General features: G+C 44.3%; 1 protein-coding gene across 2 annotated transcripts; it reads left to right on the top strand.

The window, feature by feature from the left end:
* The first annotated feature begins 25,751 nt into the window (after positions 1-25,751).
* LOC137385128 (NACHT, LRR and PYD domains-containing protein 3-like) lies at positions 25,752-68,307 on the top strand. 2 transcript variants are annotated; one of them, XM_068059940.1, is made up of 13 exons: positions 25,752-25,787; positions 28,857-28,952; positions 35,464-35,630; positions 55,191-55,362; positions 55,468-55,533; positions 59,916-61,689; positions 62,228-62,314; positions 62,510-62,680; positions 62,839-63,009; positions 63,355-63,525; positions 64,396-64,566; positions 65,490-65,657; positions 66,209-68,307. In XM_068059940.1, the coding sequence occupies exons 2-13, from the start codon at positions 28,943-28,945 to the stop codon at positions 66,303-66,305; spliced, it is 3,225 nt and encodes a 1,074-aa protein (XP_067916041.1). In that variant the 5' UTR covers positions 25,752-25,787; positions 28,857-28,942; the 3' UTR covers positions 66,306-68,307. The 2 variants fall into 2 exon arrangements, with proteins under 2 accessions (XP_067916041.1, XP_067916040.1); XM_068059939.1 differs by lacking the exons at positions 25,752-25,787; positions 63,355-63,525 and having other exon boundaries at positions 28,870-28,952.
* Positions 68,308-72,089: the final 3,782 nt, after the last annotated feature.

Raw genomic sequence — 72,089 nt, 5'->3', positions numbered from 1 at the left:
GTGAGATCAGACAGTGTGTAACCCGGGCAGGATGGACCCAGTGTGATCAGACTGTGTGTAACCCGAGGAGAATGGACCCAGTGAGATCAGACAGTGTGTAATCCAGGGAGGATGGACCCAGTGAGATCGGACAGTGTGTAACCCGGGGAGGATGGACCCAGTGAGATCGGACAGTGTGTAACCCGAGGAGAATGGACCCAGTGAGATCGGACAGTGTGTAACCCGGGGAGGATGGAACCAGCGAGATCAGACAGTGTGTAATCCAGGGAGGATGGACCCAGTGAGATCGGACAGTGTGTAACCCGAGGAGAATGGACCCAGTGAGATCAGACAGTGTGTAACCCGGGGAGGATGGACCCAGTGTGATCAGACAGTGTGTAACCCGGGGAGGATGGACCCAGTGAGATCGGACAGTGTGTAACCCGAGGAGAATGGACCCAGTGAGATCGGACAGTGTGTAACCCGGGGAGGACGGAACCAGTGTGATCAGACAGTGTGTAACCCGGGGAGGATGGACCCAGTGAGATCGGACAGTGTGTAACCCGGGCAGGATGGACCCAGTGAGATCAGACAGTGTGTAACCCGGGGAGGATGGACCCAGTGAGATCAGACAGTGTGTAACCCGGGCAGGATGGACCCAGTGTGATCAGACTGTGTGTAACCCGGGGAGGATGGACCCAGTGAGATCAGACAGTGTGTAACCCGGGGAGGATGGAACCAGCGAGATCAGACAGTGGGTAACCCGGGGAGGATGGACCCAGTGAGATCGGACAGTGTGTAACCCGGGGAGGATGGAACCAGCGAGATCAGACAGTGTGTAACCCGGGGAGGATGGACCCAGTGAGATCAGACAGTGTGTAATCCAGGGAGGATGGACCCAGTGAGATCAGACAGTGTGTAACCCGGGGAGGATGGAACCAGCGAGATCAGACAGTGTGTAACCCGGGGAGGATGGACCCAGTGAGATCAGACAGTGTGGAACCCGGGGAGGATGGAACCAGCGAGATCAGACAGTGTGTAACCCGGGGAGGATGGACCCAGTGAGATCAGACAGTGTGTAACCCGGGGAGGATGGACCCAGTGTGATCAGACAGTGTGTAACCCGGGGAGGATGGACCCAGTGTGATCAGACAGTGTGTAACCCGTGGAGGATGGACCCAGTGTGATCAGACAGTGTGTAACCCGGGGAGGATGGACCCAGTGTGATCAGACAGTGTGTAACCCGGGGAGGATGGACCCAGTGAGATCAGACAGTGTGGAACCCGGGGAGGATGGACCCAGTGTGATCAGACAGTGTGTAACCCGGGGAGGATGGACCCAGTGAGATCGGACAGTGTGTAACCCGGGGAGGATGGACCCAATGAGATCAGACAGTGTGTAACCCGGGGAGGATGGACCCAGTGTGATCAGACTGTGTGTAACCCGGGGAGGATGGACCCAGTGTGATCAGACAGTGTGTAACCCGGGGAGGATGGACCCAGTGAGATCAGACAGTGTGGAACCCGGGGAGGATGGACCCAGTGTGATCAGACAGTGTGTAACCCGGGGAGGATGGACCCAGTGAGATCGGACAGTGTGTAACCCGGGGAGGATGGACCCAGTGAGATCAGACAGTGTGTAACCCGGGGAGGATGGAACCAGTGAGATCGGACAGTGTGTAACCGAGGAGAATGGACCCAGTGAGATCAGACAGTATGTAACCCGGGGAGGATGGACCCAGTGAGATCAGACAGTGTGTAACCCGGGGAGGATGGAACCAGTGAGATCGGACAGTGTGTAACCCGAGGAGAATGGACTCAGTGAGATCAGACAGTATGTAACCCGGGGAGGATGGACCCAGTGAGATCAGACAGTGTGTAATCCAGGGAGGATGGACCCAGTGAGATCGGACAGTGTGTAACCCGGGGAGGATGGACCCAGTGAGATCGGACAGTGTGTAACCCGAGGAGAATGGACCCAGTGAGATCGGACAGTGTGTAACCCGGGGAGGATGGAACCAGCGAGATCAGACAGTGTGTAATCCAGGGAGGATGGACCCAGTGAGATCGGACAGTGTGTAACCCGAGGAGAATGGACCCAGTGAGATCAGACAGTGTGTAACCCGGGGAGGATGGACCCAGTGTGATCAGACAGTGTGTAACCCGGGGAGGATGGACCCAGTGAGATCGGACAGTGTGTAACCCGAGGAGAATGGACCCAGTGAGATCGGACAGTGTGTAACCCGGGGAGGACGGAACCAGTGTGATCAGACAGTGTGTAACCCGGGGAGGATGGACCCAGTGAGATCGGACAGTGTGTAACCCGGGCAGGATGGACCCAGTGAGATCAGACAGTGTGTAACCCGGGGAGGATGGACCCAGTGAGATCAGACAGTGTGTAACCCGGGCAGGATGGACCCAGTGTGATCAGACTGTGTGTAACCCGGGGAGGATGGACCCAGTGAGATCAGACAGTGTGTAACCCGGGGAGGATGGAACCAGCGAGATCAGACAGTGGGTAACCCGGGGAGGATGGACCCAGTGAGATCGGACAGTGTGTAACCCGGGGAGGATGGAACCAGCGAGATCAGACAGTGTGTAACCCGGGGAGGATGGACCCAGTGAGATCAGACAGTGTGTAATCCAGGGAGGATGGACCCAGTGAGATCAGACAGTGTGTAACCCGGGGAGGATGGAACCAGCGAGATCAGACAGTGTGTAACCCGGGGAGGATGGACCCAGTGAGATCAGACAGTGTGGAACCCGGGGAGGATGGAACCAGCGAGATCAGACAGTGTGTAACCCGGGGAGGATGGACCCAGTGAGATCAGACAGTGTGTAACCCGGGGAGGATGGACCCAGTGTGATCAGACAGTGTGTAACCCGGGGAGGATGGACCCAGTGTGATCAGACAGTGTGTAACCCGTGGAGGATGGACCCAGTGTGATCAGACAGTGTGTAACCCGGGGAGGATGGACCCAGTGTGATCAGACAGTGTGTAACCCGGGGAGGATGGACCCAGTGAGATCAGACAGTGTGGAACCCGGGGAGGATGGACCCAGTGTGATCAGACAGTGTGTAACCCGGGGAGGATGGACCCAGTGAGATCGGACAGTGTGTAACCCGGGGAGGATGGACCCAATGAGATCAGACAGTGTGTAACCCGGGGAGGATGGACCCAGTGTGATCAGACTGTGTGTAACCCGGGGAGGATGGACCCAGTGTGATCAGACAGTGTGTAACCCGGGGAGGATGGACCCAGTGAGATCAGACAGTGTGGAACCCGGGGAGGATGGACCCAGTGTGATCAGACAGTGTGTAACCCGGGGAGGATGGACCCAGTGAGATCGGACAGTGTGTAACCCGGGGAGGATGGACCCAGTGAGATCAGACAGTGTGTAACCCGGGGAGGATGGAACCAGTGAGATCGGACAGTGTGTAACCGAGGAGAATGGACCCAGTGAGATCAGACAGTATGTAACCCGGGGAGGATGGACCCAGTGAGATCAGACAGTGTGTAACCCGGGGAGGATGGAACCAGTGAGATCGGACAGTGTGTAACCCGAGGAGAATGGACTCAGTGAGATCAGACAGTATGTAACCCGGGGAGGATGGACCCAGTGAGATCAGACAGTGTGTAACCCGGGGAGGATGGAACCAGTGAGATCGGACAGTGTGTAACCCGAGGAGAATGGACCCAGTGAGATCAGACAGTATGTAACCCGGGGAGGATGGACCCAGTGAGATCAGACAGTGTGTAACCCGGGGAGGATGGAACCAGTGAGATCGGACAGTGTGTAACCCGAGGAGAATGGACCCAGTGAGATCAGGCTGTGTGTAACCCGGGGAGGATGGACCCAGTGAGATCAGACAGTGTGTAACCCGGGGAGGATGGACCCAGTGAGATCGGACAGTGTGTAACCCGGGGAGGATGGACCCAGTGTGATCAGGCTGTGTGTAACCTGGGGAGGATGGAACCAGTGAGATCAGACAGTGTGTAACCCGGGGAGGATGGACCCAGTGAGATCGGACAGTGTGTAACCCGAGGAGAATGGACCCAGTGAGATCGGACAGTGTGTAACCCGGGGAGGATGGACCCAGTGAGATCGGACAGTGTGTAACCCGAGGAGAATGGACCCAGTGAGATCGGACAGTGTGTAACCCGGGGAGGATGGACACAGTGAGATCGGACAGTGTGTAACCCGGGGAGGATGGACCCAGTGAGATCGGACAGTGTGTAACCCGGGGAGGATGGACCCAGTGTGATCGGACTGTGTGTAACCCGGGGAGGATGGACCCAGTGAGACCAGACAGTGTGCAACCCGGGGAGGATGGACCCAGTGAGATCAGACAGTGTGTAACCCGGGGAGGATGGACCCAGTGAGATCAGACAGTGTGTAACCCGGGGAGGATGGACCCAGTGAGATCGGACAGTGTGTAACCCGGGGAGGATGGACCCAGTGAGATCGGACAGTGTGTAACCCGGGGAGGATGGACCCAGTGAGATCGGATAGTGTGTAACCCGGGGAGGATGGACCCAGTGTGATCGGACAGTGTGTAACCCGGTGAGGGTGGACCCAGTGAGATCGGATAGTGTGTAATCCGGGGAGGATGGACCCAGTGAGATCGGACAGTGTGTAACCCGGGGAGGATGGACCCAGTGAGATCAGACAGTGAGTAACCCGGGGAGGATGAACGCAGTGGGATCAGACAGTGTGTAACCCGGGGAGGATGGACCGAGTGAGATCGGACATGGTGTAACCCGGGAAGGGTGGACCCAGTGAGATCAGACAGTGTGTAACCCGGGGAAGATGGACCCAGTGTGATCAGACAGTGAATAACCCGGGGAGGATGGACCCAGTGTGATCAGACAGTGTGTAACCCGGGGAGGATGGACCCAGTGAGATCAGACAGTGTGTAACCCGGGGAGGATGGACCCAGTGAGATCAGACAGTGTGTAACCCGGGGAGGATGGACCCAGTGAGATCAGACAGTGTGTAACCTGGGGAGGATGGCCCCAGTGTGATCAGACTGTGTGTAACCCGGGGAGGATGGACCCAGTGTGATCAGACTGTGTGTCAGCCAACGAGGGTTGTTTCAAATGCAGAGTGGATACAGCACATTTCTGCCCCCAAACTCTGACGATTTGCTGAAAGTCCACGAGACAGTGATTGGAATTGAACAAATTGACTTTCTCCTTCAGACCCTCAATATTGTTCTCATTCTGTTTTGTTATAATTCGATCTCCTGGTGAATGATGGAGTGATGAACAAGTTCTGCAGCTGACAGTAAACAGGGATTGTAGACTGAGGAACAACAGCAGGTGAACCAGCACAGGATTGTGAGAGCACCAACCAGAGAGAACCCTTCCCATTCAAAGAGCTTCTTTAGATCGACTGGGGAGAAAGGTAAGAGAAAGTCCCATTTACTCTGAGAAACACTGGTCCTGTAGACAGGACACAAAGGTTACAGGGTGAGACAGGAGATGGTGAGAATGAGACTGGACAATCTGTCTAATACTCCGAAAACATCAGTTCAAACATTGCCATGGAAGCCGGTGGAATTTACATTAAACAATTAATAAACCTGGAATAAAAAGGCGGTATTATTATTAACAATGCTGCACATTACCGAGGGGATTCCCTCCTGCAGACCAAGTGCAGACTAATCACCTGAAACGCAGCTCCACCTATCCGCTCCGCCTGCTGTCACGGGTGTGCAGATTGACAACCTCCTCCACCAATAGGGCAGGCCGGGGACAAACTGAGCTCCGCCCCATTCCGGCAGCGTGGCCGCTCACGCTCACGTGGCTCGGCCGTTAAACTGACTCTGCGCGAGTCCTCCTTACTGACATCTGGGGGCTCGTGCCAAAGTTGGAAGAGCTGTCCCACAGATTAGTCAAGCAACAGCCTGCATAGTCATACTCACGGAATCAGACCTGACAATGTCCCAGAGAATAACATCACCTTCCCCGGGTATGTCCTGTCCCACTGGCAGGACAGACCCAGCAGAGGTGGCAGCTCAGTGGTATACAGTAGGGAGGGAGTTGCCCAGGGAGTCCTTAACATCAACTCTGGACCCCATGAAGTCTCATGGCATCAGGTCAAACATGGGCAAGGTAACGTCCGACTGATTACCACCTACCGCCCTCCGTCAGCTGATGAGTCAGTACTCCTCCATGTTGAACAGCAATTGGAGGAAGCACTAAGGGTGGTAAGGGCACAGAAAATACTCTAAATGGGGGACTTCAATGTCCATCACCAAGGTCGCTCAGTAGCACTACTACTGACTTAGCTGGCCGAGTCCGAAAGGACATAGCTGCTAGACAGGGTCTGCGGCAGGTGGTGAGGGAACCAACAAGAAGGGAAAACATACTTGACCTCGGCCTCACCAGTCTGCCTGCCACAGATGCATCTGTCCATGACAGTATTGGTAGGAGCGACCTTCGCACAGTCATTGTGGAGAAGAAGTCCCGCCTTCACATTGAGGATACCCTCCTTCCTGTTGTGTGGCACTACCAGCGTGCTAAATGGGATAGATTTCAAACAGATCTAGCAATGCAAAACTGGGCATCCATGAGGCGCTGTGGACCATCATCAGCAGCAGAACTGTACTCAACCACAATCTGTAACCCCATGGCCCAGCATATCCCCCACTCTATCATTACCTTCAAGCCAGGAGACCAACCCTGATTCAATGAAGTGTGAAGGAGGGCATGCCAGGAGCAGCACCATGCATACCTCAAAATGATGTGTCAAACTGGTGAAGCTACAACACAGGACTACTTGCGTGCCAAACTGCGTAAGCAGCATGCGATAGACAGAGCTAAGCGATCCCATAACCAATGGATCAGATCTAAGCTCTGCAATCCTGCCACATCCAGGTGTGAATGATGGTGGACAATTAAACAACTAACTGGAGGAGCTGGCTCCACAAATATCCCCATCCCCAATGATGGCAGAGCCCAACACATCAGTGCGAAAGATAAGGCTGAAATATTTGCAACAATCTTCAGCCAGAAATGCCGAGTTGCTGATCCATCTTGGCCTCCTCCTGAAGTCCCCAGCATCACAGATGCCAGTCTTCAATCAATTTGATTCACTCCACATGATATCAAGGAACGACTGAAGGCACTGGATTCTGCAAAAGCTATGGGGCCTGACAACATTCCGGCAATAGTACTGAAGACCTGTGCTCCAGAACTTGCCACGCCCCGAGCCAACCTGTTCCAGTACAGCTACAACACTGGCATCTACCCGGCAATGTGGAAAATTGCTCGGGTATGTCCTGTACGCAAAAAGCAGGACAAGTCCAACCTGGCCAATTACCGCCCCATCAGCCTACTCTCAAACATCAGTAAAGTGATGGAAGGTGTCATCTACAGTGCCATCTAGCGGCACCTGCTTAACAATAGCCTGCTCAGTGACGCTCAGTTTGGGATCCGCCAGGGCCATTCAGCTCCTGACCTCATGATAGCCTTGGTTCAAACATGGACAAAAGAGCTGAACTCGTGAGGTGAGGTGAGAGTGACTGCCCTTGACATCAAGGCAGCATTTGACCGAGTATGGCATCAAGGAGGCCTAGCAAAACTGAGGTCAGTAGGAATCGGTGGAAAACCCCCTGCTGGCTGGAGTTATCCCTAGTGCAAAGGAAGATGGTTGTGGTTGTTAGAGGTCAATCATCTGAGCTCCAGGACATCACTGCAGGAATTCCTCAGGGTAATGTCCTAGGCCCAACCATCTTCAGCTGCTTCATCAATGACCTTCCTTCAGTCATAAGGTCAGAAGTGGGGATGTTCTCTGATGATTGCACAATGTTCAGCACCATTCACAACTCCTCAGATACTGAAGCAGTCCGTGTAGAAATGCAGCAAGACCTGGACAATATCCAGGCTTGGGCTGATTAGTGGCAAGTAACATTCGTGCCACACAAATGCCAGGCAATGACCATCTCCAACAAGAGAGAATCTAACCATCTCCCCTTGACATTCAATGGCATTACCATCTCTGAATCCCCCACTATCAACATCCTCGGTGCTACCATTGACCAGAAACTGAACTGGAGTAGCCATATCAATACTGTGGCTGCAAGAGCAGGCTAGGAATCCTGTGGCGAGTAACTCACTTCCTGATTCCCCAAAGCCTGTGCACCATCTACAAGGCACAAGTCAGGAGCGTGATGGAACACTCTCCACTTGCCTGGATGGGTGCAGCTCCAGCAACACTCAAGAAGCTCGACACCATCCAGGACAAAGCAGCCCGCTTGATTGGCACCCCATCTACAAACATTCACTCCCTCCACCACCGACGCACAGTGGCAGCAGTGTGTACCATCTACAAGATGCACTGCAGCAACGCACCAAGGCTCCTTAGACAGCACCTTCCAAACCCACGACCTCTACCAACTAGAAGGACAAGGGCAGCACATACATGGGAACACCACCACCTGTAAGTTCCCCTCCAAGTCACACACCATCCTGTCTGGGAACTATATCGCCATTCCTTCACTGTCGCTGGGTCAAAATCCTGGAACTCCCTTCCTAACAGCACTGTGGGTATACCTACCCCACATGGACTGCAGCGGTTCAAGAAGGCAGCTCACCACCACCTTCTCAAGGGCAATTAGGGATGGGCAATAAATGCTGGCCTGACCAGCGACGTCCACATCCCATGAGTGAATTTTTTAAAAACTGCTTTTAGCAAAACTTAAAAACGTACCATGTTTCGGCGCTTTAAACACTTCCTGGAGTTTCACAAAATGTTTGTTCAAATTAGGTATTTTGGATGTATCGCGAACCTGATTATATTTTGCAATCAAATGAGTATTTTAACAGTAATTTAAATGGTCACTGATGTTAGGACCAGGTGAGAAAGGTGTCCAGGAATGTTTTACCTGGTCTTCACCTTGTCTTATTGTGACAGGGATTAATTTTAAACACACTTTGTTTTACGCTCCCCCTTTTGGTGAATCCTTGTTCGCAGCTTTCCAATTATAAGGCAAAGAAATGACCACACAAGGTTTTCTTGAGTTTAAAGAAGAAAAGTGAAATTTATTATACTTTAAACTTAGACTCTAATGCAGTTAATGCCTGCGGATATACCACGCACCTATACTGGCATGCACATGTGATCCACACATGCAAATAGTGACAGAAAAGAGCAGAAGAAAAATAAAATGGAGAGGTTTGAGGCAATCTCTGAAGAGGTTCTTTGTTACTGTGCTTTGAGCTCTCTGTAGGGTCCTCGATAGTAGGTTGTCTTGCTTTTCATTGAGACCCAGTATTCCTCTTAAACCTTAAATAAAAGCAAAATACTGCGGATGCTGGAAATCTGAAACAAAAACAAGAAATACTGGAATCACTCAACAGGTCTGGCAGCATCTGTGGAAAGAGAAGCAGAGTTAACGTTTCGGGTCAGTAACCCTTCTTCGGAACTGACAAATATTAGAAAAGTCACAGATTATAAACAAGTGAGGTGGGGGTGGGGCAAGAGATAACAAAGGAGAAGGTGCAGATTGGACCGGGCCACATAGCTGACCAAAAGGTCACGGAGAAAAGGCAAACAATATGTTAATGGTGTGTTGAAAGACAAAGCATTAGTACAGATTTGGTGTGAATACACTGAATATTGAACAGCAGCAAGTGCAAACCTGAAGAAAAACAACCTGAAAAAAACAGTGGGTAAGCAAACTGAACAAACTAAGATGAAATGAAATAAATGCAAAAAAAGATTGTAAAAAATGTAAAAAGGAATGTAAAAAAAAGGAAGAAAAAATAACTAAAAATGAAAGTAAAATGGGGGGCTGTCATGCTCTGAAATTATTGAACTCAATGTTCAGTCCGGCAGGCTGTAGTGTGCCTAATCGGTAGATGAGATGCTGTTCCTCGAGCTTGCGTTGATGTTCACTGGAACACTGCAGCAATCCCAGGACAGAGATGTGAGCATGAGAGCAGGGGGGAGTGTTGAAATGGCAAGCAACCGGAAGCTCAGGGTCCTGCTTGCGGACTGAGCGGAGATGTTTGTGACTTTTCTAATATTTGTCAGTTCCGAAGAAGGGTCACTGACCCGAAACGTTAACTCTGCTTCTCTTTCCACAGATGCTGCCAGACCTGCTGAGTGATTCCAGTATTTCTTGTTTTTGTTCCTCTTAAACCTTGTTCATTGTGGAAGACCTTTCTCCCTTGGGGTTCAAGTGTCTTCAAAGGTTTCCGAAGCTGATGAGAGTAGACAGGAGAGAGGTCTTAATCCACAGGAACAAACAACTGTCTGAGTTCAAATTCCTTGTCGGAAGTTCAAATTCAAAAAACTCCAAGTCAGTTAATCATGTGACCAAACTGGTCCGACCACGTCTGTTTGTGTATTTGGCCATTTTAGCAGTTAACCTGGAATGCTAGCCTTTCCGCCTTCAACGTCTGGCAATCAAAGTCCATTGTGGATTAAGGTGGAACAGGGAATATCCCTTTTGTCCTTTGAAGTACTGTCTGTTGATATGCTAATGTCTCTCTGCAGTCAAAGTTTCCAATTGTTTTTTAAAATCAAGTTCTTTCTTCACCAACAGTCCAAAATCAATGTTCTTGTGGCAAAATTAATTGTCCTCATTCTTGACAGGTAGGGGGCTTGCCTGACACTGTCAATAGTTACAGATTTAGATGGTTTAAGATGAGTAGATTTTAAGTTGATTGGCTCTATTTCATAGAATAGTATCAAATGTTTACAGAACAGAAGGAGGCCGTTCAGCCCATTGTGTCTGTGCTGGCTTTCTGAAGGAGCAATTCACCTAGTGCTATCCCCCGGCTTCTCCCTGTAGCTCTGTACATACTTATTTTTCAGATACTAATCCAACTCCCTTTTGAATACCTCAATTGAAGCTGCCTCCACCACACCAGAGTGAACTATATTCAGTCCCCAGTTAAATGCTTCAGTTCTCTGTGTCAGCTTAAAATTGGTGGCAGGAAAAACATAGATTCCCTCTGAAGGGCAAAATAGGAAAACATAGAGAAAGCAAAAATATATCAATGAATATTTAGCATGGATTTCAGAAGAGGAAAACTTGCTTAACCAACCTCATTGAATTCTTTGAAGAGGTATGAGAGACTAGACAAGGGTAGAGCAGTACATGTAATTCAACGAAATGTTCAAAAAGCTTTTGTTAAAAGGGTTCTCTCTGGTTGGTGCTCTCACAATCCTGTGCTGGTTCACCTGTCTACAATCCCTGTTTACTTCCAGCTGTGGACCTTTCTCATCACTCTGTCATTCACCAGAAGATCTAACTATGACAGAACAGAAAATGAGACAAATATAGACAAATATCATGAATTTGAGTCCCAGGTCACCACATTCCTGTTGTTCGTTTGTTCATTGCTGTTTCCTCCTTTCTACCTGAGGATAAAGCCTGTCCTGTGGCCGTTCCCTCCCCACAGCAGCACCTCCCAGATCCCAACAAACCCCATTCCATTCTCTAAATTACCAGTTATTTTACCTCAAAGTTCAATACAGCAACTGACAGCTGTTTATTCGATGGGACTGAACTCACAGGGACACCACCCAGCCACTCCCAGTGATATAATTCTTTATTATTAACACTGCTCCATTTCTTTCCTATTGCACACTGCAGTTTATGGCACGCTGTGGATCTCTGCAGTTGACAGCAGGAAATCGATTGCTGTATAGAATCATAGAATGGTTACTGCACAGAAAGAGGCTATTCAGCTAATTCAGTGTCAGTTCTCTGAGAGCAATTTAGCTACTCCCATGTCCTTGCCGTTCCCTGTAGCCCTGCAATTTTGTTCCTCTTCAGATTCTTATCTAATTCCCTTTTGAAAGTCATGATTGGATAGACATATGGATGAAAATGGAATAGTGTAGGTCAGATGGTCGGCGCAACATCGAGGGCCGAAGGGCCTGTACTGCGCTGTAATGTTCTAATGTTCTAATGATTGAATCTATCTCCACCACATGTTTCAGACCGTGTGTTCCAGATCATAACCACCTGCTGTGTAAAAATGTTTTTCCTCATGCCACCTTTGGCCCTTTTGCCATTTACCGTAAAGTTGTGTCCTCCAGTTCGCAACCCTTTGCCAATGTAAAGTTTCTCTCTATCTGCATTGTCGAGACTCTTCATGATTTTTAACACCGCTATCAAATCTCCTCTCAACCTCCTCTAAGGGCAAGAAACCCAGCTTCTTCAATCTACCCATGTAGCTGAAGTCCTTGATCCCCAGGACCGTAAAGCTTTTGCTGCATCCTCTCGAAAGCCATCAGATTCTTCCTGAAGTGTGGTGCCCACAATTGGGCACAATACTCCAGTTGAGGCTACACCAGTGATTTATGAAGGTTGATTATAATTTCCTTGCTTTGTACTCTATACCTCTTTTTATAAAGCCCAGATTCCCATGTGCCTTTACAACTATCTTCTCAACCTGCCCCACCACTTTCAACAATTTGTTCACATATACCCCAGGTCCCTCTGCCAATACTGACCCCTGGGGAACACCATTTATACCTTGATCCAGCCCGATAAACAAATGTTCACCATTACTCTCTATCTCCTGTCGCTCAGGAAATTCATATCCGTGCTGTCAATGTCCCTTTTATTCCATGGGCTTCAAATTTGTTGATGTATATTGTGTGTAACAATCTCAGTCTTGAATATACTCATTGACTGATTATCCACAGCCGCCTGGGGTAGAGAATTCCATAGATTCACAACCCTCAGACTGAAGAAATTTCTGCTCATTTCAGTTCTCAATGTACCACCCCTTATCTTGCTACCATGATCTCTAGTTCTGGACTCTTCAGCTAGGGCAAGCAGCCTCTCAGCATCTACCCTATCAAGCCTTCTAAGAATTTTATATGTTTCAATGAGATCACCTCTTCTAAACTCCAAAGAGTATAGGCTTCTTTCTACTCAATCTCTCCTTCTAGACTGTGCCCATCTCAGGAGGCAATTTAGTGAACTTTCATTCATAAGAAATAGGAGAAGTCCATTCAGCCCCTCGAGCCTGCTCCACCATTCAATAAGATCATGGCTGATCTGATTGTGGCCTTATCTTCACTTTCCTGCCTGACCCCTTCCACCCCACCCCGTAACCCTTAAATCCCCTGTAGATCAAAGATCAGTCCAACTCAGCCTTGAAGATATGATTAAAATCCAGAAACCCAATTAATTTGTGATTCAAATCTTGAGCGAGCCCCCCAACTAATATAATTCAAATCGCAGATGAGAAACCCGATAAATATGTTACGACTGACCGCTCCTGTCAAAATCCCCAATCAAAATATATTATTCTGATTGTGGTGGGAGACACGCACTGATAATTCACAGATTGCCTAACATATCATTTATAAACTTCCCAAATGAAAGAAAGACCCAGCCAAATTGTACCATCTATTAACCCCCAAATGAGGCTAACCAAACCAGGTGCTTTTAAATCAACAAATTAACTGTTTAATTAAAAAAAATTCTTAAACACTATGAAGATATAAACGACATTTAAAATAGAAAAAAATTAGAGTCCTTGCAAATTAAGTCCATTGTTGCTTGAAGTCCTCACCGAATGTTGCTTCCTTCTCCAGCGAATTTCAACAATTAACGACTTGCAAAGACTTTCAGCAGATTCAATCTGACTTTAGAGTTTTTGACGGATAATAGATTGTCACAGTCTAACTTTGCTTCCTCCAGTTTAAATTACCAGAGATCTCTGTTCTGGCTTGGCTTTTATTTTAGAATTTTGAGGTAATTAAACGGACAAAAATCCTCTTCCTTCAGTTTAAATGGTAGAGAGCTCTTTTTCCAGGTACTAACACCAGCTGTCTGTGTCTGTGTCCTCTGTGTCTGTGTTCTGTTAGAACAAACTATCTTCAACTAAAAAGCCAGTTCAAAACTGAATGGTAACACATGTATCACTTAACACGCACTCCCAGTACACCCTTTGAATTGCAGTCTCCAAATGGCTGTTTCTAAGGCAACGAAAATGCACCTTCCTATAACTCCCGAGGCTTGCTGCATCTTAATGCAATACTATTTCTTTGCAAGCCTTAAAGGCAAACCGCATATTTCTGGAAGAAATATTTCAGGACAATGACAATATATTCAATGACCGGGCCTACACTGCACTCTGGGGAAGTGCTTTCCAAAATTAACAACCCTCAGAGAAGAAATTCCTCCTCATCTCTGTCTTAAGTGGTAGACCCCTTCATTTTAAACTGTGCCCCCTGGTTCTAGATTACCTCTGGAGGGGAAAACATTATCTCAGCATCCACCCTGTCAAGCCCTCTCAGAATCTTATATGTTTCGATAAGATCACATTTAATTCCTCTAACCTCCAACGAGTATGGGCTCAACTTTTCCAATAAGACAACACCTTCATCCCAGGAATCAACCTAATGAACCTTCTCTGAACTGCTTCCAATGCAAGTATATTTCTCCTTAAATACGGAAGCCGAAACTGTACCAAAACTCTAGGTGTGATCTCACCAGTACCCTGTACAGTTGTAACAAGACTTTCAGACTTTTATACTCCATCCCCCTTGCAATAAATGCCAACATTCTGTTTGCCTTCCTTATTACTTGCTGTACCTGCAAGCTCACTTTTTGTGGTTCACATCAAGGTCGCCCAGATCCATCTGTACTGCAGTACTTTGCAGTCTCTCTCCATTTATATAATCTGCTTTTCTATTCTTCCCACCAAAATGGACAATTTCACATTTTCCCACATTATACTCCATCTGCCAAATGTTTGCCTACTCACTCAACCTATCTATATCCCTTTGAAGACTGCGTCCTCTCACAACGTGCTTTCTGCCCTCTCTTTATATCTTCAGCAAATTTGGCTAAAATACACTTGGTCCCTTCATCTAAGTCATTTTTTTTATTTCATGGGATGTGGGTGTCACTGGCAAGGCCAGCATTTGTTGCCCATCCCTCATTGCCCTTGACAACTGAATGACTTGCGAGGCTATTTCATAGGGCAGTTAAGAGTCAACCACATTGCTGTGGTCTAGAGTCACATGTAGGCCAAATCTGGTAAGGACAGCAGATTTCCTTCCTTAAAGGGCATTAGTAAACCAGGTGGGGTTTTACAACAATTGATGATAGTTTCATGGCACATTACTGAGACTAGCTTTCAGTTCAAGATTTTTTATTAATTGATTACATTTAAATTCCGCCAGCTGCCATGGTGAGATTTGAACCCATGTCTCCAGGGAAGAAGCCTGGACTTCTAGATTATTAGTCCAGTGTGTCAGAGCAGTTTTAAAAAAAAAAAATTAAGGGGACTCTGTGTGCCTTTAAGACCGAAAGAAATTTTAATCTCTGGGAAGGGTGTGTGCGAAGTGCAAGCCTGTTCCTAAGCAACAGCAAGGGAGATGCAGTCCCATGTCATATTGTATCAGTTTGACTGTGTGTAAGAACTAGCTACGAACTAGCAGAACAGTGGCACAGTGGTTAGCACCGCAGCCTCACAGCTCCAGCGACCCGGGTTGAATTCTGGGTACTGCCTGTGTGGAGTTTGCAAGTTCTCCCTGTGTCTGCTTGGGTTTTCTCCGGGTGCTCCGGTTTCCTTCCACAAGCCAAAAGACTTGCAGGTTGGTAGGTAAATTGGCCATTATAAATTTCCCCTAGTATAGGTAGGTGGTAGGGAAATATAGGGACAGGTGGGGATGTGGTAGGAATATGGGATTAGTGTAGGATTAGTATAAATGGGTGGTTGATGGTCGGCACAGACTCGGTGGGCCAAAGGGCTTGTTTCAGTGCTGTATCTCTAAACATAAACTAAACTAAAACTGGTTTGATCTGGCAGACCAGCAAAGCGTGCTCTCCCTGAAGGAAGGATTTGTCTCCTCTCTCAGCAGAAAATCTACATTGCCTACAGGCTGTGTTTTGCCTAAAGAGGAAACAACGCTTGGAAAGGAATCTTTGCATTATTGGAAGTAGCAAATTCCTTTGTCCACTCATCTCCAAGAAGTCTCTCCCTCAGGAATGACTTTCTGTTGTCTTTTGTGTTTCTGGGAGTCTAGAAACTCAGTTAAGTTTCTACTGATAGACTGCTAATTCAAAATCTAAATAGACCTTTTGTTATACTCCTTGTTGAAAGATCTGTGTGATGCCCACTGCAGCCAAAGTGCCTTGAAAGCCTATCCATTCCAGACTGTTCATCAACTCACCTGGAGAGTTCGAGTGGCATCTGAATATTCGACTCTGGGACACTTCACTGATCTGGGAAAGCAACCAACGAGGACAAAAAACCCAGTTGTTTTATTATTCCTAAGAAACAGCTCAAATTTAAAACATTATTTTAGAACCAGTTAACCATTGGTTTGTGAATATATGTGTGTGTGTGTGTATGAGGGTTAGGAGGAATAAGAAGTTATAAAGCCTTTTCAGACATCGATTTATCTCAGTATTGTTTATATTTAGTTTATGAATAAATAATTAGTTTGTTGTTGTTTAAATATACCTGATTTGATGTATTTTATTCTGGGGTTAATAAAGTGTTTAATTTGACTAATTTCTGATTGGGGGAAAGTTTAATAATGTGCTGTGACCTGTGGAGTAATGGGACTGAATTGACAGTGCATTACTCCCACCTCGGTCATACTAAATCTCGTTACCACTCTGCCATTTCCGTTAATATAGATCGTAAATAGTTAAGGACCCAGCACTAATCCCTGTGGCATTCCAGTCGGACCTTTCCAGAATCTAGGGAATTTTGGAAGATTACAACCAACGTATCCACCATCTCTGCAGCCACTTCTTTTAAGACCCAATGATGCAGGCCATCAAGTCCAGAGGACTTGTCACCTTTAGTCCCATTCGTTTTCCTGGTACTTTTTCTCTAGTGATAGTGATTGTTTTAAGTTCCTCTTAATTTTCTGCTACTCTTGGGATGCTTTTTGTGTCATTTACCCTGAAGACAGATACAAAATATTTGTTCAAAGTCTCTGCCACTTTCTTGTTTCCCATTATTAATTCCCTAGTGTCATCCTGTAAGGGACCAATGTTTACTTGAGCTAGTCTGGATTATTACCTGAGCCACGTACAAATTGGCATAGGGCAAATAAGATTAGAGAAATGAATGCATGGCTGAAAGCCTGGTGTGGTAGACGTGGGTTCTGGTTTGTGAGGCACTGGCACCAGTACTGGGGAAGGTGGGGGCTGTACCGTTGGTATGGTCTGCACCTGAACTGTGCTGGGACCACTGTTCTAGTGAGCCACACAACTAGAAGTAGAGAGGGTTTAAACTAAATAGTGGGGGCAAGGGATCAAATTTGGGAAGATGTGGTAAATCAAAGAGTAGAGACAAGGCAAGAGAGAAATATATGAATATGGGAAATGATAAACAGACCATGACAGGAAGGGAGAGAGAGTACAAATATGAGAGTAAATCAGAATATTAGCCTAGAGGTTACAAAAATAATAAAAGGACAAAACTAAAGACTTTGTATCTGAATGCATGTAGCATTCGAAACAAAACAGATGAACTGATACCACAAATAGAAAAAAATACATATAATCTGATAGCCATTACAGAGACATAGCTGCAGGATGACTTAGATTGGGACCTGAATATTGAACGGTACATGGCATTTAGGAAGAACCGGAAGCTGAGAAAAGGTGGATGGGTGGCTCTGTTAACTAATGATGATATTAGCGCAATAGAGAGGAATGACCTAAGTTCAGGAAACCAGGATGGAGAAGCTGCTTGGGTAGAGATGAGAAATGATAAAGCCAAGACGTTACTTGTGGGAGTGGTGAACAGGACCTCTAACATTAACCACACGGTAGGACGGGGTACAAGGGAAGAAGTAATGGGAGCTATTCAGAAAGGTAGAGCAATAATCATAGGGGATTTTAATCTACATATAGACTGGAAAAATCAGATGGGCAAAGGTAGCCTGGATTGATATTTCATAGAATGTTTTTGGGATAGTTCTGAAGCTAACCAGAGAGCAGGCTCTACTCGACCTGAAATTGGGCAATGAGATAGAATTAATTAATGTCCTCAGAGTGAACAGCGCTCCAAGGCAGCAGCAATCATAATATTGAATTTTACATTCAGTTTGAGGGAGAGAAGAGTGGGCCTAAGACTATTATTTATGTTTAAAATACGGGCAATGCGAGGGCATGAAAGCAGAGAAAGCTAAAGAGAACTGGCAAATTATGTTAAGGGATAGATCAATAGGGATGCAGTGGCAGACATTTAAGGAGATATTTCAGAATACATAGAATAGATACATTCCAAAGAGAAAGAAAAATTCCAAGGGGGAGGACCCATCATCTGTGGTTAACTAAAAATTAGTTAACTAAAAATGTCTCAATCTTAATGAAAAAGCATATAATTGCACAAGATAAGAGGCAGGTCAGAAGATTGGACAAAATATAAAAAAAGCAAAGAATGACTAAAAGCTTAATAAGGAGGGGAAAAATTAAAGTGCAAGAGAAAGCTAGCTAGAAATATAAAAAGATAGTAAGAGTTTTTACAGATACTTAAAAAAGAAGAGTTAACAAAGTGAGCATTGGTCCTATAAAAGCGAGTCTGGGCATTAATGAATGAAAATGAAATGACAGATGAATTGAGGAGGTACTTTTCAGTGGTCTTCACTGTAGAGGATACAAGTAACATCTCAGAAATAGTTGTAAATCAGGAAATGGAAGGGAGGGAGGAACTCAAGAAAATTACAATCACCAGGGAAATGGTCCCAAGCAAACTGTTGGAACTGTGGACTGACAAGTCCCAGGGTCCTGATGGACTTCATCCTAGGGTCTTAAATAGTGGCTACTGAGATAGTTGATGCATTGGTTTTAATTTTCCAATATTCCCTAGATTTGGGGAAGGTTCCATTAGATTGGAAAATAGTGAATGTAACTCCTTTTATTTTAAAAAGAGGGAGACGGAAAGTTGAAAACAACAAGCCAGCTGGCTTAACATCTGTCTTTGGGAAAATGTTAGAATCTATAACTGAAGATGTTACAGCAGGGCACTGAGAAAAATTCAAGGTAATCAGGCAGAGTCAATATAGTTTTGTGAAAGGGAAATCATGTCTAACCAATTTATTAGAGTACTTTGAAGAAGTAACATGTGCTGTGGATAAAGGGAAACCGGTTGATGTACTGTACTTAGATTTCCAGAAGGCTTTTGACAAGGTGCCACATCAAAGGTTATTGCCGAAAATAAAAGCTCATGGTGTAGGGGGTAACATATTGGCATGGATAGAAGATTAGCTAGCTAACAGGAAACAGAGACGAGGCATAAATGCACCACAGGAATCAGTGCTGGGCCTCAACTTCTTACAAATTATATCAATGACTTGGATTGGATGAAGCAACTGTAGATATGGTTGCTAAATTTGCTGATGACACAAAGATATGCACCAAAAGTAAGTTGTGAAGAGGTCATAAGGAGGCTACAAAGGGCTATGGATAGGTTAAGTGAGTGGGCAAAGATCTGGCAAATGGAGTATAATGTGGAAAATGTGAAATTGTCCATTTTGGCAGGAAGAATAAAAAAGAAACATATTATCTAAATGGTGAGAGATTGCACAGCTCTGAGATGCAGAGGGATCTGGGTGTCCTAGTGCATGAATCGCAAAATGTTAGAATGCAGGTTCAACAATTAGGAAATCTAATAGAATGTTATTATTTATTGTGAGGGGAATTGTATATGAAATTAGGGAGGTTTTGCTCCAGTTATACAGGGTATTGGTGAGACCACAACTGGAGTATTATGTACAGTATTGGTCTCCTTATTTAAGGAAGGATGTAAATGCATTGGAAGCAGTTCAGAGAAGGTTTACTAGATTAATAGCTGGAATGGGTGAGTTGTCTTTTGAGGAAAGGTTGGACAGGCTAGGCTTGTATTTGCTGAAGTTTACAAGAGTAAGAGGCAACTTGATTGAAACATATAAGATCCTGAAGGGTCTTGGCAGGGTGTGTGTGGAAAGGATGTTTCCTCTTGTGGGAGAATCTAGGACTAGGATTCACTGTTTAAAAATAAGGGGTTGCCCATCTAAGACAGAGATGAGGAGAATTATTTCTCTGAGGGTCATGAGTTTTTGGAACTCTCTTCCTCAAAAGGCAGTGGAAGCAAGACTTTGAATATTTTTAAGGCAGAGGTAGATATTCTTGATAAGCAAGGGGGTGAAAGGTTATCAGGGCAGGTGGAATGTGGGGTTAGAATCAGATCAGCCTTGATCATGTTGAATGGCGGAGCAGGCTCGAAGGCCCTCGAGTAATTTGTATGTCCATGTAGTTATAAATGACATAGGACTAGGAAAGAGCTTCTACATAGAGAGTATGAGGAGCTAGGCACTAACTTAAAAAGCAGAAACTTAAAGGTAATAATTTCTAGATTATTGATCGAGCCATGTAAGATAAATAAGATTGGAGAGTTAAAATAAAAACAAGAAATACTGGTAATACTCAGGAGGTCTGGTAGCATATGTGGAGAGCGAAGCAGAGTTAATGTTTCAGGTCAGTGATCCTTCATCAGAACTGGCAAATATTAGAAATGTAATAACATCATGGGGCAGGACGTCAGAAATGCTCCATCCATCAATATTGGCGACCACGCTCTGGAAGTGGTTCAAGAGTTCACCTACCTAGGCTCAACTATCACCAGTAACCTGTCTCTAGATGCAGAAATCAACAAGCGCATGGGTAAGGCTTCCACTGCTATGTCCAGACTGGCCAAGAGAGTGTGGGAAAATGGCGCACGGACACGGAACACAAAAGTCCGAGTGTATCAGGCCTGTGTCCTCAGTACCTTGCTCTATGGCAGCGAGGCCTGGACAACGTATGCCAGCCAAGAGCAACGTCTCAATTCATTCCATCTTCGCTGCCTCCGGAGAATACTTGGCATCAGGTGGCAGGACCATATCTCCAACACAGAAGTCCTTGAAGCGGCTAACATCCCCAGCTTGTACACACTACTGAGTCAGCGGTGCTTGAGATGGCTTGGCCATGTGAGCCGCATGGAAGATGGCAGGATCCCCAAAGATACATTGTGCAGCGAGCTCGCCACTGGTATCAGACCCACCGGCCGTCCATGTCTCCGCTATAAAGACGTCTGCAAACGCGACATGAAATCTTGTGACATTGATCACAAGTCGTGGGAGTCGGTTGCCAGCATTCGTCAGAGCTGGCGGGCAGCCATAAAGACAGGGCTAAATTGTGGTGAGGCGAAGAGACTTAGTAGTTGGCAGGAAAAAAGACAGAGGCGCAAGGGGAGAGCCAACTGTGCAACAGCCCCGACAAACAAATTTCTCTGCAGCACCTGTGGAAGAGCCTGTCACTCTAGAATTGGCCTTTATAGCCACTCCAGGCGCTGCTTCACAAACCACTGACCACCTCCAGGCGCGTATCCATTGTCTCTCGAGATAAGGAGGCCCAAAAGAAAGAAAGAAAGAAAAAAAGAAATAGGTTTTAAGCAAGTAAAGCGGGGATGGGAGAAGAGATAACCAAAAAGAAAGTGTTAATAGAACAATATCACAGAGAATAACTGACCAGAAGGTCATGGAGCAAAGGCAAACAATATGTTAATGGTGTGGTGAAAGACAAAGCGTTAGTACAGAAAGGGTGTTCATTGACAGAAAAATGAACAGCCCTGGCCCAAAGCACAAACATGAAAAAAACAGTGGGTTGGCACAGTAGAAACATAAAGTAAACAAACTAAACAAAGAAAAAATAACTAAAAATAAAAAGGTGGGCCCTCCATGCTCTGAAATTATTGAATTCAATGTTTAGTCCAGCAGGCAATAGCCTGCCTAATCAGTAAATGAGATGCTGTTCCTCAAGCTTGCGTTGATGTTCACTGGAACGCTGCAGCAATCCCAGGACAGAGATGTGGGCATGAGAGCAGTGGGGTGTGCTGAAATGGCCAGCAAGCAGAAGCTCGGAGACATGCTTTCGGACTGAGTGGAGGTGTTCCGTAAAGCGGTCACCCAATCTGCAGTTGGTCTCTCCAATGTAGAGCTGACCAAATTGTGAGCAGTGAATATAGTATACTAAATTGAAAGAAGTACAGGTAAATCGCTGCTTCACCTGAAAGGAGTGTATGGGGCCTTGGATAGTGAGGAAAGAGGAGGTAAAAGGGCAGGTATTGCACCTCCTGCGATTGCAGGGGAAGGTGCCGTGGGAAGGGGACGAAGTGGTGGGGGTAATGGAGGAGTGGACCATGGTGTCACAGAGGGAACAATCCCTTCGGAATGCTGTCAGGGAAGGGAGGGGAAGATGCGTTTGGTAGTGGCATCACGCTAGACGTGATGGAAATGGCGGAGGATGATCCTTTGGATGTGGAGGCTGGTGGGGTGGAAAGTGAGGACAAGAGGAACCCTGTCGCAGGGAGGGAGGGGAATGGGTGAGGATAGAGGTGTGGGAAATGGACCGGACATGGATGAGGGCCCTGTCAACAACAGTGGGGGGTAATCCTCGGTTGAGCAAAAAGGAAGATATATCAGAAACACTGTCGAGGAAGGTTGCATCATCAGAGCAGATGCGTCGAAGACAGAGAAACTGGGCGACTGGAATGGAGTCCTTACAGAAGGCAGGGTGTGAAGAAGTGTAGTCGAGGTAGCTGTAGGAGTCAGTGGGTTTATAATGAATATTAGTGGATAGCCTATCCCCAGAGATGGAAACAGAGAAGTCGAGGAAGGGAAGGGAAGTGTCGGAGATAGACCATGTTAAGGTGAGAGTTAAGTGGAAATTGGAAGCAAAGTTGATATAAAGTTTTCAATTTTGGGGCGGGAGCAGGAAACGGCACCTATACAATCAATGTACTGGAAAAAGTGTCAGGGGAGGGGCCTGAGTAGTACTGGAACAAGGAATGTTCGACATATCCCACAAAAAACAGGCAGAACCAGGACCCAAGCGGGTACCCATAGCAACACCTTTTACTTGAAGGAAGTGAGTGGAGTTGAAGGAGAAGTTGGTCAATGTGAGAACAGGTTCAGCCAGGCGGAGCAGGGTGTTGGTGGATGGGGACTGGTTGGGCCTCTGTTCCAGGAAGAAGCGGAGAGCCCTCAAACCGTCCTGGTGGGGGATGGAGGTGTAGAGTGATTGGACGTCCATAGTGAAGAAGAGGCGGTTAGAGCCAGGAAACTGGAAATTGTCAAAATGCCATATGTGTCAGAAGAGTCATGGATGTCAGTGGGAAGAGACTGGACCTGGGGAGAAAAGATACAGTCAAGATAGGAAGAAATAAGTTCAGTGGGGCAGGAACAGGCTGACACAATGGGTCTGCCGGGACTGTCCTGTTTGTGGATTTTGGGAAGGAGGTAGAAGCGGGCTGTCTGGGGTTGTGGGACTATGAGGTTGGAAGCTGTAGAGGGAAGATCTCCGGAGGTGATGAGGTCAGTGACAGTCCTGTGTACAGTAGCTTGATGTTCGATGGTGGGGTCATGGTCTGGGGGAAGTAGGAAGAAGTGTCTGAGAGCAGGCGCTGAACCTCTGCAAGGTAGAGATTGGTAAGCCAGACAACAACAGCACCACCCTTATCTGCAGGTTTTATGACAATGTCGGGGAGAACGCAGTGCAACATGTTCAAACGGGGACAGGTTAGGGTGAGTGAGGGGGCAGAGAAATTGAGATGGCCGATGTCTCTGACAGTTTTCAATGAAAAGGTCAAGAGTGGGTAAGAAGCCAGAGGGAGGGTTCCAGGTGGAGGGAGAATGCTGGAGGTGGGTGAATGGGTCTGCTGGTTCGTAGGAGGACTCCTGGTCAAAGTGAGCCTGGAGGCGAAGGAGACGGAAGAAGAGCTCAAAGTCATGCCGAGGGCGAAATTCATTGAGGTGGGGACGTAAGGGGATAAAACCCAGTCCTTTGCTGAGTACAGAACATTCAGTGTCAGAGAGGGGAAGGTCAGAGGGTATAGTGAATACACGGCAAGAAGTCAGATCAGAAAGGGTGGGGTCAGAGGGAAGTGAAGGGGAAGAAGGATCTGGAGGGGCATTAGTCCCCATTGGCCGCTGGAGTTTGCGTTCCTTAACATCTGAAAGGAAGAAAAAAGTTTTTTGTTAATGTGTCAGATAAGACGAAGAATGAAATGAAACTGCAGAGTAGAACAGCTTTGAGTTAAGGTGAGGTGGTGCTTCTGGAGAGAGAGGTTCAGTGTGTACATGTGGTGGCGCGTAGCACTGAGTGTGGATCTCAGGATGTGGCTAGAACAGCAGTCCGAGGAACGTCGTATTTCTCGGAGATACCTGTAATCCTGGGTGGATTCAAAGCATGAAGGATGAAACTTCAGCTGGAATCCACATGGAATAAGTCGGAGCCGGAGACAGTCACTGAGGAAGATGTGGCTGTGAAAATGAGTTTTGGTGGACACTTTATCAACTATCAGGAGGGAAATAGAAAGCAATGAAGGTGAACAAGGTAAAAGAGACGAAGAGCAAAAGAACAAAGAACAGCACAGGAACAGGCCATTCGGGCCTCCAAGCCTGCGCCGATCTTGATGCCTGCCTAAACTAACACCTTCTGCACTTTTGGGGCCCATATCCCTCTATTCCCTTCCTATTCATATATTTGTCACACTGTCTCTTAAACGTCGCTATCGTATCTGCTTCCACCACCTCCCCTGGCAGCAAGTTCCAGGCACTCACCACCCTCTGTGTAAAAAAAAAACTTGCCTCACACATCCCCTCTAAACTTTGCCCCTCGCACCTTAAACCTATGTCCCCTAGTAACAGACTCTTTCACCCTGGGAAAAAGCTTCTGACTATCCACTCTGTCCATGCCGCTCATAACTTTGTAAACCTCTATTATGTTGCCCCCTCCACCTCCGTTGTTCCAGTGAAAACAATCTGAGTTTTTCCAACCTCTCCTCATAGCTAATGCCCTCCAGACCAGGCAACATCCTGGTAAACCTCCTCTGTACCCTCTCCAAATCCTCCACGTCCTTCTGGTAGTGTGGCGACCAGAATTGCACGCAATATTCTAAGTGTGGCCTAACTAAGGTTCTGTACAGCTGCAACATGACTTGCCAATTTTTATACTCTATGCCCAACTGATGAAGGAAAGCATGCTGTATTCCTTCTTGACTACCTTATCCACCTGCGTTGCCACTTTCAGTGACCTGTGGACCTGTACGCCCAGATCTCTCTGTCTGTCAATACTCCGAAGGGTTCTGCCATTTACTGTATACCTCCCACCTGCATTAAACCTTCCAATATGAATTACCTCACATTTGTCCGGATTAAACTCCGTCTGCCATTTCTCCGCCCAAGTCCAAAACTGATCGATATCCTGCTGTCTCCTTTGACAATCCTCATCATTATCCGCAACTCCACCAACCTTTGTGTCGTCTGCAAACTTACTAATCAGACCAGCTATATTTTCCTCCAAATCATTTATATATACTACAAACAGCAAAGGTCCCAGCACTGATCCCTGCGGAACAAATAAAAATCCTGTCGGAGAGAAGAGCAGAACTTCTTCAAGGTGGGCATTCCTGGAGAAGTGGCAGTGAATTAAACACTAAAATAAAAGCAAAATACTGCAGATGCTGGAAATCTGAAATAAAAACAAGAAATGCTGGAAATCTTCAGCAGGTCTGGCAGCATCTGTGGAGAGAGAAGCAGAGTTAATGTTTCAGGTCAGTGACCCTGTACTTTATTTTGTTTGTTTTAGTCCAGCAGCTGTTGGTGTTGACTCTCCATGTTCCCATTGACATTTCCTCCACAACATCCGACTTTGTTTTTAACTTTCTTTCGGAATTCGAGATTCTGTTGCGCAAGCGCAATTTTAGCCTTGCCACTGCGCAGGCGCACAGTAAAGCCTTTCTTCCGGGTTTTCTCCGCGGCTGGTCTGTGAGTGACGGTGAGGAAGAGTTAGAACATTGTATAGTATTAATACCGAGTAAAATAGCATCAATATAGAGAGATAGAGTATTAATATAGTAATAATACAGTGATATAGTATTAATATAGTGATAGTATTAATACACAGTGTTAATAGAGGGTTTGGTCTGATTGTGTTAATCTACAGTTTGTAGAGAAGATGGAGAATTTCCGGCTCCACCGATGAAAACGCGGAAATAAAATAAAATAAAATAAAATAAATTAATAAACTGACAGGTTTTAACCAAAATCTGGGTTTTACTAATCACACTTATTTCCCATTGTTACATTTGTTTCTCAATTTAACACATAATATTGGATGTAATGATTGATCATTAACTGGTGATAAAATTATAACAATGTTATTTTTACAGGATATATTTTTAAACTTGATTAAATGTAATTACTTTGTGTTCTGTCAGAATAAAGAGTTCTCAATGGTCACCTGATCCAGCTCCCAGCCTCGACCGAGGGTTTTTATTAAACTGAGAACAGTGTTTGTTCTGCTACATTGTAGATTCATTGCTGTACTCGTTCAACACAAATCACCTGGTTATTGTTGGGACCTGATTTCAACAGGAAATGAAACGACCATGTTTCAGCCCTTTAAACACTCACTGGAGTTTTTGTCCAGGAATCCAGATGTTCCTCCTCCTGGACTCCTGAGATATATGTTGTAATACTCACAATCCTTGCACTTCTAAAATATCAAATGTTTTGGCATTGAATTCAGTATGTTCGCAGCAATTTAAACGGTTACTGCTAACAATTCGAGGGTTGGATGGACCCAGTGTGATCAGACAGTGTGTAATCTGACCTGCTGAGTGGTTCCATCATTTCTTGTTTTTATTTTCTTGGATTTTTTCTTTCTCGTTGAAATGTATCTATTCTGTGTATAATGAAATATCCCCTTACATATCTACCATTGCATCTCTATTGACCTATTCCTTAACCTTATTTGCCAGTTCACTTTAGCTAGCTCTGTTGTCACGCCCTTATAATTGCCCTTATTTAAGTTTCAAATACTAGTCTTGGACCCACTCTTCTCTCCCTCAAACTGAATGTAAAATTCAATCATATTTTTGATCGTTGCTACCTAGGGGTGCCTTAATTATGAGGTCATTAATTAACCCTATCTCTTTGCACAATTCCAGGTCTAATATAGCCTGCTGTCTGTTTGTTAACTGTGTTAAATTATTGAGAGTCAAATCTTCTCTCTCCATAAAAGCATGAACATTAAAAGTAGACATGTTGACTTTTCTTTGACAAACAGAAAAGTGATTGTGAAATCTTGTCCATTTAAATTCTAGAAAATTCCAATGTATCCATTTTACAGCCTCTGAGTTCAGATCCCAGATCCGAGCCTCCAATTTGTTATGACCTCAATGAGACTGTAAACGTTAAAAATACGAGATATGAAATCCCAGATTAATTTAAAGAATTACATGACAAAAATTCATATTGGATGACTTTTAATATAACAACTAAACTAAAAGAAATCCACATTAACTAAATAGTACTATATAAGTAATTTATACCCCAATGTATTTATTTATTAAAATAGTTTAAAATCTCACATCACACTTATACATTACACAGTCCTCTTTGATGGCAAGGTCATTGCGGTCTAAAGTCCCAAACTGTTGCAATGGGTTTGATCTCCCAGGCCTTTTCAAAATCAATGATTTCATCACTCACTTCTCCGAGCATTTACGAACTGGACGTCTGTGAATAAGGTGATTTCTATTGATCCTTTTGGACTTTTACCACTCTGCAAACTTCAACTTTCAAAACAGGTTCAAGTCTACACAGCCTTTCACTGTACCAGGCTTCTGAGATCAGGCTTTTCCTATAACTCTCTCACCCTCCCTTGCCTTCACACTGGTTTTCTTCCTTACAGCTTCCTCTGAGGTGGTAACCACTGGTTTCCTTTCTTACAGCCTATCTGTCTTTAGAAAATCTGTTAAATTTATCTGGAACCAAACATCAACGGCTTATTGTCCTTTTCCCTGATGCAAAGTCCAGAAGTCTGGTTTTCAGCAGAGCTACCTGGGCCTTCCATTATTCCCAGGTGTTAACAGCTGCCTGGTACATTTGCATCTTCAGAATCACTGACTCCTTGTTTATGATCCAAATACCTCAGAGGGTGAAACCCTTTGATCTTCAGGTTTGACCCCTGAATTCTCTGTTTTTTCAAAAGAAGTCTTTGATCTGTGTTCTCTGTTGTCGTGGTAACCAAGATTTTTGTCTTGTCCTCTAGCAGAATGGATGTGAGATCACCTGACACTCCGGACCCAATCTTAAACTTTTAAAAATCACAGTTTTCAAAACATAATCCTGTACAAATTCCAGTGTTCATAAATGTTACATAATGCCTAACATTATGCAGTAGCATTAATATTGGTGGAACAGTGGTAAATCTCAATTCCTACACGAGGGATATGGTAAATATATTCAAATAGAAACACCAACCAGGATACATCTCCGTGGACACACGGATAATGTCAGTGCCCAAAGAGACCAGAGGAATCAGCAACCTATATTTTGTGTTAGTGGATAGATATATTCATAAAGTGACTGAATTTAATTCAATACTCAGCAAATCAGTTTAAACTGAAATCTGCAAAGAAAAATTGAGCGACACAGCAAGACTGTGTAAAATCAAGCATGGATCATCGTCTTCAATAAGCACCCTGCTCCATATTACAATGCTCTATATTCTCTGTATATCGGGAATCACTCTCTTTCAGTCTGCTATGTGAGTAAATCTTACCAATGGGTGCTCCCCATAGGAGTCTCAGCTGAGGGGAGACCATCTGGAACTCGGTTGTAGAGTTCAGTGGGACTCACTGGATTTCACTGAGCAGCTGTCTGTGTCACACCTGGCTGGAGAGTTGATTCCAACACTCCAGAAATGCTCGATCCCAGAGCTAACAACTATTGTACTGATGGGGGAGGAGGGACTGATATCATGCTTAACAAGGCAACATTCTACCTCTCATTTATATATTTCTGTTTAACCTTCCTATGAATATTGTATTTATTACAGCACATGAGAATCCGGGAACGCCTGTCACTGCCACGGCTGAAGGTTCAAACAGGGGAGAAGATCCAACATCTTCAGTGAAAATAAGAATGGGCTCGGGTAGGTTCACAACCTTCGTTAAAATATAATTTTGGTCTTGAAGAAGGGCCCAGATCTCGTGTAAGATGCTGCACCTCACACAGGAAGGGGGAGTAGGAAAGGGGCTGAGTAGAAAGTGTGAGTGAATGACCATCTAGAGGTCACTGCAGTCACAGGTGGAGGGAGTACTGGCACTGTCCATTGGGGACAGTGGAATGGGGGAGTGTAAGGGGGATAGAGACAATGAATCAGAGCAGGGGCTTCCTGAGCAACAGTGCCACACCAGGGAGCAGGAGGCCACCCTGAGTGCAGCGGTGGTGAGATGTAGGTGGGACACAGGAATAGCGGAATGATAGTGGTGAGAGATTCAATAGTCAGAGGAATAGACAGATTCTTCTACAGCCTTGAGCGGGTGATGATTGATAAGTTACCTCCCTGGTACCAGAGGGTGGAACATCCTGCAACGTTTAAACCATCTCTGGGGAAGGAAGAAGAGCAGAAAATATCCATGGTCAGTACCAATGACACAGACAGACATTTGTTTATCAAGGGAATACTGAGACTGAGGTATTAATCTGAAAAGTGGGCCCTCCAGGTAATGATCTCTGGGTTGTTTCGCACTGGACCGCTTAAGAAGGTACATATGAGGTCGGTGAATGTGTGGCTGCAGGGCTGGAGCAGGAGGGTGAGGGTTCACGTTTTTCGGGCACTAGAGTGTGTTCAGGGGGAAGGGAAGGGACGGTCATGATTTGAACTGACCAGTAGAAAATGGTTTCACACAAAAGATGAATGGAGCAGTGGGAAGGACATCAACTGATGTGACGGGAAGGTGGGAAATATCCAGATCTGAGACTAAAGAGTGGAATTAATAAAACTATTGGAGTAAGACAGAAATTTTATTGAATAGTGAAAAGTTGCTAGAAGGAAAAAAGGAAGATTTACAGGTACATAGGAACATAGGAGCTGGAGTAGGCCATTTAGCCCATCAAGCCTGCCCTGCCATTCAATATGATCATAGCTGATCATCCACTTCAATGCTTTTTCCCCAGACTATCCCCATATCCCTTTATGTCATTGGTATTTAAAAATCTGTCAATCTCTGCTTTAAACATACTCAATGACTGAGCTTTCACAGCCCTTTGGAATAGAGAATTCCAAAGATTCACAACCCTTTGAGTAAAGAAAATTCTCCTCATCTCTGTCCTAGAGTCATAGTTATACAGCACAGAAACAGGCCCTTCGGCCCACCCTGTCTGTGCCGGTCATCAAGCCTATCTATTCTAATCCCATTTTCCAGCACTTGGCCCATAGCCTTGCATGCGATGGTGTTTCAAGTGCTCATCTAAATACTTCTTAAATGTTGTGAGGGATCCTGCCTCTACCACCCCTTCAGGCAGTGCGTTCCAGATTCCAACCACCCTCTGGGTGAAAAGATTTTTCCTCAAATCCCCTCTAAACATCCTGCCCCTTATCTTAAATCTATGCCCCCTGGTTGTTGACACCTCTGATAAGGGAAAACATTTCTTCCTATCTACGCCCTTCATAATTTTGTATACCTCAATCAGGTCCCCCCTCAGCCTTCTCTGCTCTAAGGAAAACAACCTTAGCCTATCCAGTCTCTCTTCATAGCTGAAATGCTCCAGCCCAGACAACATCCTGGTGAATCTCCTCCGCACCCTCTCTGATGGAATCAGATGGAAGCCGAAGTGGTTTCCCCATTATTTTGAAATTGTGTCCCCTGGTTCTGGACTCCCCAACCAGGGGAAACATCGTAGCTGTATCTACCCTGTCCATCTGTTTCAGTATTTTGTAGATAGTTTCATGGCACCATTACCAAGACTAGCTTTCAATTCCAGATTTTTACTTATTAATTGAATTTTAAATTCCACCAAGTACCGTGGTGGGATTTGATCCCATGTCCCCAGGACATTAGCCTGACATTACCACTGTGCCACTTCTCCCAGTGGGAAGTGAGTGATGAAGTGACTTGGTTTAAAAAATGTAAGATGAGAATGTGTCCACATTCCAATAGTTGGAGAGAATGTTGAATGTTGTCTGTAAATGTATAAATCAAAGTCAGAAGCATGAGAGAGTTAAACTAGTATCTGAAACAGGGTCTGTGTTTTTACAGGGCTCAGTGAAAAATAGTATGATTAAAGAGTTACATGAAAATGCTACAAAAGTAAACTTGTTTATGTAACATTTTTAACATATTAAAACATAGAGTTATCAAACACAATTTGACACCGAGTTACATACAGAGATGTGAATAATAGCTTGGTGACAGAAGTAGACTAATTGAAGAAAGACATAGAGATGTGGAGAAGTTTAGGACATAATGATGTCCCAGGGAGCTATGCTAATTTCGAATCCATATGTACACAGTTTAGCTTTAGGTAGGGAAATAGCACAATTCCTGGTAGGTTTACAGGCCAGCAACAGTGGGGGTTAGTGAGAGGAGGATCTAAGGGAAACTAACTGTGGACAAAAACAAGAAATGCTGGATTCACTCAGCAGGTCTGGCAGCATCTGTGGAAAGAGAAGCAGAGTTAACGTTTCGGGTCAGTGACCCTTCTTCGGAACAATGCAGTTTTTCAGCCATATGAAATATTTCCCTTAGCTTCTAAAAATGATGCTGAAAGTGACAATGTTGGTGAAATAAAGGATCCCGGGTCCATAGTTAAAGGTCACTGTAGAGACTGAATCAGAGCTGATCAAAATAGCTGAGGTGGATAAGTCCTTGGGACCAGTGATGATGCATCCGCGGCTGTTAAAGGGAGTCAGAGAGGTGACAGGACAGATTCTTGCCACAATTTTTCAATTCACATTAGATATAAAAAAGGGGGATGGGGTTGCTGCTGAAGGAGACCAAGCAGTGTGTCTCTGTAAAAACAAAGTGAGAGGAATAACTGGAGATCTTTTAACCACATACATTGTGGGCAAACTCTTCAAATCTGTTAATCCAGGTTGGAATAGTGAGAACATTGTGATACAAGGGATGATGAGGATGTCGCCAAGGTGTATTTGACAAACCTGTGAACATGTGAATAATAATAATCCGGTAAAGACGCTCCGATCAATCCCTCCTTTCCCATGTGATTGTGATACACTCTCCACCCCACCTAAAACCATGTGCTCTCCTGGGAGAGGCAGATAACCAGATTAAAATACAGGGCAATTTGGGGAAAAGAAGCTCAGGAAATTCTTCTTGGACCCAGCTAGTGATTGAAACTAGTCGGTGAGATCACTCTGACCCTGAATTACCTGGCTTATTGTAAAAGGTGCTGTCCTTCCCAGCCAGAAACAGGTTCAGCTCTTGAAGGATTTCAGTGAGTCAGTGTCCACTGCACGAGATGGCCGTCTGCTCCAGAGATCCACTAGTCTCTGGGAAAAGAATCACCTCCTGACACCTAACCTAGATCTGACCCTGCACAAAGTAAAATTGAGACCCCTTGTACCTCCATAACCTATTTAATTGGAACAATCTGTTACCTGGAACACAATCTGTTACCTCCATCTGACAAACCTCAATCAGATCACCTCCATGTCGAGTCTTCTCTGAAGTGTGGATTCCCTATGAAATTATCATAGGGAATAACTATTATAACTAAAATATTTTAGACTGGGAATGACTCTAGTTGCCCTCCTCTGCACACGTTCCAAAGCCTCAATATCATCCACCATGTTCCCACCTCAGTGAATTTCGCGCTCGGCATGATGTTGAGCTTTTCTTCCGTCGCCTTCGCCTCCGGGCTCACTTTTTTGACCAGGAGTCCTTCCCCCGACCAGCAGACCCATTCACCCGCCTCTAGCATTCTCCCTCCTCCTGGACCCCTGCCTCTGGCCTCTTACCCACTCTTGACCTATTCATTGAAAAGTGTCAGTGAAACATTGGCCGTCTCAATTTCTCTGCCCCCCTCACTCACTCTAACCTGCCCTCTCTGAACTTGCTGCACTCTATCCTCTCAGGTCTAACCCCGACATTGTTATCAAATGTGCAGACAAGGGTGGTGTTGTTGTCTGGCGTACCGACCTCTACCTTGTAGAGGCTCAGCGCCAACTCTCAGACCCTTCTTCCTACTTCCCCCGGACCATGACTCCACCACCGAGCATCAAGCTACTGTCCACAGGACTGTCACTGACCTCACCTCCTATGGAGATCTTCCCACTACAGCTTCCAACCTCTTAGTCCCACAACCCTGGACAGCCCGCTTCTACCTCCTTCCCAAAATCCACAAACAAGACTGTCCTGGCAGACCCATTGTCTCAGCCTGTTCCTGCCCCACTGAATTTATTTCTTCCTGTCTTAACTTGATCTTTTCTCCCCTGGTCCATTCTCTTCCCTACTACATCCGTGACTCTTCTGAAGCCCTACACCTTTTCAGTTTCCTGACCTCAACCGCCTCCTCTTCACGATGGACGTCCAATCTCTCTACACCTCCTTCCCCCACTGGGATGGTTTGAGAGCTCTCCGCTTCTTCCTTGAACAGAGGCCCAACCAGTCCCCATCCACCACCACCATCCTCTGCCTGGCTGAACTTGTTCTCACATTGAACAACTTCTCCTTCAATTCTACTCGCTTCCTTCAAGTAAAAAGTGTTGCTATGGGTACCCGCATGGGTCCGAGTTATGCCTGTCTTTTTGTGGGATATGTTGAACATTCCTTGTTCCAGTCCTACTCAGGCCCCCTCCCCCAACCCTTTTTCCGGTACATTGATGACTGTATCGGTGCCGTTTCCTGCTCTCGCCCTGAACTGGAAAACTTTTATCAACTTTGCTTCCAATTTCCACCAACTCTCATCTTTACATGGTCCATCTCTGACACTTCCCTTCCCTTCCTCGACTTCTCTGTTTCCATCTCTGGGGCTAGGCTGTCTACTAATATTCATTATAAGCCCACCAACTCCCACAGCTACCTCGACTACACTTCTTCACACCCTGTCTCCTGTAAGGACTCCATTCCATTCTCCCAGTTTCTCCGTCTCCGACGCATCTGCTCTGATGATGCAACCTTCCACACCGTCCACTTCACCCTGGTCCACTCCTCCATTACCCCAACACCTCATCCCCTTCCCACGTCACCTTCCCATGCAATTTCAGGAGGTGTAATACCCTCCCATGTACCTCCTCTCTCCTCACTATCCAAGGCCCCAAACACTGCTTTCAGGTGAAGCAGCGATTTACTTGTACTTCTTTCAATGTAGTATACTGTATTCACTGCTCACAATGTGGTCTTCTCTACATTGGAAAGACCAAACGCAGATTGGGTGACCACTCTGCAGAACATCTCCCCTCAGTCCGTAAGCATGACCCGAGCTTCCGATTGCTTGCCATTTAAACACAGCCCCCTGCTCTCATACTCACATCTCTGTCCTGGGATTGCTGCAGTGTTCCAGTGAACATCAACGCAAGCTCGAGGAACAGCATCTCATTTATTGATTAGGCACACTACAGCCTGCCGGACTGAACATTGAGTTCAATAATTTCAGAGCATGACGAGCCTCCCCTTTTTATTTTCAGTTATTTTTTTTCTTTTAATTTTTAGTTTGTTTCATCATTAATTTTTTTTACCATGTGCCTGCCCACGTTTTTTTTCATGTTTGTGCTTTGGACCAGGGCTGTTTATTTTTCTGTCAATTAACACCCTCTCTGCATTAACGCTTTGTCTTTCAGCACATGATTAATATACAGTTTGCCTTTGCTCCATGACCTTCTGCTCAGTTATTCTCTGTGACCCTGTCCTATCAATACGTCTTTTGTTATCTCTTTCCCCAGCTCCACTTTATTTGCTTAAAACCTATTACATTTCTAATCTTTGCCAGTTCTGATGACAGATCATTGACCTGAAGTGAAAACTCTGCTTTTCTTTCCACAGATGCTGCCAGACCTGCTGAGTATCTCCAGCATGTCTTGTTTTTATTTCAGATTTCCAGCATCTGCAGTTTTTGCTTTTATATTATTACTTATATGAGGAACCCAAAACTGGTTACCCTGTTTTCAAGGCAATTAGGGATGGGCAATAAATGCCAGCGACTCTCCCATCCCAAGAACAAATTTAATAAAATCCCAAGTGAGGGTTGACCAATGTCTTGTACCAGGACAAAATAGAATCCCTCGTCTGATAATCAATCCTTCTATGTATGCACCTCAATGTCTATTTGCCCTAACTATCACTTCACAGCGTTATTTGTTTACTGTTAGAGATAGACACACTAGAATTCCCAGACCTCTCTCTTTCTCCACTGTTTTTAATACTTTTCTTTGAATGTTGTATGAATGTGAACACTACACTTATCCAAGTTAAACATCATTTGCCAGTCATGAGCCCAATCTCCCAACACATTAAGATACAGCTTTGTTAAGACAGGATGGGATAGCATGATGAAATGTAGCACATCCTGTATATGTAGCGTTTCAAAGGCTGTTTGTTACTGTGACTCTCAGGAGGTGTCAGTCGTTTAGTGCAAAGTAAATGTTGCAGCCTGGATGGAACGTGGATAATGTGTTTAGTTTTCTCCATTTTTGTTCACAGATCCAAACTCCACAGTCCCTGAGTTCTTGGCAAAGTGTGATGATTACCAACTGTTCCAATTGACAAAATTCTACCGGGACAGACTAGAACAGGCGATTGAAGAAGGAGTGGATGGAGTCAGCTCATTGTTAACATACGAGAGACATTTCAGTGGACAGGAGCATCGGGTAAGTGAGAGGGACACAGAATGAGTTTGGATTATTTAAATAGCACGGAAGTAACATAATTTCAAGTCCTGGAAATATAGCGTGTTAGAAAAAAGCACACTAAATAGAAAGAAATAGATAAAGCTGAGAATATTATGAATCTGAAACTGTGATATGAAGAGGTGAAAATAGCCAGCAGATCCATCAATACCTGTACAAAGAACAGACGAATGGTTCAGGTAGAATTCCTGGGTGGACTGACAGCGATGGAAATTGTTTTAGTGGGATTGGGAAAAGGAGAGACCAGAGGTAACAGACAGGAGTTAGACTGAAGGTCATCAGTTGACTGACTTGAAAATTACGTAAAAGAAATCAAGGAACAGAAAAATGACAAAAATTATCTGCAGAGAAAATGAGAGAAATTTGAAGAACAGAAACAAAGCTATTAAAATGGTTGTAATGTAATAAACCGGATCAAACTCTGGGGATTGAAAACTAGATGCCTTGCAGGGTTTTTTCTCCCCGTACATCACTGGGGGTCATATCCAACTTTGGCAGAGGCACAATGCAGGGAATAGAAATTGCTGTGGAACATCATCAAACCCTGGGAGAGCACTTTAGAAAATTGCATGTGTGCAGTTTGTAATGTTCTGTTACTTCCCTGTAGTGGAAGAGAAGTAAATGGAAATGATAATCTGGCGTGGCGTTTCATGGATGGTCAATCTGCTTCTACCAGCGCAAGTGGAATATCTGGGCAGCGGAGTCCTATCCTAACCTCCTGTTCACTACTCATTACTGTTCATTGCTGTTAAAATCCCACCCCCGAGTCTGTTGCCAATCTTCCTTCACTCCAGACTCCAGTTATCCACACAACTACAGAATTCTGGTTTATAGAATTCCGTTCTCTCGTTTCCATAATAGTTAATTAGATTGAATTATGCTTTCTGATCAGTTCATGTGTGACGAACAATGTTCTGTCTAAGCTGTGCAACCACACAACAACTGGGAAGTTTCCACACAGGCCGCTTTTAAGTCATCATGCGTACAGGAACACTCCAAAAGAATTAAACAAATTGCCTGTATTCTCCCAAAAATTGCAGGGTACATTGGTGAAGAAAGTTCACTCAGCTGATTCCTGAGATGAAGGAGTTATCTTATGAGGAAAGTTTGGACAGGTTGGGCCTGTATCGATTGGAGTTTCGAAGAATGAACGGTGATCTTATTGAAACATATAGGATACTGGGGGGACTTGACAGGGTGGATGCTGAGAGGATGTTTCCCCTGGTGGGAGAAACTAGCACTAGGGGACACAGTTTAAAAATTAGGTGTCTCCCATTTAAGATGGAGATGAGGAGAATTCTTTTCTCTGAGAGGTTTGTTAGTGTGTGGAATTCTGTCTCCCAGAGAGCAGTGGAGGCTGGGTCATTGAATACTTTTAAGGCTGAGTTAGATAGATTCTTGATTGACAAAGGAGTCAAAGGTGAGAGCAGCTGGACAGGAAAGTAGAGTTCAGGCCGCAATCAGATCAGCCATGATCTTATTGTTGTGCCTAATTTAACTCTGAATCGGAAGATTGACCCCTTTTCCAATTATGTCAAACTCCCAGGCACCAGACACCGGAATACAAACTTATGACAAGGAGAAGTTTAGTACAACAGTTTTATTTAGACACCAAATAAGTACAAGTCTCACTTTTTGTACAAGATACTACCCGTCAACACAGAGGTGATCAGTCTCTTGTCACAGTTGATCACTGAGCCTCCGGACTCAGGGTCCTGCCTTCGAGAGTTGTTCCTAGGTTCCCGCCGAGGATATACTCAAGCTTTAACCCTTATATATTTAAAGGCTCATTGTTCAACACATGACTCACATGATTGTGTCTTGCATGTACCCTGCTCAGCATAGTGGGGAAAGTCTTTGCTCGAGTCGCTCTGAACAGGCTCCAGAAGCTGGCCGAGCGCGTCTACCCTGAGGCACAGTGTGGCTTTCGTGCAGAGAGATCGACCATTGACATGCTGTTCTCCCTTCGTCAGATACAGGAGAAATGCCGTGAGCAACAGATGCCCCTCTATGTTGCTTTCATTGATCTCACCAAAGCCTTTGACCTCGTCAGCAGACTCTTCAGACTACTAGAAAAGATTGGATGTCCACCAAAGCTACTAAGTATCATCACCTCATTCCATGACAATATGAAAGGCACAATTCAACATGGTGGCTCCTCATCAGAGCCCTTTCCTATCCTGAGTGGTGTGAAACAGGGCTGTGTTCTCGCACCCACACTTTTTGGGATTTTCTTCTCCCTGCTGCTTTCACATGCGTTCAAATCCTCTGAAGAAGGAATTTTCCTCCACACAAGATCAGGGGGCAGGTTGTTCAACCTTGCCCGTCTAAGAGCGAAGTCCAAAGTACGGAAAGTCCTCATCAGAGAACTCCTCTTTGCTGACGATGCTGCTTTAACATCTCACACTGATGAGTGCCTGCAGAGTCTCATCGACAGGTTTGCGGCCGCCTGCAATAAATTTGGCCTAACCATCAGCCTCAAGAAAACGAACATCATGGGGCAGGACGTCAGAAATGCTCCATCCATCAATATTGGCGACCACGCTCTGGAAGTGGTTCAAGAGTTCACCTACCTAGGCTCAACTATCACTAGTAACCTGTCTCTAGATGCAGAAATCAACAAGCGCATGGGTAAGGCTTCCACTGCTATGTCCAGACTGGCCAAGAGAGTGTGGGAAAATGGCGCACTGACACGGAACACAAAAGTCCGAGTGTATCGAGCCTGTGTCCTCAGTACCTTGCTCTATGGCAGCGAGGCCTGGACAACGTATGCCAGCCAAGAGCAACGTCTCAATTCATTCCATCTTCGCTGCCTCTGGAGAATACTTGGCATCAGGTGGCAGGACCATATCTCCAACACAGAAGTCCTTGAAGTGGCTAACATCCCCAGCTTGTACACACTACTGAGTCAGCGGCGCTTGAGATGGCTTGGCCATGTGAGCCGCATGGAAGATGGCAGGATCCCCAAAGATACATTGTACAGCGAGCTCGCCACTAGTATCAGACCCACCGGCCGTCCATGTCGCCGCTATAAAGACGTCTGCAAACGCGACATGAAATCGTGTGACATTGATCACAAGTCGTGGGAGTCAGTTGCCAGCATTCGCCAGAGCTGGCGGGCAGCCATAAAGACAGGGCTAAATTGTGGCGAGTCGAAGAGACTTAGTAGTTGGCAGGAAAAAAGACAGAGGCGCAAGGGGAGAGCCAACTGTGCAACAGCCCCGACAAACAAATTTCTCTGCAGCACCTGTGGAAGAGCCTGTCACTCTGGAATTGGCCTTTATAGCCACTCCAGGCGCTGCTTCACAAACCACTGACCACCTCCAGGCGCGTATCCATTGTCTCTCAAGATAAGGAGGCCCAAAAGAAAGAAAAAAAGAAGGTAAAGCTCCAAACATTAGCTCATCTTTGATTAGCAAGCGTTAGTGGTTTAGCTGCCTAAACAGATGTCCAGACTTGTTTGCGACACCCATTGTTTGTTCCCCTTAATCTGCTCCCCTTTATCTGCACCATTCAGCAGTCACTGATTTGTTCCCCTTTGTCTGCACCGTTCAACAGTCATGTACCCTTAACCACAAGTTTCAACATGTCCGTAAGCTTTCTTCAGCAAGTTCAGCAACTATCTTCGCTGCCTTAGAGCATGCTGAGTATAGAACAATACTTGACCAATTTTTCAGGCCTCCATTCCCCCCCTTTGACCCGATAAATTTACAATTTATATGGATCACTACCCTTTTGGTATCAAACTCGTTTTTCCTCTAGCACATTCCTGAGTAACTCTTTCCTTTGTTGCCCCTTAATTATGGACTTTAACTTCAATACCAGTTACATATTATACAGCACAATCAGTATTAACACAATTACACTCGCGTAAGAGGCTATCCGTATCCATGGTGGTATTTATACATTAGACCCCCAGTTCATAAAGTTATCCCACCAATTGGTGGTTCTTATTTGGTCGATCTCTTTCTGTGTTTCTTCAGTTTTTTGTCGAATCTCATAATACCCTTTTGCGGCTAACATCCTTCGTTGTTCCTGTAGATTAGTCGTAAGTGGCTCAATCTCATATTCATGTCTTTCAAGATACTGTATCAGAGTGTCCTTAATTCCTTCATGTACGTTGATGTTCACGTGTTTCTGTCGATATATGTCCACAATTTCTACTTGACCAACCCTAGTTGGCTGTTGAGGCACCATACAGAACGTGGGGTTGTCAGGTTGGACAGGTTGTCTTTCCTTGGGGATAGCTTACAGCAGTTGTTGTTGAGCAATATTGTCCTTTGCCTTTATACGCCACTTGAGTAATTCCAGAAGTAGCCTTGGTTGTTTCCATTGTACAGTTAACAGTTAGGTTAATCTTAAATCCACACATTAACTCAGGGGTCTTATATATAGGATAGAGACAATTAACAATGTTGCCTCCCATCTCAGATCTGTTCAGAGCTGTTCCAATTACTTCATCCTTGTTCTTAACAGCATAATGTAGAATATTATGATATTTAATTTGTTCACCATTTCTAATCACTCCTATATTTTCCACCTTAAATAGTGACATGGGGTTCTCATTCTGTTAATAATCCCAGCATGCCCTTCTGCAACAGTAACTAACCCTTCAGTTCCTTCTGTCATAGTTAAACTGGTTCGAGCTATTCTCCCATTCTCTTGGTTAAGGTTAGCTAATATATTTTTAACCTGTTGGGTCAGGGTTCTCAACTTACTCTCTATATTTTGGAGGTCGATAGTGTTAAACACTAAGTTGCTCGTGCTAAATACCGTGACGGCATCATTAACCAGACTTTTTTTCCTACAGGGAGTTTCTTTTTCACCCTTACTATCACTGTCTATATTCGTTCATTCTCGTCCCAATAATTGTCACATCAATACTTTATATAATTCCCTCATTTTTGCTGGACACCAATCTGGCAGGCCTATGTCTGAAATATCCAATACAACTGGTACTAACCCATACTGCACATTGTCACCCAGAAGTATGTATATAATCATTGCTAACCCATTTTTGGGGCCAGGGAGGCTATTAGGGCAGGTTACTGGGTCCAAGTTCAGGGTAGTTGTAGGGAATGCAGGGTTAACTGTCCTCCCGCCACTCGCCGCGCTTGGGGCCCTCATAGTTGTCTTTGTTGGTGCCTTCCCTTGGTACAGACTCAGGGTCCGGCTACCAAAAGTACAACTTCGCCATCCCTTTTTGGGGTCGGTAAGGGGCGGGTAGAGCATTCCTGTACTAGTCAACCCACCTGTACCCTTCTATCGGTACAGTTCCAACCGAATTGATGGTTCTTTAATTGTACTTCATGGCACACCAACTCCTTACTGTTAGTTGGGCTCCTCACCCATGATCAATTAGGCTTGTCCCATATTGGAACCATCCAAGCTTGGTCTAACTCGAGAGGCTGTGCCTGATGGAGAAACCATATTGAGTTGGATTGTCCTTTAACATTGGTGGTCGTACACTGCAGCTTTGTAGGTTGATTACCGACGATGATGCTGATAGTTCCCTTGTTTGGATCACACCGACTTTCCCCTCCTTGCACCACAATATTCTTGACCAGTTTACCCAGTTTCTTTTATTGCTTCCTTCGCCCTTTCTACCGCTTCTTCGTTCATGTCTTTTACTTCGCTCGGGGTCTCCGGACTCGAGGTGGCTGTCATTACAATAGCTGTGGCAAGCGTACATACACACCAACTCATGTTGGCAGATTATTCACTCCTGTGATACACAACCAAGATAATATCTGCTGTTATTTACAAGCACTAAATATCTGATATTTATTGTGGACCATTCCCTAGATCATAATCATTATCACCCAGTCTCCTTAGCCTTAATCAGGCTGCTCAGGGCTTGGGGATGGTCTATACCATCCTGGTTGGTAGACAGGGGGGTTGAGTGGTCCTAGATGTGGAACATTCCAGAGTGAGGTGAGAGGTGGGCTGACTGGAGTCAATGTCTTGGGTCTAGTGTCCTGTGGTAGGGGTAAGTTTAAGACCGCTCTATGGCGTTTCTCCTCAATCTCGTGCTTTCCTTGGATAATAACTATACCGAGGTAAGATACTTTCTCTTTCATGATCTGGGCCTTTTTAGGATTGACTTTCACTCCTGCCTGTTGCAGTAGCTATAAGAGTTCTTTCAATAGATCATAATGATCTTATTCTGTTTCTGTTTGCAGTAGTAGGTCATCTACATACTGTATTAGGCACTCCGGTCAGGAGAAGATCTTCAGGCAGTTCGGCAGTCTCTGGTGAAATATAGATGGGCTGTTATGGAACCCTTGGGGCAACAGGTTCAAGTGTACTGCTGGCCTTGGAACATAAATGCAAATTTATATTGGCATTCTTGTTCCAGTGGGATAGACCAGAATCCATTGCTGTTATCTAGAACAAAGAAAATTACAGCACAGGAACAGGCCCTTCGGCCCTCCAAGCCTGCGCCGATCCAGATCCTCTATCTAAACATGTCGCCTATTTTCTAAGGGTCTGTATCTCTTTACTTCCTGCCCATTCATGTATCTGTCTAGATACATCTAATACTGTAAAGTACTTGACAGCTGGCTGCTGTGACATAAGAGTTTCGGGACCGGTTGCTACAGTGGGGGCGGTAAGGGGTGTTACCTTGTTTAGTTCCCAATAGTCAAATGTCAGTCACCAAATTCCATCTGGCTTACGTACTGGCCAAATGGGTGAGTTGTTGGTGAAAGCTACTAGTCTGAGCACTCCCTGTTTTAGGAGGCTGTTGATTACTTTGCCTACCTCCTCTTTGGCTTCCTTGGGGAAGCTGTACTGTTTCTGGGGTTTAGGTTCGGGTCCCTCAATCACAACCTCTCCATTTATTCTACCACAATCATGTTTAGTCTTAGCAAACAGGTCCTGATATTCCCATAACAGTTTCTGCGTTTGTTCACTTTGTTGAACTTTGGTTCATTTCCTCAGGTTTTAGCCATAATTCGATCATAGCACTGATTCTTTCTGTGTAGGCACCACCCGGTGTTAGTCCAGTATTTTCTACCATCACCCACTTTCCATACATAACAGTTGACTGGGTCAAAGAATAGTCCCTGTTGTTTCATTAGATCAATCCCAGTAATATTCCCTTCCTCGTTTTCACCTACCCGGTCCAATAAGATACAAGGGTGGCTAAAGATTTGCATGCCTATTGTAAAACGTAGGGGTTTGCTTCCATATCCTTACTATGTCTGGTAAATCCACTAAGTATAATTCTGATGAGAGCATGCGAGGATCAAGGGGTCCTTGATGATTGAACACTGTTCTGGATCCTCCAGTGTCCCATAAAAATAAGGTGAGGCGGCCTCCTACCCCACAGGTCACTGTAGGTTGTCCAAATTCATCCCAATTTCCCCTGCACACCCATTGTGAGGCCTGGCACCATCATTGTTGAGGATTTGGCAGTTCCGGGTAGCCTGGCCAACTAATACCGGGGTGACCCATAATTGGGACCATCCTAAAGAGTCCTTGGGTTCCCCAATCTCCTTTGCCTTCGAGAGGCAGTTGTCTTGGTTAGTTTCCTCCCGCACCCAGAGGTACTTCTGAGTTAGCATGGGACTACCTTCTCGGGGTATCACAATCCCTGGCAAAGTGCCCTTGCCTTCCACAGTTGTAGCAAGCCGCACCATCCTTTCCTGCACTTCCTATGGGTCCTGCTGACCTTCCCCGCCCTGCCTGTGCATATCGGGATGGTCCCGAATATGGGGGTGGTGGTCCTTTGTTAGGAGGTCGTCCTCGACCTCCTCCTTCATTTTTCCATGATGGTCCTTGTGCAACAAAGGCATAGAGTGTGCCCTGTAGGGATTTGCTTCCTGATTTACTTTCTCTCTCAGCTAAATCTTGCTCCCAGGCTCCAGTCATTCTCCTAAGCGCCCATTGTTCTGCATGGCTCTGATTAGTAGGGTTGTAAGATTCACAAGCATTCTGGCTTGATTCATTGCAGTGGGCGATGAGTGTTCTTACCCACCTCGGTCCAGTAATATTCCCTAAATTCTGTCTGACCAATCCGGGTCTGTAAACTCCTTCAAAATTGCTCCACAGCTGCTTGGGAAAGGGTGTTGGTTATCTCATTGCCTACATTTGCGCAAGCCAGCTGTGGGGTCGCCTTTGCTGGCTTCCAGAATGGCTGTCATCATTTGGTTGGGGGTCCTATTCCCTAACTGTTGGGGCTGCGGGAGGGCGGAGAACAGAATTGGGTCTACACGCATTCCCAATAATTTTACTTCCTCCCGGTCATCCAGTCTGTGCAGTGCCCGGAGCTGGGTGATGGCGGTAAAAGTGGTGTACGGGTCTTCCGTACCATTATACTTAGGAACCTCGTTCTGCATCTCGGCAACTGAGTGATGGTCTACAGAGTGATGTAGGTCAAGATCTGACCTTCACCTATTGCACCCGCAGCTTCGACCATTCTACGGGTGGTTACGGGTGCCAGGGGGGCTGATGGTTCTAAGGGACCACCAAGTGCTGGCGGATTATCCCAGTCTCTCTGGTCCCCATAATGGTCGCTGTCATCATCGTCATTATACTGACTAGCTCGCCACGCAAGCTGTTTCCAGTCTACTTCACTGGGGTTCCCCCGGTTATCGTCAGGCTCTTCCCTGTTGTCAAAGTCGCACATTATGCCTCTTTGGGCAGACAATTGAGACTGCAGTTTACTGATCTCTTGCTGACACTTCATGTGGTCTCCCTGATCGTGTTTGTTGTCTGCGGTCTGTTGTTGTAAGACCTTCATAGTGATCTGGAGAAAGCTACATTTCTGTTCAGCTTTAGTTAACTATTCTTTAGCCCTTTCAGCTTCTCGTTCAGCCTTACTGTGACTGTTCAGCCTTTTCAGCCTGAGTTTGGAACTGGCTCAAAAATACTGATTGTTTCTGTTGTTCATCCTGGGACTTATTCTCCTTTTCTAGCTGGAAGACCTGGTCCTTCCAAGCATCCCTATCCTTTTGCATCTTTACCAGTTCTTTTAATTACTCTACTTCCCTTTCCATCCAATTCTCTCATACATGAGGCAATCGCCATTGCCTTTTCTAATTTAGGGGCTTTGTTGGTCTGGTGAGTACGAGCATCCTCCCAAAGCTGCACTCCAACAGATCCCTGACCTGTGTACTGCTTAACAGCAAACTCAATCCATGATGGCCACTTATCCTCTAAGTACCCCCTCAATTCCAATTCCCAATCGGGTCAAGACTGAGCCATTTTAATACTAACTTTCACTGGAGGATTCCCTGAGTCCTTAACTAACTCGGTGTCAGGTTCGGATCCTGCGAGCTTAAGAGAAGTTTCTTATCAGGATCCTGCCGACTACGCCAGTTCTGTTGTGCCTAATTTAACTCGGGATGGGAAGATTGACTCCTTTTCCAAATATGTCAAACTCCCAGGCACCAGAATACAAACATATGACAAGGAGAAGTTTAGTACAACAGTTTTACTTAGACACCAAATAAGTATAAGTCTCACTTTTTGTACATGTTACTACCCGTCAACGCAGAGGTGATCAGTCTCTCGTCACAGTTGATCACTGGCCTCCGGACTCAGGGTCCTGCCTTCGAGAGTTGTTCCTAGGTTCCCGCTGAGGATATACTCAAGCTTTAACCCTTATATATTTAAAGGCTCATTGTTCAACCCATGACTCACTTGATCGTGTCTTGCATGGTCCTTAAGATAAAGCTCCAAACATTAGCACATCTTTGATTAGCAAGCGTTGGTGCTCTAGCTGCCAAAGCAGATGTCCAGACTTGTTTGTGACACCCATTGTTTATTCCCTCAATCTGCTCCCCTTTATCTGCACCGTTCAACAGTCATGTACCTTAACCACAAGTTTCGACATGTCTGTATGCCTACTTCAGCAAATTCTGCATCTGTCTTACCTGCCTTAGAGCATGCTGGGTACAGAACAATACTTGACCAATTTTTCAAGGCCTACATTATCAAATGGCAGAGTAGGCTCGAGGGGCCGAATTCATATTTTCGTATGAAATGCATCCAACTTTATCCGGAATGCTTTGCATTAACCTAAATATATGCTCTTCGAATAGTCAGTGGCAACTGTCACTAAATATTTGATAATTCTTCAGAATCTGAACACTTTCAGCAACTCCTCAGGTAGATAGTTTGCTGGTCTGATAAACAGATTTTTGGTCTCTCAGGGATATGGCAAATGGGCGGGAAAGTGGAGTTGAAACCTTTGATCAGCCATGATTGTATTCAATGACGGAGCAGAATTGATGGGTGATATGGTGTACTCCTGCTCCTATTTCTAGTGTTCTTGGGTGTTCTCACTTAATCTCTTCACCTCCCATGGAAGTAGCCCAAAGTTCTCAAACTCATTTCTAACATTAACTCCACATCCCTGGTAACATCCTAGTGAATCTGTATGGCAGTTTTTCCATTGTGTTTTCTCCCATAATTTCAGCATTCAAAACAGTGCAAAAATTGATTGTTTCCTGCCCTCGTGCCTCAGTTGTAGAATGTCAGGAAATCATCTGCTGCCCTTGTTCTTCTACGTGGTAGAGGTCGTGGGTTTGTAAGGTGCTGTCGAAGCAGCCTTGGTGAGTTGCTGCTATGCAACTTGTAGATAGTACACACTGCTGCCACTGTGCATCAGTGCTGAAGGGAATGGATGTTGAAAGTGGTAGATGGGGTACCAATCAAGTGGGCTGCTTTGTTCTGGATGGTGTTGAGCTTCTTGAGTGTTGTTGGAACTGCACCCATCCAGGCAAATGGACAGTATTCCATCACACTTGTTACGAGAGTTCCATTTTTGTTAAAACTTGGGAATCTATATTTAAGAAAAAACTAAAAAGGATTTCATGGACACTGAAGCATCTGGAGATGGCTGAACTTTGTGCCTTTTTTTTAAAAGAAAAAAGTGGTTTGGGACTGAGTTGACCTGAGAGTTGAATGTAAACCATTACTGGAAAATACCCGTTTACAAAGAACAGAACAGGGGGTTGGTTTTCTAACCTAAAGGGACAGATGTTTACAAGCAAGTGACAAAGGAGTGATTAATGGTGGTCATATGACTTGTTTCTGGAAAAAGTTTATTTTCAATTTGAGCTGTTGAAACAGTCAGTTGTTGTTTCTGCCTGGAGAGAAAAACTGCCCACCTTTCTCTTTGAAAAGGAATCCTGCACCTCTTAAGAAACCCTGTATTTCAGTTGTTGCATATTTTTCTGAAGAATTCCTGCTTCAAGCTGTACTGTTGCCTCCTGTGTTTTAAGAAACCCTGAATCTTTGCAGAAACTTTGAATCTTTAAAAGATTTGAACCCAATGTGTAAGAAATGACACCTGTTCCTGCACACCTGATGGAAGACCTATGTGAAGCTTCTGCAGTTGACTTTCTTGACCCAAAGCAGACTGTTTATCAACCTCACCTGGAAAGACTCTGAGTGGCATCCAACTATTCAACTTTGGGACACCTCGCCAAACCAAAGGACTTCCAACTCTTTGCTTCAGTATAAGTTTTTTTTTTCCCTTCTATTTCTTGGTAACAGTCAGGAACAAAAATCCCTTTATTCCCTGGTTAACCAGTTTTTGGATTTATGTGTGTGAGGAATTTATTGATCTGCTGTGACCTGTGGAGAAGTGGGACTGAGTTAACAATGCACTCCTATCGCCTCAGTTGTAACACACTCCTGACTTGTGCCTTGTAGATGGTGGACAGGCATTGGGAAGTCAGGAGGTGAGTCACTCACCATTTCTGACTTACTCTTGTAGCCACAGTATTTATGTGGCTGGTCCAGTTCAGTTTATGGTCAATGGTAACCCCCAGGATGTTGATAGTGCTGGATACAGTGATGGCAATGCCATTGAACATCAAGGGGAGATGGATAGATTCTCTCTTGTTTGATATGGTCATTGTCTGGCACTTTTGTGGTGCGAATGTTACTTGCCACTTATCAGCCCAAGCCTGGATGTTGTCCAGGTCTTGTTGCATCTGGATATGAGCTGTTTCAGTCTCTGAGGAGTTGTGAATGATGCTGAACATTGTGCAATCATCAGTGAACATTCCCACTTCTGATCTTATGATGGAGGAAAGGTCATTGATTAAGCTGGTGAAGATGGTTGGACCTAGGACATGGCCCTGAGGAGCGCTTGCAGTGATGTCTTCGGACTGAAATGATTGACCTCCAACAACCGCAACTGTCTTCCTTTGTGCAAGGGCTGACTCCAACCAGTGTAGAGTTTTCCCCCTGATTCCTATTTACTCCTGCTTTGCTAGGGCTCCTTGTTACCATACTCTGTCAAATGCTGCCTTGATGTCAAGGGCAGTCACTCTCACCTCACCACTTGAGTTCAGCTCTTTTGTCCATGTTTGAACCAAGGCTGTAATGAAGTCAGGAGCTGAGTTGCCCTAGCAGAACACAAACTGAGTGCCACTGAGCAGGTTATTGCTGAGCACTAACCTAGCGCTTAGCACTATCGATGACCACTTCTATCACTTTGCTGATGGTCGAGAGTAGACTGATGGGGTGAAAATTGGCTGGTTTGGATTTGTCCTGCTTTTTTGTGTATGGGTTATAATTGGGCAATTTTCCACATTGCCGGGTAGATGCCAGTGTTGTAGCTGATGTCACTTTCACCTCACCTCTGGAATTCAACTATTTTGTCCATGTTTGGGCCAAGTCCATAGTGAGATCTGGAGCCGAGTGACTATGATGAACCCAAACTGAGCATCAGTGAGCACGTTGATAACATTGGTGAGAACTTCTTACATCACTTTGTTGATGATTGTGAGTAGCCAATTGGGATAGTAATTGACCCTGGTTAGGTTTGTCAGTCTTTTCATGTACAAAACATACCTGGGTACTTCTCTACATTATCAGGTAGATGCCAGTGATGTGGCAGCACTGGAACAACTTGTCTTGACCTACGACTAGTTATAGAACTCAAGTCTTCAACACAACAGCTTGAATGTTATCAGGATCCATATACTTTGCCACGTCTATTCCTCTCAGCCCTTCCATGATATCGTGTGGAGTGAATAAAATTGGCTGGAAACTAGTTATTAAAGCCTCCTTTCTAACCCAGTGCATCCTCCGAGTAGTTTTCAACATGGAGGAGTATTGACCTTTGGCTGAGGGAGGATGGTATGTGGTGATCAGAAAGAGATTTCCTTACCCATAATTTCCCTGAAGTGATAAGGTGTCATGGGGTCCTGGGCGGCACAGTGGTTAGCACCGCAGCCTCACAGTTCCAGCGACCCGGGTTCAATTCTGGGTACTGCCTGTGTGGAGTTTGCAAGTTCTCCCTGTGTCTGCGTGGGTTTTCTCCGGGTGCTCCGGTTTCCTCCCACAAGCCAAAAGACTTGCAGGTTGGTAGGTAAATTGGCCATTATAAATTGTCCCTAGTATTGGTAGGGAAATATAGGGACAGGTGGGGATGTGGTAGAAATATGGGATTAGTGTCGAATTAGTATAAATGGGTGGTTGATGGTCGGCACAGACTCGGTGGGCCGAAGGGCCTGTTTCAGTGCTGTATCGCTAAGCTAAACTAAACTAAACATTCAGGGTCACTCCTAGCCGAGAGCATGCCACTGTGCCCCACCACAGGTCAGTTCACTCTGCCGATGGGACAGATATATGCAAGGACTCTGAGACAGGGGTTAATTAATATGATTTTGTAAATATGACTGTGTTACACTTGCTTGATTAATGTGTTGTCTACCTGTCCCACATTGGCTTGAGTTCCCAGATGTTAGGAAGGAGCACTTTGCAGGCTTGATTGGGCTGAATATTCCTTTATTCTGCCCAAATCCTACGCTGAAACTAAAGACTAGCGATCGTTCCAATTTTATTCTTACACATCCTTCATTGTAGAGGCTTGCTAGGCCATTTCAGAGGCGATCACATTGGTGAAGAGCTGGAGCCACGTATTGACCAGACCTAAAGGACATTCAGTTTTACAACAACTTTCTTTACCGCTACCAGATTTTTTCTTTTTAATTTCCAAATGTAAGAAATTGTAATTCGAATTCAAACTCACAAACTGTCTTGAAGGAATTTGAACTCAAGTCTCTGCATTCTGGTACTATAACATTACCAGCATGCCACTGTCAATTTTCCACATTAAAGCCTCTATGTTACTATAAACTGTAGATGAAAGTCCTGACTGTTTGTGCCTGGTGCCAGATATATATTCCCAGTGACTGAGCTTTCAAACTGGCAGAGGGTGTATAAACTAATGGGTGACACACATTTCAATTACTGAGGGGAAAAGCAATTGGATTTTTCATCCATATTATTATTGTTAATTCTCCTGACTAATAGATCAGCAGTGATTGTATTGATTAGTCAGTGGTGATATCTCAGACAGTTTTCTAACTGCTTCCCTCAGAATCAATGCTTCTCTGCCACTTGAGTTCAGATTGTGATTTACTGAAATAAAACAGCAGCCAAAATATGACAGCAGAAAGTAAGTGGGAGAAACAAGTGGATCATGTTGTCAATCAGTATCTGATGCAATGTTGGACACCAAAGGACAGAGAAAACTAATCGCATTAAAACTACTATAGATTCTCGGTGATTCCTCACTCTTCTAGAACAATACTTTCGATTTCTGTTTTGGTTCATATGCTTCCCATTAATGAATGAATCAGGATCTGAGGTCGATAGATTTTTGCTAGCCACGTATAGAGTCATAGAGTTATATAGCACAGAAACAGGCCCTTCAGCCCATCGTGTCTATGCTGGCCATCAAGCACCTAACTATTCTAATCCCTTGTAGGCTATGGTGTTTCAAGTGCTCATCTAAATACTTCTTAAATGTTGTGAGGGTTCCTGCCTCTACCACCTCTTCAGGCAGTGTGTTCCAGATTCCAACCACCCTCTGGGTGAAGAAGTTTTTCCTCAAATCCCTTCCAAACCTCCTGCCCCTTACCTTAAATCTATGCCCCCTAGTTATTGACCTCTCTGCAAAGGGAAAATGTTTCTTCCCATCTAACCAATCAATGCCCCTCATGATTGTGTACCTCAATCATGTCCCCCCTCAGCCTTCTCTGCTCTAAGAGAGCAGTCGGACCTCTTCAAGGGTTTTGGGGGGAAAAAAACCTAACAGTGACGTCACAGGAAAGCTGGAAGGTGATTGGTTGGTGAGTCACTGCTGTTAGGGAATAGCTCTAAATAGCTGGGTAAGTATCTAAGGTAAGAAAGGTTTACAGTTTATTTTCATACATAGTAAGTATTTTTTTTTTAATGGAGTTCTGTCGTAACGAGGACCAGGGAAGAAGGGCCGTCGAGTAATTGATATTATTTGATATTAAGATCTTCCAAAAGGTTTAATTTAAAGGGTTACGCCATGGCAGGAGAGCTCAAAGCCGTGGTGTGCTCCTCGTGCTCTATGTGGAAAGCCGGGAACAATTCCAGTGCCCAGGACCAGCATGTGTGCAGGAAGTGTCTCCAGCTGCAGCTCCTGGAAGCCCGGGTTTCGGAACTGGAGCGGCAGCTGGGGACACTGTGGAGCATCCACGAGGCGGAGAGTATCGTGGATAGCACGTATAGAGAGATGGTCACACCGCAGGCTCAGACCCCACAGGCAGGAAGGGAATGGGTGACCATCAGGCAGAGCAAGAGGACTAGGCAGGCAGTGCAGGAATCTCCTGTGGCTATTCCCCTGCAAAACAGATATACAGCTTTGGATACTGTTGGGGGGAATGGCCTCTCAGGGGAAAGCAGCAACAGCCCAATTCATTGCACTATGGTTGGCTGTGCTGCACAGGGGAAGAGTAAAAAGTGTGGAAATGCAATAGTTACAGGGGATTCAATTGTAAGGGGAATAGATAGGCATTTCTGCGGCCACAAAAGAGACTCCAGGATGGTATGTTCCCTCCCTGGTGCTAGAGTCAAGGATATCTCACAAGGATGGCAAACATTCAAAGGGTGCATGGATGAACTGCAACAATTGTTTATTCCTGTCTGGCGCAAAAGTAAAATGGGAAAGGTAGCCAAACCATGACTTACAAGGGAAATTAGAGATAGCATTAAATCCAAGGAAGAGGCATTCAAATTCGCCAGAAAAAAACCCACAGACCTGAGGACTGGGAGGGGATGAAAGACCAGAACAAAAGGCAGGAAGGGGAATAAGAAAAGTGATAGGCAGAGAAATCAAGGGCCAGAATCAAACAGGGCTACAGTGAAAAATAGTGGGAAGGGGCCAAGTAACGTTAAAAAGACAAGCCTTAAGGCTTTGTGCCTTTATGCACAGAGCATTCACAATAAAGTGGATGAATTAATCGCGCAAATAGATGTAAACGGGTATGATATAGTCAGGATTACGGAGACATGGCTGCAAGGTGACCAGGGATGGGAAATGAACTTCCAAGGGTATACAGTATTTAGGAAGGACAGACAAAAAGCAAAAGGTGGTGGAGTTGCACTGCTGGTTAAAGAGGAAATTAACGCAATAGTGAGGAAAGATATTAGCTCTGACGATGTGGAATCTGTATGGGTAGAGCTGAGAAACACTAAGGGGCAAAAAACATTAGTGGGGGTTGTATGTAGACCCACAAACTGTAATGGTGATGTTGGGAATGGCATTAAACATCAAATTAGAGATGCATTCGATAAAGGGACATCTGTAATTATGGGTGACTGTCATCTGCATAGAGATTGGGCAAATCAAATTAGGCACAATACCATGGAGGAGGATTTCTTGGAGTGTATACGGGATGGTTTTCTGGACCAATACTTTGAGGAACCAACTGGAGAACAGGCCATCCTAGATTGTGTAATGAGAGAGGAATAATTGACAATCTATTTGTGCGAGACCCCTTGGGGATGAGCGATGTTAATATGATAGAATTCTTCATCTGGATGGAGAGTGACATAGTTCATTCTGAGACAAGGGTCCTGAATCTTAGTAAAGGAAACTACAAAGGTATGAGGTGCGAGTTCACTATGATGGATTGGGAAACATTACTTAAAGGGACGACGGTGGAAAAGCAATACAAACATTCAAAGAGCGCATGGATGAACTGCAACAATTGTTTATTCCTGTCTGGCGCAAAAGTAAAACGGGAAAGCTAGCCAAACTATGGCTTACACAGGAAATTAGAGATAGAATTAGATCCAAGGAAGTGGCATTCAAATTCTCCAGAAAAAACAACAGACCTGAGGATTGGGAGCAGTTTAGAATTCAGCAAAAGAGGACCAAGGGATTGATTAGGAAGGGGAAAATAGAGTGCGAGAGGAAGCTTGCGGGGAACATAAAAAAACTGACTGTAAAAATTTCTATAGGTATGTGAAGAGAAAAAGATTGGTGAAGACAAATGTAGGTCCCTTCCAGGCAGAAACGGGAATTTATTATGGAGAACAAAGAAATAGCTGACCAACTAAATGCATACTTTGGTTCTGTCTTTACAAAGAAGGGCACAAATATCATACCTTAAATGTTGGGGAACACGGTTTCGTGAGAGAGAAGAACTGAAGGAAATCAGTATTAGTAGCGAAATGGTGTTGGGGAAATTGATGGGATTGAAGGCCGATAAATCCCCAGGGCCTGATGGTCTGCATCCCAGAGTACTTAAGGAAGTGGCCCTGGAAATAGTGGATGCATCGATGGTCTTCTTCCAAGATTCTTCCAAGAACTGTGGAACAGTTCCTACAGATTGGAGGGTAGCTAGTGTAACCCCACTATTTAAAAAGGGAGGTGGAGAGAAAGCAGGGAATTATAGACCAGTCAGCCTGACGTCGGTAGTAGAGAAAATTCTAGAGTCCATTATCAAAGATTTTATAGCAGAGCATTTGGAGAACAGTGGTAGAATCGGACAGAGTCAGCATGGATTTACCAAAGGGAAATCATGCTTGACAAATCTACTAGAATTGTTCGAGGATGTAACTAGTAGAGTTGATGAGGGGGAGCCAGTGGATGTGGTTTATTTGGACTTTCAGAAGGCTTTCGACAAAGTCCCACATCAGAGATTAACATGTAAAATTAAAGTGCATGGGATTGGGGGTAGTGTATTGCGATGGATAGAAAATTGGTTGGCAGACAGGAAACAAAGAGTAGGGATAAATGGGTCTTTTTCAGAATGGCAGGCAGTGACTAGTGGGGTACTGCAGGGACTGGTGCCAGGACCCCAGCTATTCACAATATATATATAAATGATTTAGATGAGGGAACTAAATGTAATATCTCCAAATTTGCAGATGATACAAAACTGGGTGGGAGGGTGAGCAGAGAGGCTTCAGGGTCATTTGGAAAAGTTGAGTGAGTGGGCTAATGCATGGCAGATGCAGTATAATGTGGATAAATGTGAGGTTATCCACTTTGGTAGCAAAAACAGGAAGACATATTATTTTCTGCACGGCTCTCAACTGAGAGAGGGGAACATGCAACAAGACCTGGGTGTTCTCATACACCAGTCGCTGAAGGTAAGCATGCAGGTGCAACAGGCAGTAAAAAAGGCAAATAGTATGTTGGCCTTCATAGCAAGTGGATTCCGAGTACAGGAGCAGGGATGTCTTGCTGCAATTATACAGGGCCTTGGTGAGGCCACACCTGGAATATTGTGTACACTTTTGGTCTCCTTATCTGAGGAAGGATGTTCTTGCTATACAGTGCAGGAAAGGCTTACCAGACTGATTCCTGGGATTGGAGGACTGATGTATGAGGAGAGACAGAGTCAGTTAGGATTATATTCGCTGGTGTTGAGAAGAGTGAGGGGGCATCTCATAGAAACCTATAAAATTCTAACAGGACTTGACAGGGTAGCTGCAGGAAGGATGTTCCCAATGGCCGGGGAGTCCAGAACCAGGGGTCATAGTCTAAGGATACGGGGTAAAACTTTCAGGACTGAGATGAGGAGAAATTTCTTCACCCAGAGAGTGGTGAATGTGTGGAATTCGTTACCACAGAAAGCAGTTGAGGCCAAACATTGTATGTTTTCAAGAAGGAGTTCGATATAGTTCTTGGGTTTAAAGGGATCAAAGGATATAGGGTGAAAGCGGGAACAGGTTACTGAGTTGGATGATCAGCCATGATCATAATGAATGGCGGAGCAGGCTCAAAGGGCCGAATGGCCTACTCCTGCTCCTATTTTCTATGTTTCTAAAACAACCCTAGCCTTTTCAGTCTCTCTTCATAGCTGAAATGCTCCAGCCCAGGCAACATCCTGTTGAATCTCCTCTGCACCCTCTCCAGTGCAATCACATCCTTCCTATCGTGTGGTGTCCAGAACTATACATAGTATTCCAGCTGTGGTCTAATGAGCGTTTTACACAGCTATATTAAGGGATATGGAGCCAAGGTGAGTAGATGAGGTTGGAATCAGTCATGATTTCATTGAATGGTGGAAGAGGCTTGATGGGCAGGATGGCCTGCTTCTGTTCCCATGTCCCTCTAAGATGCTTACAGAATATTCAGCCCATGTTCGGAATAGATCAGTCTCCACCTCTGACTGTTTTCTGTGCTTAAAAAGTGCTGAGAAATCCCATACTGAGCAGATCTTTTCATTCTCAGTGTTTATCTTTCTCTCCACTGCTCAACGCATTCATCATTGTACTTTACAGAAAATCACTGAACTCGCAGAGAAGGGAAATAGAACAGACAGTTCCAAACTTCTCCTAAACCTGGTGATGGAGAAAGGTTCTCGGACCCGAAGGCTGATGTGGGAATCCTTTGTGAAAATGCGCCATGTGGTACCAAAGTTGGACAAAATACTGAAAGAAATACAGGAATTCGGTACGGTAAAATCACACACTGAATTCAACTTCAGATTCAAACACTGCAGAATTTACTATAATATTACACAAATCTGATTTCATGTAAATTAATTGATTTAAACAGGTTCTGATTCATTTGATTATATGAACATCACACAAGGTTTACCCGAATTAACCAGTCACCTGAAAGGTAAGTGATGACACGGAAATTTCAAACCATTTATTTCACTTCTGAGAATCAGAGTATTTGACTATAGCTGTTTGTTTAGAGTTTCAGACTCTGGGAATCAGAACAAAGAACAGTACAGCACAAGAACAGGCCAGTCAGCCCTCCAAGCCTGAGCCGCTCTTCCGATACCTGCCTAAACTAAAACCTTCTGCACTTCCGGGGACCATATCCCTCTATTCCCTTCCTATTCATGTATTTGTCAACATGCCTCTTAAACGTCTCTATGGTACCTGCTTCCACCACCTCCCCTGGCAACAAGTTCCAGGCACTCACCACCCTCTGTGTAAAGAACTTGCCTCACACATCCCCTCTAAACTTTGCCCCTCTCACCTTAAACCTATGTCCCCTCGTAGCTGACTCTTCCACCCTGGGAAAAAGCTTCTGACTATCCACTCTGTCCATGCCGCTCATAACTTTGTAAACCTCTATCATGTCGCCCCTCCACCTCCGTCGTTCCAGTGAAAACAATCCGAGTTTATCCAACCTCTCCTCATCGCTAATGCCCTTCAGACCAGGCAACATCCTGGTAAACCTCTTCTGTACCCTCTCCAAAGCCTCCACGTCCTTCTGGTAGTGTGGAAGAAGTTCAGAGGCTGGGGAAACACGATTGAAACTTGTTTGCATTTATCTTCAATCCTTGGCGATTCAGCATAGATTTGGTTTCTGACTTATGCTGTAAATGTATGGACTTGGCACTACATCATGAAATCCACTGAGTGCTGTCAATTCTGAATCTTATACACAGGATCCTGATACACTGTGAAACCCCATACACACCTGGCAGGATCCTGATACACTGTGAAACCCCATACTCACCTGGCTGGATCCTGATACACTGTGAAACCCCATGCACACGTGGCAGGATCCTGATACACTGTGAAACCCCATACACACCTGGCAGGATCCTGATACACTGTGAAACCCCATACACACCTGGCAGGATCCTGATACACTGTGAAACCCCATACACACCTGGCAGGATCCTGATACACTGTGAAACCCCATACATACCTGGCAGGATCCTGATACACTGTGAAACCCCAAACACACCTGGCAGGATCCCGATACACTGTTAAACCCCAAACACACCTGGCAGGATCCTGATACACTGTGAAACCCCATGCACACGTGGCAGGATCCTGATACACTGTGAAACCCCATACACACCTGGCAGGATCCTGATACACTGTGAAACCCCATACATACCTGGCAGGATCCTGATACACTGTGAAACCCCAAACACACCTGGCAGGATCCCGATACACTGTTAAACCCCAAACACACCTGGCAGGATCCTGATACACTGTGAAACCCCATACACACCTGGCAGGACCCTGATACACTGTGAAACCCCAAACACACCTGGCAGGATCCCGATACACTGTGAAACCCTAAACACACCTGGCAGGATCCTGATACACTGTGAAACCCCAAACACACCTGGCAGGATCCTGATACACTGTGAAACCCCAAACACACCTGGCAGGATCCTGATACACTGTGAAACCCCAAACACACCTGGCAGGATCCTGATACACTGTGAAATCCCATACACACCTGGCAGGATCCTGATACATTGTGAAACCCCAAACACACCTGACAGGATCCTGATACACTGTGAAACCCCATACACACCTGGCAGGATCCTGATACACTGTGAAACTCCATATACACCTGGCAGGATCCTGATACACTGTGAAACCCCAAACACACCTGGCAGGATCCTGATACACTGTGAAACCCCAAACACACCTGGCAGGATCCTGATACACTGTGAAACCCCAAACACACCTGGCAGGATCCTGATACACTGTGAAATCCCATACACACCTGGCAGGATCCTGATACATTGTGAAACCCCAAACACACCTGACAGGATCCTGATACACTGTGAAACCCCATACACACCTGTCATGTACCGTCAACTCACCGGGAAATAATAGCACCTTGAGTCAGATGTATTGGTTTATCTGTGCTCCTCTCGCTCACCCATTGAGACTGATGATAAAGAAGTGGAGAGATGTGAAATAAGTCAATAGAATTACAACAGTCTATAGCACAGAAGCAGGCCATTCGGCGCAAATGTTCCATATGCGCCCCCGCCACCCATCTTCCTCTAATGCTATGACCATTATCCTTCTATTCCTTTCCGCTTCCCAGCTTCCCTTTAAATGCATCCATGCTATTTGCCTGAACTACTCCTTTGGTCGTGAACTCTACATTCCAAACATTCTGGGTAAAGATATTTCTCCTGAATTACGTATTGGACTTACTGGTGTCTATCTTCATTTACAAATGGCAATCTCCCCTCTATGTCTACTCTGTTAATCCTCATTTGTAATATTAATCACCTCTGTTCGGGCAACCTTACTCTTATTTTTTTTTCTAGAGAATAGAGCCCTGGTTTGTTTTGTCTACCTTGATAAATATCACCTCCCAGTTTTGTTATCATCTTGGTGAATCTTTTTTACACCGTATCCAATGGCTTTATCATCGAGATTATATGGAGACATGAGCTGTGCACATTGCTGTATGGTAGTGTTTTTGCATAGCAGAGAATGACCTGTCAGAATATTTTTAATCTCCTCTCAGATGTGAACACAATAGAACATTAATCCATTAATCTAAGAATATAATGAAAATATTGTTCTGGGTGATGAGGAATTTATTGGCTATTTTCCCACTGGCAACAAACCAGTTGAAATGTGCAGTGAAATTTCTTTTGCTCCATGATGGTTCCTTTTAGACTCAAGTCAATGATTAACAGAAACCTATTTTCTAATTTCCAGCACTGCATTAGAGAAAACTCAGAACAAGATTAAACAACACAATGGAACTATTAGTAGGACAGTTGAAATGAAATGTGAAGATTTTCTGCTCTAACATTATACTGAGTGAAGTGTGCAGTAGCTTTCTTTTTGATTTTAATTGGTGTTCAGAAAGGACTGTTACGTCAACACAATTATTTGTTGCATGTTTGATATAACAGGAGAATGTTTCAGAATAGAAAAAGGCTATCAGTCTCAAATAAGCCAGCTCCTGTTGGAGATGAACACGCTTACCCCTCCTTTCAGTGTATCCACGGAAACATATTCAGTTGTCCTTAGACCGACTTGCACTGTTCATTTATTGTCCTTCTAAATCATCATTAATTTCATGAGCAATGCTCACTGCATAATTTCAGTTTATCCATTATGAAATATTTTCATTCATTGTGAGTCACTTTCTTGCATTAATTTGATGAATTCAGTTCATATATAGATCAAAATTTCAAAATCTGATGTCTCATCCCACAAACAATGCAAATCTATCTCTGATGCCATTTCCTATGTCTTCATTGAATGAAGCAGTGATCGTTTTAAAGGCAGAGAAGGGAAAGAATTTTTAAAACAAAAGCAGAAAATGCTGGAATTACTCAGCAGGTCAGGCAGCTTCTGTGGAGAATAAAATAGAGTTAACGTTTCAGATCTGTGTACCTTTCATCAAGAATTTTTGAAGTGTGTTCAGGAGAATTATGTTGATCAGTATGTTTCCTCCTAATGAGGAAGGAGACATTGTTGGATCCAGTCCTGGGAATAAAATGGGACAAATTTCATAAAGCTAATATCATGTGTGGATTTGTAATGAAATGCCTATAACAGAGGGCAGATCTGTTAGTATTAACCATAGGGTGGCTATTCATCTAGAAGCACTTGGCACTATTCTAGTACCATATGCCCTTAGATCCAGTATTTTGAAGTTTGCAATGGTACAGCCCAGCCTGAGGGAAAGGTCAATTCATTCACAGGTACTCACCAACCAGTGTGGTGATGATTTAAAATGAATGATACCAAAATCGACCAATTAGAGGTTGAAGAGTTCCAAATGGTCACCCCATCCTAGTCTTTATACATATATTAGTTATTATACTGCCTGTATTATGAGTACTGTTATTATTGGTAATTGTTACTTAAACTTAATCCAGAAAGTGATTCGGTGTGCAAAAAAATGCAATTGCGATGCTCCATGCTAATTTTAATTAATTGTATCGACAGGCCTTCAGCTAGTAGCCATTTCTGCATGTGCACATGTGCAGGGGTTGGTGGGTTAATTATCCATCAGAGGGAAACTATCACCTTTGTAGAAATCTCCATGTTCAGTATACATTAGAATCAGGTGAAAATTTGAAACTTTTTTCTGCCATCATTCACTTTCAAGCGAGGTTTCCATTAACTGAGATTGAATTTCTATGTGAACCTCTATTAACGCTGTGAATTAAATGTGACATTTCACTGGATAGTGAAGTTTTTTTTACATCAGTGCAGCTAACATTGAAAACCACTTTCTGTCTGTTCTAATTGAAGATGTTCAACAGAAACACAAGGAAACACTCCGGGTACAAACTGAAACACTGAGAGTGAACACTATCCTAATAAAGGAGAAGGTTAAGATTTTCCAGCTGGTTGATCGATACGCTGAGCTAACGGTCATTTCTACTGTTCGAGATCGGACACTTGTAGAACATGAACTGCTGGTAAGAGGCCGAGATCATGAAAAGTGGAGAAAGAAACATCTCCGGAAAGAACTGGAAAAAATCCGACCTGATCAATTGTTCCAGAGCAGTTTTTCCTGGGTGGGATTTTTGCTTCAGAAAGTAAAGAGTTTATTCTGGAGATCCACTTCTGGGAGTTCAGCAGCAGTGAGTGGAGTCCCGGGGATTGGAAAAACAACAATGGTACAAAAGATTGTTCATGACTGGGCCACTGGGAAAATATACCCAAACTTTCAATTTGTTTTCAGTTTTAAATTCCGGGATTTGAATACTATTAACTGTAAAATAAACCTGAGGAATCTGATACTGGATCAGTATCCTTACTTTGGGAATGTTCTGGGAGAGCTCTGGAAGAATCCAGAGGGATTACTGTTTATATTTGATGGTTTGGATGAATTCAAGGACACGATCGATTTTACTGACAATCGGAGAAATACAGAACCTCAGTACATGTGCACAGATCCCGAATGCTGCTGTGAAGTGTCTGACATTGTGTACAGTTTAATACAACACAAGCTGCTCCCAGGATGTTCAGTGTTAGTGACCAGTCGTCCCACTGCATTACATTTATTGGAAAAGGCTGAGATCAGTGTCTGGGCTGAAATCCTGGGATTTGTTGGCGATGAACGGAAGGAATATTTCAACAAGTGTTTTGAAGATCAGACGGTGGCAGCAGCTGTTTTCAAACACGTGGAGGAGAACGAGATCCTGTACACCATGTGTTACAACCCTTCCTACTGCTGGATCCTCTGTCTGTCACTGGGTCCCTTCTTTACACAAAGAGACAGGAAACAGCAGCAAGTTCCCAAGACCATCACCCAGCTATATTCCTACTATATTTACAACATTCTGAAAAACCATAGCCGAGAGATTGAAAACCCCCGTGATGTGTTACTGAAGATCGGTGAGATGGCCTTCACAGGAGTCTCCAGGAAGAAGATTGTGTTTAGAAATGGAGATTTGATCGAGTACAATCTGCAACCTTCCCAGTTCCTGTCTGGATTCCTGATGGAACTTTTGGAGAGAGATGATTCTGTCCAGAGTGTGGTTTACACATTCCCGCACCTCACCATCCAAGAGTTTGTAGCCGCACTCGCACAATTCCTGACTCCAAATCCCGGGGACATCCGGAATCTCCTCAGTGATGCCCACAGGACGAAGGATGGGAGATTTGAGATACTTCTGCGTTTTGTTGCTGGTCTCTCCTCCCCACAGGCAGCTCGACCCCTGGAGGAGTTTCTGGGTCGATTTCCTCATCAAACAACCTGCCGAGTGATTGACTGGGTGAAGGAGACGGTTGGAGGACAGATTCGAAACACAAGGAGTGAAACTGGTAAAAGGAACCTCCTGAACGCATTGCACTACCTGACTGAGTCTCAGAATAAAGCACTGGTTCAGGAGATAGTGGGATCAGTCGGAGTGCTTCATCTTTGTGGATTGAAACTGTCCCCGATTGACTGTGCAGTCCTGTCTCATGTCATTGCACTCTGTGAAACAATAAAAGAACTCAATCTGGAGAACTGCAATATTCACTGTGAAGGACTCCAGCAGCTGAAACCCATTCTGCACAAATGCCATGTCTTGAGGTAACGATTTATTTGTCTGTTTGGAAAATTGGAGAAATGAATTGAATTATTGATCTGGTTTTAAAAGATATATAGTCCAGCTCAACAAGAGCGAAACAAAAATGTGATAAATAACAGAGATAAGAGAAATAAGAGAATTCCCGAAGGAGTGGTAAATCTAAAATGGATCCTTGTGAACTATTAGGAATGTTAGTTTTTCCCATAAAATCCAGGATTGAAAGAGCAGCAGGAATGAGAACATTCTTCAAATTTTAAACAGCTGCTTATTGAGCTTCAGGAGACTAATTCTGATCATTAGCAAATGAAACCAGACTAAGAGACATTTGAACACCACACACTGACTGCACTTTATTTAACAAATACACTTACTGACAGTCTCTGAATGTATGAGGAGTTGAACAGAGTGTAATTTATTGTCATTGACAGGAAAAACTGCTCACTGATTTCTTGAAGTCTTTTTAATGCCTTCAGTACTTTCCGAGAGAAAAGTTGTTGCCGGGGGTTGATTCAATTTGTTTCTCACTCTTCTTGTGTTCAGACTAGGCATCAATGAACTGGGAGATTCAGGAGTGAAACTACTGTCTGCAGCTCTGAGGAACCCAGACTGTAAAATACAGAGACTGGGGTACGTAACAGATGGTGTTTATGAAGACTAGATGCCAGACATTGTACATTTTTAATAGTAACAGTATCAGTAATATTAATAAAGACAATGTCCTTTGTAGTATAATAATGCTGTTAATAAACATTGAGTAGTCACCCTGATTTGTTTCTCCGTCCCTACCCCCAACCACCTTCTCTCTCCCTCTCTCGGCTTCAGACTGGAGGAAAACATTCTCACTGCTTGTTGTGCCAGGGATCTTGCCTCAACTCTCTGTACAAATCGGTCACTGATAGATCTGAACCTGAGTGGTAATAAACTGGGATATTCAGGAGTGATGCTACTGTCTGTGGCTCTGGGGAACCCGGACTGTAAAATACAGAAACTGCAGTAAGTACCAGACTGTTTGAGAATGTGTTTATAATAACTGGGTGTCTGACACTATACATTATTTTTTGTATCAGTAATAATGTTATTATTCAGTATCAGTAATAGCTTATTAATAATAACTGGGATTTATTCAGTTACATACTGTTTCTGACCTGCAGGCTGGGTGATATCGGTCTCACAGTTTCTTGTACCGAGGATCTCATCTCTGTTCTCAGTACAAACCAGTCACTGACTGAGCTGAACCTGAGTGGTAATAAACTGGGAGATTTAGGAATGAAACAACTATCTGTGGCTCTGAGTAATCCAGACTGTAAAATACAGGAACTGAAGTAAGTACCAGAATTTGTGAGCTGGTGTTTATAATAACTGGATATCTAACACTGTATATTATTAGTATCAGTAATAGTATTACTAATAAACACTGCACAATATTAGTATCAGTACCAGTGTCATTAATAAACATTGTGCATTAGTATCAATAACAGTGTTATTAATAAACACTGCATTTTTTTGTATCTGTCAGTGTTATTAAACACTGTACATTAGCATCAGTAATAGTGTTCATAAACACTGTACATTACATATTAACATGAATAATACTATCGGTAATAGTGTTATGAATAAGCTCTAGGAGTTATCCTGAGTTAAATTGTCTCTCTATTTCTGATCTCCAGGCTGAGTGGTGTTGGTCTCACATCCTATTGTGCTGAAGATCTAGTTTCAAATCTCAGTGTAAACAGGTCACTGACAGTTCTAGACCTGGGTTATAATAAACTGGGTGATTCAGGAGTAAAGCTATTGTCTACGGCTCTGAGGAACCTGGACTGTAAAATACAGAAACTGCGGTAAATAGCAAACTGTGTAAGATTGTGTTTGTAATAACGGGATGTCTGACACTACATACTATTATCAGCAAGAATGCTAGTAATAAACACTGTATTTTATTAGTATGAACAATGTTTAATAATAGCACTATTACTGATAATGTAGAGTGTTTATTAACATCAGTATTTGTGTTATTAATAAATACTTAGGGCTGGATTTTCATTCCAGTGGCTGCCTCCGGGAGCCCGGTACAATTAATGACAGTGGGTGGGCTGTGTAGGCTGTATGGCCAATAAGAGCCTTCAACACTGACACATCAGCAACCCAATCATTAGAGGTGAGAACTGACATTGCAAGTAGGAGAGACGGAGGGCGCTTCAAGATGGAGGTGTCTTCTGAAGACTTAAAAAAAATAGAAAGAGACCACATCGTGCACAGGGCGGCCAGCAGCCACAACTGCGGCCTTTTAACAAATGTGGTTTTGGGAGTAGGGGGGTGGGGCGGGGGGTGGTAAACTGGTAAATGGAGCTATATCCCACCCCAGATCTGCTGCTGGGAGGCTGTCTTCATTTATCAGCCAGTTTATGGTCTCCATGGTGCCAGTCAACAGCAGGAGAGGGGCATTAATAGGCCCTTTTAAGAGGCTTAATTGCCTACACGCCACTTGCAAGCGGGTAGTCATTACCCCCGACCCTCCAACCCAGCCACATCCAAAATGGCCCAGAGGTGGGACCATGGTGACAATCTGGTGAGCGAGCCAGTAGTGGGAATTTGCGGACTGGCCCATCTAGCCAGTGACACTCCCATCCCGGAAACAAATAAATACAAGTAGATCATTGTTAGTGTCTCTATCCATCTATATATCTTATCTGCATTTCTCTGATCCCCAGGCTGTGTGATAATGGTCTCTCAGCTTCGAGTACCAAAGATCTGACGTCTGCTCTCAGTACAAACTGGTCACTCACTGAGTTGGACCTGGGTCATAATAAACTGAAAGATGCAGGAGTGAAACCACTGTGTGCGGCTCTGAATAACCCAGACTGTAAAATACAGAAACTGCGGTAAGTACCAGACTCTGAGATTGTGTTTCTAATAACTGGATGTCTGACACTGTATGTTACCAGTCATAATCTTATTAATAAAAACTAAGTGTTAAACATGGATCAGTGATAGCATTCACACTGCTGAATCCGAAGGTGTGGGTTCAATTGTCATTCTAGATACTTGAGTACAAAAATCTAGGCTGACGCTCAGTGCAGTACTGAGGGAGTGCTGCATTGTTGGAAGTGCTGTCTTTTAGATGAGATGTTAAACCAGGGCACCCTGTGTGCTCTCACAGATGAATGTAAAAGATCCAATGGCACTCTTTTGAAGAAGAGCAGGGGAGATATCCCCGATGTCCTGGTTAACAGTTATCCCACAATCAGCATCACTTTTAAAAAAAAACAGGATGCAATGATCCCATTATCGTGCAACATTTAAGGGCTCCAATAAATACCAAGAGGATTGTTTTATAAGAACCATTGGCTTGCACATCAGTATCCAGAAGGGAATTCAAGACAAGAGTTAAATTCAGGACACAATCATTTCACCTCCGCTCACAATAAAGGTGTTTAATAATTTTGAAGGGGTTACAGCACAGTGTATTTACTTTGAAGGTGCCAGGACAAGTTGATAAGACTGTCACCAGTATCATTAGAACAGATAACCTGATCATTATCACATTACTGTATGTGGGAGTTTGCTGTGTATAGATTGGCTGCAGCGTTTCCTATAGTACAGCAGTGACTACAATTGAAAAAGTATTTCACTGGCTGTAAAGTGCTTTGGGATGTCCTGAGGTCATGAAAGGCACTATATAAATGCAAGTCTGTCTCTGCCTATCTTTTATCAGTATCAGTGATAGTGTTATCAGTAATAGTGATATTAACAAAAGTTTGGGATTTACCCTGATTCCTCTTATTTCTCGTTCTCTAATCCGTAGGCTGGATGATACACGTCTCACAGATTCTTGTGCTGAGGATCTCGCCTCTGCTCTCAAAAGAAACCGGTCACTGATGGTTTTAAACCTGGAATCAAACTCCTTCACAGACCAATCTGTCCCCGCTCTCCGCCGCCTCATACAGAACTGCAGAAGTCTGGAGAGAATCGAGTGAGTGTTTGTCATAGAGTCATAGAGAGATACAGCATCGAAACAGGCCCTTCGGCCCACCGAGTCCATGCCGACCATCATCCACCCATTTATAATAATCCTACATTAATCCCATTTCCCTCTCCCATCCCCACCTTCCCTCAATTCTCCTACCACCTACCTACACTAAGGTAAATTGGCCATTGTAAATTGCCCCATCAACCCGCAAGTCTTTGGCATTTGGGAGGAAACTGGAGCACCCGGAGGAAACCCACGCGGTCACAGGGAGAACTTGCAAACTCCACACAGTTTGTGTTGATGTTTAATATTAAAAATAAACTATAAACTTGTTTGTCACTTTTATGGGTGATATTTGTCTGTAATTATTATTGAATTAATTATTCCAGTTTCCCTGTTATTTACACTATTGTTCATAGAACATAGAACAGTACAGCACAGTACAGGCTCTTCGGCCCACGATGTTGTGCCGAACATTTAACCTACTCTAAGATCAAAGTAACTACCTACCCTTCAATCTGTTTATTTCCTGTTTAATCTTTAATCTGTTTCAGGTTGTGGCAGAATAAGTTCAGTTCAAATGGAGAAAATAAACTGAAGTCATTGCGGGGTTCAAGACGCCGACTGAATGTGGAGTTGTCATCATGTTAATTATTGCTTTCATTATCCGATCATTTTTGGCTGATTTTCTGCCCCTCCTCTTTAAGCATCCACACTCCAAGTTTAAATCCTATTGGCCATTTACTGGTTTCCAGCTTGAGCTCAGCAGGTGTCATCTCCCAGAGGCCCAGCAACAGGGTCACGTGACTCAGCTGCCCGGCCCCAGAGCGCTGCTTCTGCAGGATATCCGGGACTGAATGTTCCCCAATGGGGCACTGGGGAAATGTACAGACAGGAAGGGTCCAGGGTGGAGCCGCAGTGGAACACTTAGAATTGCATTCCGTGTTCCTGGGTTTGGGGATCACATTACTGGGGCTTCTGGCTCACTATCAAGTGCCCATTGGCCCTGCTGGAAAGTGAATTTGGGGGTTCAGGATGGGGGGGGCAAGCTCTGTTCAACTGGGATGGATCCCACTGTCCAATATGGACCAACTCCCAGTGTCTGGGGTAACCCAGTGAGCGTATCCTATTGGGGAAGTTCCTGAGGATGGTGTACCCAGGATTGTTCAGCAAACCAAGAGGAGAAATGGGGGAAGTGAAAAGGCAGAGAGTCGGGATCAATGGGTCTTTTTCAGGTTGGAAAGCCGTAACTAGTGGGGTGCCACAAGGATCCGTCCTAGAGCCTCAGCTAATTACTATCTATATTAATGACTTAGAGGAATGGACAGAGTGTAGTGTATCCAGATTTGTTGACGATACAAAAATAGGTGAGAAGGCATGTAGTGATGAGGACACAAAGAATCTGCAAAGGGATATAGATAGGTTAAGTGAGAGGGCAAAAACTTGGCAGATGGTGTTCAATGTGGGAATGTTTGAGGTCATCCACTTTGGTAGGAAAAATAAAAAGGCAGATTATTATTTAGATGGAGAAAGACTACAAAATACTGCAGTACATAGGGATCTGGGTGTTCTTGTGCATGAAACACAAAAGGTTAGCATGCAGGTGCAGCAAGTAATTTGGAAGGCAAATGGTATTTTGGCCTTTATTTCTCAGGGGTTAGAGTTTAAAAATAGGGAAGTCCTGTTAAAACTGTACAGGGTGTTGGTGAAACCACACCTGGAGCACTGTGTACAGTTTTGGTTCCTGTATTTAAAAAAGGATATACTAGCATTGGAGGCAGCTCAGAAAAGGTTTACGAGGCTGATTCCTGGGATGAAGGGGTTGTCTTATCAAGAATGGCTAAACAGGTTAGGCCTTTATTCAGTGGAGTTTCGAAGAATGAGCGGTGATCTTATAGAAACATGTAAGATTTTAAGGGGGCTCAACAGGGTAGATGTTTCCACTAGTGGGGGAATCTCAAACTAATGGGATCTAATTACACAATAAAGGGGCACACATTTAAAACTGAGATGTGAAGGAATTTCTTCTCTCAGAGGGTGATGAATCTCTGGAATTCTCTGCCTCAGAGTGTTGTGGAAGTTAGGTCACTAAATGTATATAAGGAGGAGGTAGATAGATTTTTAAAATCTAGGGGAGTCGAGGGTTAAGCAGAGCAGGCACGAAAGAGAAGTTGAGGCCTGGGACAGATCAGCCATGATCTTATTGAATGGTGGGGCAGGCTTGAGGGGCTGCATGGCCCTGCTCCTATTTCTTATGTTAAGTGCCAGGTTGGAATCCTGTTGTTCTGTGTGGCTGATTGCGAGCATTTGCAGTGTTTAAGGATCCCAAACCTTCCGTCTTTCTGACACTAACATGAGGATGGGTATTGGTGTTACAATGGAAATTAAACTCTGTACTTCTTACGGTTGTAATTTGTAAACAATCACTTCCGAATGCGACCTCCGACCATGAGATTGTGAAAATACCTCTCAGCTCTGCTAAACGTCCTGGGGCAACTAAGGATCCAATGAATAGACTTCTTGTTCCCCATACTCACGTGACTTTGTACAATGACTTACACTTGGAAATGTTTCTGACTTTATTAAACTTCACCTCTCTCTGACTCCTGGATTTTGTAATAGTCCTGATGAGAATTGTGTGATGTTGAATTAAATGGTGCATTATCTGGCCCGAAGGTCTCTAATCATTGCCATTACCTGATAAAGCTGAGTGTGGATCAGAAGCAGCTTCCATGAGGGGAATGTCAGAGAGCCAGGTCAATGAAGCATCGCTATTTAAGAAAGGTGGGAGGGTGAAAGCAGGGAGTTATAGACCAATTAGCCTAACATTAGTTATCGAGAAACTGCTGGAGTCTATCATTTAGGATAGTGTGACTGAACACTTTGAAGAATTTCCACTAATCAGAGAGAACTACCAAGGATTTGTAAAAGGCAGGCTTATGCTTTATAAACCTCAGTGAATTTTTTGAAGAGGTGACTGAAGTGGATAGGTGAATGTCTATATGGGATATTTATATGTACTTCCGGAAGGCATTTGTTAACCATAAGAGACTGTTGTCTAAATTTGGATTTTAAGGAGCTGAACGCAAATTATTGATCTGGTTATGAAACTGGCTGAGTGGCAGCAGACAGAGTAATGATAATGGGCAGCTACTCTAACTGGTAGGATGTGACTGTTGGTGTCCCACACAGACCTGTGTTGTGGCCTCAACTATTCACATTTAATAACAACTTAGATGATCGGATAGGAAGACATATGTCCAAATTTGTTTATGAAACAAAGATAGTTGGCATTGTAAGTAGTAGATGGAAGCAAAACAGTACAAAGAGATATTGTTGATGTGCAAAACTGTGGAAAATAGAATTCAGTGTAGGTAAATGTAAGTTCATCCACTTTGGACCGAAGGAATTAATCGAGTACTTTCTAAACGGTGAAAAGCTAGTAGTGCTGGTCAATCAAGAAGTGGGAGTCCAGACACGCAACATTAAAATGTCATGAACGGGTACAGATAACCTTTATATGTAGAGGACCAGGAAACTTATGCTTCAGCTATACAAAACCCTGGTTAGCCTATAGCTGGAGTACCATGAGGTGTTCCGTGCAGTAAACCCTCGGAAGAATATTCTGGTCTTGGAGGAAGTGGAACGTAGATTTACCAGAATGATAACCTTGTCATGGAATCTATGGTTGCAAAGCTTTTCTTTTGTGACAGACCCTAACTGGAAGGGTAAATGAGATTGAAACAGAAATGGAACCACAAAACAGAAGCAGTAACTGAACTGAAAAACTGAAACAGAAGTTGAGAAAAAACTTCAGTTTACCAGGGAAACTGATTTGATTTGAGTATTTCCAGCATTTTCTGTTTTTGTTGTACCAGATATGGTGTGTTGTACTCTGAACGAGACAATATGGGATTGTAGATATGACATAATTCATCAACATACTGTCCCAGCTGATGGGTTCAGCCTTGACAAGAAATCACCAAAATGTCAGACTGGAATAAATAAATGGGGCAAGGACCAAATTAATGGCATGTATAAGGTAAAGAAACAGCATTGTGTGACTACCGCAGTCACTTATATTACCGTGCGTTCAACCCAATGCCCCATACTGGAACTGTCTGACTGCAATGAGAAACACTGCTATCATTATTAGAACATTGATACCAGTACATCATCATACCATCACATATCTGCAGATGACAGTGCCCTTGGATGATGAAGCCATTCAGGCCATTGCAGCTGATAGGACACCCATAACTAGATCATCCCAGAAACATACAATGCCAATGTTATGGACAAAGAAAGAACAAGAAATCACGAGATTTGTGAATCATAAAACTAAGATTGATCGATTTTTGTTAGCTGAAGGTAATATGAGATAAAGGGCAAAGTAGGTTATATGGAGTGAGGTCGCAGATCAACATTGACCTCATTGAATGGGGAAGCAGACTAGAAGGGCTCAATGGTCTACTCAGTTTCCTATGTTGCTAAGTTCCACAACTGGTGTCTGAAAGGGACAATGAACAACAAAGTGTGACAAAACAGATAGTAAAAGCTACAAAGAATCAAAATCAACACAAAAAGTTTCACAATTATATTAGGAAAAGGAAAGTGGTCAAGGGAATGCCAGTCCTTGAAAAGTGACAACTGTGATATTGTCAATGAAAATAATGAACTGGTAAACACATTCAGTAATTACTTTGCATCAGTATTTACAATGGTGGAAGATGTCAGCAGGCCAAACATCCCAGGAAAACTAATACTGAATCAAGGACAGGGGCTCACTAAAGTTAACGTAAGCAAAATAACACTAATGAAGAAAATAATAGCATTAAAAAGTTGCAAAGCAGCAGCTCCAGTTAATTTCCATCCCAGGATTTTAAAGGAAATAGTTGAGAACATTGCAGATGCCATAACTATAGTCTGTTAAGGTTCTCTCCATTCAGGACCCGTTCCTTTATATTGGAAAATTGTGCTGATCACTCTGTCATTTAAGAAAAGTGTGAGAGGGAAACCAGGGAACCTGTTAGACTCACATCTATTGACGGGAACTTACTAGAGCCTGTAAATAATAGGCTGACTGAACACCTTGAAGATATTAAGCTGATCAGAGTGAGGCAGCATGGATTTGCAAAGGGTAGGTGATGTATGACAACCCTGAATGCATTTTTTGAAGTAGTGACTGAAGTAGTGGGAATGTCTATGGATGTTATTTATATGGATTTCCAGAACGCAGCTGATAAACTCCTTCAGAACAAACGGTTAACTAACTTTGGGGTTCATGAAATTGATGCAAATTATTGACCTGGTTAAAAAATTGACTGAATGGAAGGAGACAGACAGTATGTATAATTGGCAGGCACTCTAGCTGGCAGGATGTGGTGTCCCGCATGGATCTGTGTTGGGGCATCAACTATTCACTGTATTTATAAATAACTCACATGATGGAATAGAAAGCCATGTATTCCAATTAGCTGATGATACTAAGGTGGCACATGGATGGAATGCAATATGGATGGAAGCAAAATATTATAGGAAATATTAATATATTGAGTATATGGAATAAAGGCTGTGGGAAATGGATTTCAATGTAGGCAAATGTGAGGTTATCTTTGTTGGATCTGAAAAAGGATAGAACAGGGTACTTTTCAAATGGTGAAAATTTGGAAATAGTGGAAATCCAAAGACACATGACTGTCCAGGTGCAGAGGTCATTAACTTGTCATGAACACGTACAGAAAAGAATCATGAAGGCTGATGGAATGTTGACCATTATATTTAGTGGACTGGAATACAAGGGGGTAAAAGTCATGCTTCAGCTGCACAAAGCCATGGATGGACAACACCTTTCTGGGCACCACACTTTAGGAAGGAATACATTGATCTTGGAGGGAGTGAAGCATAGATTTATTGGAAATGATACCTGGACTGCAAGGATTAAATTACGAGGAGAGATTATACAAATTAAGGTAGTATTCCTTAGAACTTAACGTTTTAAGGATGATTTAATTGGAGTTTGAAAGCTATTAAGTGGGACAGTTCAGATAGAAACAATTTCTGCTAGTTGAGGAGTAGGACTCGGGTGCATAGTCTAACAATTAGAGGCAGTCTTTCATGAGTGAAATTAGGAAACACTTGGACACACAAGGGGTGATAGAAGTTTGGAACTCTTTTACACAAATGACAGTTGATTCTGGATCAACTGTTAATTTGAAATTTGTAGATTTTTTTTATCAACTAAATTAGTAGATAAGGAATATTGGCAGGTAAATGGAGTTAGGTCACAGATGATCTCATCAAACGGTGGAACAGGCTTCAGAGCCTGAATGACCTGCTCCAGTCTCTATGTTCCAATGGCAGAATAAAGAGGCTGCAGTCAGGCGGTTCCGATCATGAAATCTAGTTATGCATCTTGTCTCCAGGCCTAAAATC

Source organism: Heterodontus francisci, chromosome 28, assembly GCF_036365525.1.
Source record: "Heterodontus francisci isolate sHetFra1 chromosome 28, sHetFra1.hap1, whole genome shotgun sequence".
Taxonomy (NCBI): Eukaryota; Metazoa; Chordata; class Chondrichthyes; order Heterodontiformes; family Heterodontidae; genus Heterodontus; species Heterodontus francisci.
Note: the sequence above shows the minus strand (reverse complement) of the source record. Positions and strands in the feature narration are given on the sequence as shown.

Coding starts and splice junctions, on each gene's coding strand:
- LOC137385128 (XM_068059940.1), top strand. Junction 35,631..55,190: donor TCAGTGGACAGGAGCATCGG/GTAAGTGAGAGG, acceptor TGTACTTTACAG/AAAATCACTGAACTCGCAGA. Junction 64,567..65,489: donor TGTAAAATACAGAAACTGCG/GTAAGTACCAGA, acceptor TCTAATCCGTAG/GCTGGATGATACACGTCTCA.